Raw genomic sequence first — 72,089 nt, 5'->3', positions numbered from 1 at the left:
CTTCGATGTACCTGTGTTATTTTTGAATAATAATAATAAAAAAGATTTGAAAAGAAAAGTAAATTACAGGCAATAATTGAATTTAAAAGCATACCTTTGCAAGATGGTGACCGTGATATACTTGCATATTCATCAGTCAAACACTAAGACAATGGGGTTGTGTAAATTGGCCTGCATAAATCAAGGATTGGAATAATGGGTTTAAGTAATTTACACAATTGGGGTGGCAAGGTGGAGATAGGTCTCTACCAAAGGAGGTGTAAGGCACTCCATTCCTTCTCTAGCCTACAGGCCACCATTGGGTAAGGTATAGCTCTTGCTTTGCACTCCCCCCCACCGACCAGGGTCACATGAAGCCATGGGAGCAGGTGGTGGATGGTCATATGAGCAGCTGGCGCACATCACAACTCCTGGTTATGCAACCATTGACACCAGGCAGACAATCTCTGAAGAGTATTGATAATGGATGGGGTCACCCATCTTGTAAAGACACCACCCAGAAGAAGGCAATGTCAAACCAATTCGATAGAAAAATTTGCCAATATCCATCATGGTCATGGAAAGGCCATGCTTGCCCATGTCAAATGACGTGGTGTATAATGAATGAATTGACACCATTGTGACTTGAGTTAAAGAAACCTTGCAGATCACACTGATATTATCATGAGAATTTAGTTTGCCCAAAGGTATTTGAACATTCAGAGCTGTCTCTTACTGTAGATATGCAATTCAAATAAAATATTGTCAAAGCATTGATTTAAATGATGTCATTGTAACTATTGAAAATGTATTGAATCATCAATTGATCTTAAGGATTTAGAAATATAATGTACTTGTAGGTCATGAAACTACCTCAAGTGTCTCCACAAGAATACTGCTTATTGTGATGAATAAAGACTTTCATATCACATGCATCAGTGTCTCTCCAGTTACTTCAATCACAGTCACAACATTTGGGGGCTCATGCAGGATATCTGCATGACCTACTGTCTGGTCAATGACCTAAGCAATCTAGGGGGTGACTATTTTTAAGAGTATCACTCACACTTAGATCTGTTCAGGTCAATGACCATGGGTTTACAAAGTATCAAAGAACATGGTGGAGAGCTGATCTGGTGGATAAAGAAGTGTTGTGCGTGCATGTGCATCAGTATTTGTGCAAGGGACCAGACATTTGTCTGTAGTTTGGTGAGACATGGCCCTCCATTGCAAAAGGTGGTTACTGACTGTTAGGGGTGCCAGAGAGGTGCATATAAACTCATTAGGGGGAATTGTATAGTAGTATATTTGTTTGTCAATGTGTGTGTTTTTTAAGAATAAGTGAGAAGTTTTTGGGGGAACAAATTTGGAAAGGAATAGAACATAGAATATAGAACATAGAATTTTACAGAAGATTACAGGCCCTTTGGCCCACAATGTTCTCCCAACCACATAACCTTCTCTAGAAACTGCCTAGAATTTCCCTAGCACATAGCCTTCTATTTTACTAAGCTCCATGTACCTATCATGAGGATCTTAAAAGACACCTGTTGTATCCGCTTCCACCACCACCACCGGCAGTGCATTCCACACACCCACCACTCTCTGTGTGAAAAGCTTGCCCCTGACATCCCCTCAGTACCTACAAAGTATTTTCAAACACCTTAAAACTATGCCCCCTCGTGTTAGCCATTTCAGCCCTGGGAAAAAGCCTCTGGATATCTACATGATCAATGCCCCTCATCATTTGATACACCTCTATCAGATCAGCTCTCATCCTCTGTGGCTCCAAAGACAAAAGGCCAAGTATGCTCAACCTATTCTCATAAGGTACAACCTCCAATCCAGGCAACGTTCTTGTAAATCTCCTCTGCACTCTCTCTATAGTTTCCACATCCTTCCTGTAGTGAGGTGACCAGAACTGAACACAGTACTCCAAGGTCTTATGTAGCTGTAACATTACCTCATGGCTCTTGAACTCATTCCACAGTTGACGAATGCCAACACATCATACACCTTCTTAACAACACTGTCAACCTACGCAACAGCTTTGAGTGTCTTATAAACACGGACCCCAAGATCTTTCAGATCCTCCACACTGCCAAAAGTCTTACCATTTATATTATATTCTGTCTTCAAATTGGACCTACCAAAATGAACCATTTCACACTTATCTGGGGTGAACTCCATCTGCCACTTCTGAACCCAGTTCTGCATCCTATTGATGTCCCGCTGTAATGTCCAACAATGTTCCAGTCTATCAACAACACCCCCAACCTTTGTGTCATCAGCAAACTTACTAACCCATCCTTCCTCTTCTTCATCCAGGTCATTTATAAAAATCACAAAGAGGAGGGGTCCCAGAACAGATCCCTGCAGAACACCACCAGTCACTGTACTCCATGCAGAATATGAACCATCTACAGCTACCCTTTGCCTACTGTTGGCAAACCAATTCTGGATCCACCAAGAAAGATCTCCTTGGATCCCATGCCTCCTTACTTTCTGAAGGAGCCTTCCATGGGAAACATTATCAAATGCCTTACTGAAATCCATATACACTACATCCACTGCTCCACCTTCATCAATGTGTTTTGTTATATCCTCAAAAAATTCAATCAGGCTCATAAGGCCCAATCTGACCTTGACAAAGCCATGCTGACTATCCCTAATCAGATTAAGTCTCTCCAAATGCTCATAAGTCCTGCCTCGCAGGATCTTCTCCAGCAACTTGCCCACCACTGAAGTCAGACTCACAGGTCTATAATTTCCTGGGTAATCACTAATCCTTTTCTTGAACAAGGGAACAATATTTGCAAACTTCCAATCCTCCACTACTTCTCCTGTCCCTATTGATGATGCAAAGATCATTGCAAGAGGCTCAGCAATCTCTTTCTTCACTTCCCATAGTAGCCTGGGTATATCTCATCTGGTCCCAGTGACTTATCTAACTTAATGCTTTTCAAAAGTTCCAGCACATCCTCTTTCTTAATGTCTATGTGCTCAAGTGTTTCAGTCCACTGTAAGTCATGCCCAGAATTGCCAAAGTCTTTTTCTGAATACTGAAGTAAAGTATTCATTAAGTACCTCCATTACCTCCTCTGATTCCATGCACACGTTTCCACTATCGCACTTGATTAGACCTATTCTCACACAGCTAATCCACTTGCTGTTCACATACTTGTAGAATGCCTTGGGGTTTTCCTTAATCCTGTTCATCAAGGCCTTCTCATGGCCCCGTCTGGCTCCTCTAATTCCAATCTTAAGCTCCTTCCTAGCAACCTTGCAACTTTCTAGAGCTCTAACAGTACCTAGTTTCTTGAACCTTTCGTAAACTTTTCTTCTTAACTAGATTTTCTACATCCTTTGTACGCCATGGTTCTTTTACCCTACCATCCTTTCCCTGCCTCAATGGAACAAACCTATGCAGAACATCATGCACATGTTCCCTGAACATTTGCCACATTTCTGCTGTGCATTTCCCTGACAACATCTGCTCCCAATTTATGCTCCTAAGTTCTTGCCTAATAACATCATATTTCCCCCACGCCAATTAAATGTTTTCCCGAATTGTCTGCTCCTATCCCTCTCCAGCGTTATGGTGAAGGATTTAAAGTTGTGATCATTATCTCCAAAATGATCTCCCACCAAAAAGATCTGACACCTGACCAGGTTCATTTCCCAATACCAGATCAAATACAGACTCTCTTCTAGTTGGCTTATCTACATTTTGCGTCAGGAAACTTTCCTGAACACACCTAACAAACTCCACCCCATCTAAACCCCTTGCACCAAGGAGGTGCAAATCATTATTAGGAAAGTTAAAATCTCTCATCACAACAACCCTATTATTATTGCACTATTCCAGAATCTGCCTCCCTGGCTGCTCCTCAATATCCCTGTTACTATTGGAGGGTCTATAAAGAACACCCAGTAGGGTTATTGCCCCTTCCTGTTTCTGACTTCCACCCACCCTGACTCAGTGGACCATCCCGCCATGACTTCCTCCTTTTCTGCAGCCGTGACACTATCCCTAATTAGCAATGCCAGGCCCCACCCCTTTTGCCTCCCTCTCTGTTCTTTTTGAAACATCTAAAGCCTGTCACATTGAGCAGCCATTCTTGCTCCTGAGACATCCAAGTCTCTAAGATGACCACAATGACACAGTTCCACATAGTGATCCATGCTCTAAGTTCATCCACCTTGCTTATGATACTCTTTGCATTAAAATTGACTCATCCCAAACCATTTGGCTGAGTGCATCTTTGCTTTAATATCTGCCCATCATACCTCACAAACTCCATACAAGCTGTCTCTACTTGTTCTCCAACCTCCCCATCCTCTGCCTCTTCACTTTGGTTTCCAACCTCCTACAAATCTAGTTGAAACCTTCCCCAATAAACTTAGCAAACCTCCCCACCAGAATATTGGTCCCCCTCGGATTCAAGTGCAACCCGTCCTTTTTGTACAGGTCACACCTGCCCCAAAAGAGGTCCCAATGATCCAAAAATATGAATCCCTGCCCACTCCTCCTATCCTTCAGCCACGCATTTATCCTTCACTTCATTCTATTCCTTTACTCACTGTCACGTGGCACAGGCAGCAATTCCGAGATTACTACCTTTGAGGTCCTGCTTCTCAGCTTCCTTCCTAACTCCTGTATTCTGCTTTCAGGACCTCCACCCTTTTTCTACCTAGGTTGTTGGAACCAATTTGTACCACGACTTCTGGCTGCTCACCCTTCCATTTCAGGATATTATGGATGTGCTCAATAATATCACGAACCGAGGCACTTGGGAGGCAAACTACCATCCGCGTTTCTTTTTCGTATCAGCAGAATTGCCTATCTGCCCCCTAACTACAGAGTCTCCTATTACCGCTGCCTTCCTCTTCCGTTCCCTATCCTTCTGAGCCACAGGGCCAGACTCTGTGTCAGAGGTAGGTCGCCCACTCCCCCCCAACAGCACTCAAAATGGAGTACTCGTTGTTGAGGGGGACAGCCACAGGAGGAGTGCTCTCCACTACCTGACGCCCTCCTTTCCCTCTCTTGACAGTCACCCATTTATCTGTCTCCTATGGCCCCAGGGCGACTACCTGCCTGTAGCTCCTGTGTATCACCTCCTGAAGGTCATCGAGCTGCAGTTCCAGTTCTCCAACCTGGTCCCTAAGAAGCTGCAGCTCCTTGCACCTGGCACAGATGTGGCCGTCAGAGAGGCTGGAAGAGTCCCAGACATCCCGCATCTGACACCCAAAACAGCACCACAGAAGTGGACAATTTCACTGTTCACACTCAGTGGTTTTAAGTATGTACTTTTTAATTTTTATCCTTCCCTTATATTTTTATTAGTATTGGAATTAGTATGGAAAAATTTGAGGGAGACGTAATACCCAGGTATATCTGTGGGGATGTCACCTTTTGAGGTCAGACAACAGGAGGTTGAAAATCCCAATGAACCCTGCCAGCTCTTGGCACTCATTACCACCATCCATAAGCTGTTCACTCCCCACCCCACGGAGAAGCAGAGGATTTTGTCTGAGCTGCCCTTTGTGAAAGACGCTTGTGGGAGTTCAGAATTCTGGACCAAGCTCAGAGAAATGATTGAAATTCATCAGGTGTACTGAAAGGATAAATAGGTGTTGGTAGTAGCAAAAAGCCCAAAGAATACTGTATGTGGGACAGTATGTCCCAGGGACTGCGGGATGGTGCATGGGCAACTAGCGGGAATGACAGTGACGAGGAAAGATATCGCTTCCTTAAGCGGGAAGTGAGGCAGAGACTGGGGCGAGGTGGTGTAACTGGGAAATGATAATGTCAGTGGTTCAGAGAACTGATGAGTCAGCCATGGATTACGCAAAGTGTAAATATCAAGCATATGAGGAATTCTCAGGGTTGGACAATCCAGGGAGGGATGATCCCATCTTCCCAAAATTGCTGAAGGAAAACCTGAGCTCAGTCCACCAGCAAGTTATAGATTTGTGGATAGCAGAGGGATCAATTTATCCCTCGATGGTATCATTGGCCAGGGAGATAGACCAGAGGAGGGGGAAGTGAAGTTGCAAAGTGACTGTAGTGGATGTAGCTGCTGTGAAGACACAGAGGACTTGCTTTGAGTGGCAGTAACGAGGGCACCTAGCAAGGGGGTACCAGAATGGACAAAGAAAGGTAAAGGCCATATCGGGACATAGTTGCAGGCAGTGTCCTAAGGAGAGTGGATTGATGTAGGGTTCACCCACCAAAACAGACAGAAACCACAGATACACCCCCTCTGCCCTCTTGACTGCTGAACAGATCACAGAGCTGGTGAAAACAGCATCCAGGTCAGACAAACTGACGGCAGCAGCTCATGCTGCCAGAAGTACTGAAGCGTGGTAGCGTAGTGGTTGGCACGACGCTTTGCAGAACAGACAACCCGGGTTCAATTTCTGCCACTGCCTGTAAGAAGTTTGTACATTCTCCCTGTGACCATGTGGGTTTCCTCTGGGTGCTCCAGTTTCTGCCCACAATCCAAAGATGTACCAATTAGTAGGTTAATTGGTGATTGAAATTGCCCTGTGATGAGGCTGGGATTAAATTGGGCGATTCCGGGACGGCATGGTTCAAAGCCCCAGAAGGGCCTAATCTGCGTTGTAGCTCAATAAGTAAATAAATAAAAGTGGTCACCCATGGATGCCTGCAAGACATTTGTTAGGGGACCAGAAATGTGAAATGTTATTGAGCACAGAGTCATCAGTGTCGATAATTGGTCTACCCTTGCCCACAACTGCACAGGTAATTCACCTTCCCAGTACATGGGGTGAAACAATGAGGATAAAGAGAAGCGTGCCTCGGGTACTTGACATCGAGGGAGTGCAGCTTTGTGTAGATTTCTGGGTGTACCCACACAACAAGGGTACTGTACTGGGGATAAACACACTGAGTAAGGTGGGTGCAAGCATAGATTCAAGAAAGGGAGAAATAACATAGACAAGGCAGGGGTGTAGACAATGTGGCCCCAAGAAGGCACAGGAGATGGGCTGAGAAAGACTGGCCCCAAGAAGGCACAGGAGATGGGCCGATATTCATGAATCATATCAGGAAGTTCCAAGGGTAGGAGCCAAACACAAACAAAATGTAGGGCAGCAGTTAACATCAGAAAGGAGAGAGTAAGGAGGAGAAAAGAAAGGAGTGGGCAGATCACGGGCCAAAGGGGACAATAGAATATGAGATGACTGAAACTGCAAGAAGAAATACTAAAACGAAATTAGTAAGATTATAAGGAGATGTGAAGGATCATTGTAGTTATCTCTGTGTCAGAGGCCAACGTCAGGCTGTCTTTCAAAAGGGTAAACCCTTGCAAGGCGACAGGACCTGATGGAGCACCTGGGAGTGCTCTGAAAACCTGTGCCAACCAGTTAGCAGGGGTGTTCAAAGACATTCTCAATATACATTTGGAAGCTCCCACCTTCTTCAAAAGGGTAACATCTATACCAGTACCCAAGAAAAGCAGGGTGAGCTGCCTTAATGACTATCGTCCAGTTGTATTTACATCTACGGTGATGAAGTACTTTCAGAGGTTGGTTATGGCTAGAATTAACTCCTGTCTCAGCAAGGACTTGGACCCACTGCAATTTGCCTATCGCTTCATTGGGGAAATCAAACTATTTCCAAATGGTGTGCTTTACCTGCTAAGGTAGTTTGTTTTAATGTAAGACAAAAAGATTTGCTTGAGCTGTACATTCAAGTATGTCTAATGTCCTTAGTCTGACCTTCTATTCCACTGCAAGACTCATTACTGAGTCCGGGGGGTGACTCTGGATCGTCTTGAGCTAAGAGGACCTCAGACTTACACTCTGCATGGCTGACACACAAGCCATAAGACCATAAAACCATAACACATTGGAGCAAAATTAGGCCACTTGGCCCATCAAGCTTGTTCCACCAAACCATTGTGACTGATTCTCAACCCCAATCTCCTGCCTTCTCCCTGTAACTTTAAACACCCTGACTAACCAAGAATAAAGCAACTTCTGCTTCAAATACACTCAAAGTCTTGGCCTGCACAACCATCCATGGCAATAAATTCCACAGATTCACCAGCCTCTGGCTAAATAAATTCCTTCTTATCTTTATTCTAAATGGACACCCTCTGTTCTGAGGTTGTGCCCTCTGGTCCTAGACTCAGCCAGTATAGGAGACATCCTCTCCACTTTCACACACACACACACACACACACACACACACACACACACACACACACACACACACACACACACACACACACACACACACACACACACACACACACACACACACACACACACACACACACACACATTCTTCAAAACTCCCGTGAGTACAGGCTCAGTCTTTAATCACTGTTCATTGCCAGAATCATTCTCATGAGCCTCTTCTAAAACCTCTGCAACATCAGCACATCCTTTCTTAGACTGCTCACAGTTTAAGAAAGGATTTTTTCCATGTTTAAAATATTGTTTATGCTTTTATTCCTTCTACCAAAGTCTATGCCCATACACTTAACAACTCTGTATTCAATCTGTCACACCTTTGTCCAAGTCATTGGCATACAACAAACCCCTGTGGAACACAACTAGTCACCAGCAGCCAATAAGAAAAAGGCTCTCATTATTCCCATCCTTTGCCTCTTGCCATTCAGCAAGTACTCCATCTAGTATCTTTTCTGGAATACCATGGGATTTAATCTTGTTAAGCAACGTCATGCGTGGCACTTTGTCAAAAGCCTTCTGAAAGTCCAAGTAAACAACATCCACTGACTCTCCTTCGTCTGTCTTTCCTGTTACTTCCTCAATAAATTCCAACAGATTTGTCAGTCTAGATTTCTCCTTAAGGAAACAATGATGACTTTGGCCATCTGTATCATGTGCCTCTAAATACCGCAAAACTTCATCCTTAATAATGTTCTCCAACATCTTCCAAACAACTAAAGTCTTGCTAAAAGGCCCATAATTTCCTTTCCTCTGCCTCCCTCTCTTCTTAAAGAGTGGACTGACATAGGCAATTTTCCATTCCTCTAGAACCATTCCGGCATTTAGCAATTCTTGAAAGATCATCACTATTGCCTTCACAATCTTTATAGCTGCCTCTTACAGAACCCTGGGGTGTAGCCTGTCAAGCCCAGGTGACTTATCTATCTTCAGACCTTTCTGTTTCCTAAGCACCTTCTGCTTAGTAATAGCAACTACATTCACTTCTGCCCCCTGACACTCTCAAATTCCTAGTGTCTTCCACAGTGAAGACTGATGCAAAATACTTATTAAATTCCTCCAAAATTTCTTTATTTCCTATTACTACTTCTCCAGCTTCGTTTTCCAGCAGTCTGAACTCCACACTTGCCTCTCTTTTACTCTTTATATATCTGAAAAAAACTTCCAGTATCATCTTTTATATTATCTTCATATTTAATCTTTTCTCTCCTTATGTTTTTTTTTAGTTTATTTTTGCTGGTTTTTAAAAGCTTTCCAATCCTCTGACTTGCCACTAACGTTTGCTATGTTGTATGCCCTTTCTTTTCCCTTTATGCTCCCATTGAGTTCCTTTGTCAGCCACGTTTGCCTCTTCCTTCCTTTGAATATTTCTTCATCTGTGGAATATATCTATCCTACGCCTTCTGAACTATAAGACCATGAGATCATAAGATATAGGTGCAGAAGTGGGCCCATCAAGTCCACTCCGCCATTCAATCATGGGCTAATCCAATTCTTCCGCTCATCCCCACTCCCCTGCCTTCTCCCCATACCCTTTGATGCCCTGGCTAATCAAGAACCTATCTATCTCTGCCTTAAATGCACCCAATGACTTGGCCCCCACAGCTGCTCATGGCAACAAATTCCACAGATTTACCACCCTCTGACTAAAGTAATTTCTCCGCATCTCCACAACTGCTCTCAGAAACTCCAGCCACTGCTGTTCTGCCACCATCCCTGCTAGTGGCCAGCTCCCCTCTCAGGCCTTGGTAATATTGATATGAAACACCCTGGTTTCCTTGTCTGCGTAAATCTAGGGAAGCCATTCTCAAGTCCTTCCATACTCATGAGATTGAAAGGGCTCATCCCACCCCAAACCCCAGTTTGTGTGGATGCTGTGTAATTTGCAACCTTGTTACAAGTTAGTGCCACAAAATAACAGACAGTTCACTGCATACAATTAAAGGGATTATATTTATGAATCTTAACTAAAGGGTTAGTAAAGAATTAGAAAAAGAAAAGGGCCCATTCTAATGAAACAGTCAAATGTGCACAAGTTGGAGCTCATCTTGAACTTCTCTGTCACTCACACACTGGGCACACACCACCATCCGGATGTCGCTTGCAATCCATCTCAAACAAATGGGTCTCCCACTAGGTTGTATGCTACAACCAGTTCTGCCTAGCATCTTCTCTCTCCATCTCGCACCAAACACAAGCCCAAGACCAACCTTATTGTCCCTCACAAGAAAACCTCCCGCTAATTCGATGGCACACACTCCACATCATCATTTATCTGCAACAATAACCCAAACAGGCTAAAAGCAGAACAAACTACTCTTATAGATCTGCTAAATGAAATAAGTACAGCATTACAGTAAAGATGTGAACCAGGGCATTACAGATATATATCACTTTCAAACAGCAGGGTAAAATCTATCACTGCCTCCTAAGGGTTCCTTTCACATAAGCTCCCTCATCAAATCTGGTTCAGTACACAACACCCAATCCGGAATTGCCTTTCCCTGTCAAGGTGTGCACTGACAGATGACTGAACCCAGGCATGGAAGAATGAGACTCCCACGTAGAGAGAAAAATAAAAGTTTACACGTAGTAATTCCAACAGAATATCAGTGACTCGACCAAGCGACATTGTGAGATGAATCATTCTCAAAACACGAGGATCCTGCGATATGCACTAATCGGAAGTCTTCTTCAAATAATCGCAGCAAAATAAACTTGACAAGATTAAATAGGAAGCACAAGGCCTTAATGACTCTAGATAATTAACAAATACAGGTGCACAGGCCCGCAGGGCTCATGACATTTCCCCTAGTGGGCTCAAGCACAAGTTGTTCTAAAAGCTATCTCATAGGCATTCTAAAAATTTCCTCCCTTGGGACTCAGCACCAAGGTGATTTTCCCAATCTACCTGCATATTGAATTCCCCCATCACTATTGTAGCATAGCCCTTATTACATGCTTTTTCTATCTCCCATTGTAACTTATATCACACATTCTGGCTAATTTTCAGATGCCTTTATGTAGCTCCCATCAGGGTCTTTTTTTCCCTTGCAATTTCTAAACTCCACCCATAAGGATTCTACATCTTCTGATCCTATGTGACCTCTTTCTAAGGAATGAATTGCATTTTTTTATCAGCAGAGCCGGTGTATCCTTGGATGATAAGTTCCCAACTATGATCTTCTTTCAGCAGTAACTCAGTGATGCCCACAACATCATATCTACCAATCTCTATCTGTGCTACAAGATCATCTAAGTTATTCTGTATACTGTGTACATTCAAATTTAACATCTCCAGTCCTGTATTCATCAACTTTTCTGATCTTGCCCCCATGTAACACTTAAACTCATCCCACTGACTGCAACTTTGCCCGATCATCTGCCTCTCTTTCCTTACAGTCTCACTGTATTCACTCGTATACCAACCACCCCCATCCTTAGCCCTATCACTCTGATTCCCTTCCAAATTAGTTTAAACCTTCCAAACAACTCTAGCAAGGATATTAGACCCCCTCAGGTTCAGGTGTAACTTGTTCTTTTTTTACAGATCTTATCTTCCCCAGAAGAGATCCCAATGATCCATAATTGAAAGGATTGAAGGGCGCCCATTCAGAACAGAGATGCGAAGAATTTTTTTCAGCCAGAGGGTGGTGAATCTGTGGAATTTGTTGCCATGGGTGGCAGTGGAAGCCAAGTCATTGGGTGTATTTAAGGCAGAGATTGATAGGTATCTGAGTAGCCAGGGCATCAAAGGTTATGGTGAGAAGGCGGGGTGTGGGACTGTTACGAAGGTGGAACAACTCTGAGGGGCCGAAGGGTACAAAGTCGCCCCCTCCTTTTTGAGAATCGCAAGATCGCTATTATTTCGGGTCTGGGACCCAGGAAATGAGAGAGAGACACCCAGAATACACAAGATTTGGAATGTGTCCTGACATCAGCGGAACGGAACCACTGATAACGGCCATTGTCTCTTGGAGACGGAATTGTGTATTGAGTACTGTACTATTCATTGAAACCCCTCAGGGGACAACCAGAGTGGTCTGGTTGAGGGATTGCATCATCCCAACCTGATTGACATCTGTGACCCCGTGAGTAAGGATAAAAGAGGGGTCTGGGGAACAACCCCTTTAGACGCACCAGGAGAAACGCTAGAAATCCTGTGACAGCATTTTATAGCGAACGCCGGTGAGAGCTTGTGTGTGTCCTCCCTTGCCGGGGTGGCGGGCTCATCACGGAAGAATGGTTTAGCTAAAGGAGAGGTCACATTTGAACGGCCACGGCAATGAGACACCTGACGGATCGAAATCATAAAGGAAAGCCTGCAAGTTTTGTCTCTCTCTCTCTCTCCAACAAAGTGCAACACAGCGACAACCAAACGACGGCAGCTTGTGGACCCGCAGTGAACTTTATATTTCCATCGGACAATACATTATCCCCCAGACAACGATAGAGCTATTTCTTATTGATTATTATTATACCCGCACTTTTAGATTTAGTATTGACGACATATATTATCTGTATATTTGCATTGATATTATTTTTGTGTATTTTTACTAATAAATACTGTTAAAAATCAGACTTCAATGGACGTCTCTATCTTTGCTGGTAAGTGACCCAGTTACGAGGTTTGTAACAACGTGGGGCCTCGTCTCGAGATTTGATACCAAATTGGAGGGCCAGTGAATCGGGCTTTTAAGTCCAAACTTGGATCTGGTTGCGTGGGTAACCAGACGGGAAACCAGCAAAGATGGACGTAGACAAATTCATAGAAAACCCGACTCTGGAGGCGTTAGAGGCTGCCACAAAGTCAGACGATAAATATTGTGAAATATCAATACTGCGATATTGATAAATCTCGCAGAGGTGAGGTTGTCAATGAAAAAGCGGGAGGTGCAGAGGGCCATAACTCAGTATTATATTGTGAAGAATGTGTTTTCGGCTGAGGTATTGGAAAATATCCCTGACAAGGTACCAGCTAGAGGGATGGCTCAGTTAGAGTTGGAGTAATTGAGGATGGACGCGGAACAGAGGAAAAGGGAGTATGAGCTCCAGCTAAAGGAGTTAGAGGTGAAAAGGGAGAAGCTGAAAAGGAGCAGGAAAGAGCTGAAAAGCAGAGGGAGCATGAAATTAAGTTAAAATAGCTGGAAGCAGCTGAAAAGGAGAGGGAAAGAGCTGAGAACCAAAGGGAGAAGGAGAAACAGAGGCAACATGAGATGGACATGGAGAAGTTAAGGCAAGAGCAAAGAGCTTAAGGACCAGACCGAGAGGAGAGATTTAATGTTAGTAGGGAGTTTAGGTTAGTACCTCCGTTCGAGGAGACGGATGTTGATAGTTATTTCTTGCATTTTGAAAAGGTGGCAGTGAGTCAGAAGTGGCCCAGAGATCAGTGGGTGGCGTTGTTACAAAGTGTGTTAAAAGGGAAGGCACAACGGGCATATGTGGCGTTGTCCATGGAGGAGGAGGAGTCTGAGAATTATGAGGGAGTAAAAGAGGCCATTCTTTGGGCCTATGAATGGGTACCTGAGGCCTGTAGACAAAAGTTCAGAAATTTAAAGAAAGGGTGGAATCAGACGTATGCAGAGTTTGCTTATGAGAAGGGTGTGCTCTTGGATCACTGGTGTGCAGCAGAAATGGTGGAAGAGAATTTTCGGCGTCTCAGGGAGTTAATTCTCACTGAGGAATTTAAAGGTTGTGTTTCGGATGATATCCGGATGTATTTGAACGAGAAGCCGAATAAGTCCATATCCAAATTTGCTAGGTTCGCAGATGAATATGCCACAAGACAAAGTTTTCCTCGAATAAGAGTTACCAGAAAGACCGTGGGAACAGTAGAGAATATGCCACAAGAATATGCCACAAGACAAAGTTTTCCTCGAATAAGAGTTACCAGAAAGACCGTGGGAACAGTAGAGAAAGCCCGCCGGCTGAGGCAGAGATTCAGCCAGGAGCGGGTGGTAAAAATAAGGAGGAGGAAAGGCAAGACGGCAGGAGGGGTCCTGGCTTGACCTGTTTTAATTGTGGAAAGGTGGTCATATTGCATCTAAGTGCCTTGCTTCGAGGAAGGAGACAGGAAAAGGGAAAGCAGCAGTCCCTACAGGATGTATTGTGGTGATCAGTAAATCGATGAGAAAGCCCCAGGTAGACAGAATACGAGAGGGGCCTGAGAAATTTATTTCAGAAGGAACTGTGTCTGTGAAAGAGGGAGACACACCAGTTCCAGTGCGGATCTGGAGAGACACGGGAGCTGAACTGTCACTGATTCGCAGTACGGTACTAGATTTTGGTCCCGAGACTGGAGAGGTAGCTTTGAGAGGCATAGGAAAAGGGACAGAAGCTGTGCCTTTGCATAGGATCATTATAAATTGTGAGCTGGTATCTGGACCAGTTGAATTAGGGGTGCGATCAGAATTTCCGAGAACTGACGTAGACATCCTTCTGGGTAACGATTTAGCTGGTGGTGACGTTTGGTCGGCCATGGAGCTGACGAGCCAGCCTGTAAGTGTTGAGGACCCGCCCCTAGATTCCAAAATCTGTCCTGCATGCGCAACCACTCGCAGCATGTTGGGAAAGGCAGCTGAGAAAGAGGCCAGTATCGATTTGGCTGAGACTTTTTTACCGACCCTGTACCAAGAGGGGTTAGAGGGTTGTAAAACGGAGAATAGGGAGGTGAAAGAGAGTAAGGGAGAGGAGGTAGACCTACCCTTAGCCAGGAGGAAATTTATAGAGGCATGGAGTAAAAATGAGAAACAGATAAGGCTGTTAGAAGGTCCAGGGTTGGACATGGATGATCTGTCTGGCTTGACAGAACTGTTTGAAGAAGTTGAAAATTCTAAAGGTGTTCCCGATAATGAAATGAGGGCAGTCCTAGATGAAAAGGATGCCATTACCTTGAAGAAGTCTGCTGGGTTGGCAGATGAGGTTGTTTCAGCCCGCAGGGTTGAGTTTACTCTGGAAGGGAGTTGCCCAGAGAGTAACTGGGAGGATCAGGGGAACTTAGAATTTGAAAAGGGGATGGGTATTGAAAGCCTGGAAGAGGCAGATGTCCCGTTTGAGTGTGTTCAAGATGTGGATGCACGTGGTACTGAACCTAGTAATGGAACTCAGGAAAAGTCTGAGGTATTTGATTCAGTTGAAAAGGAATGCAGTCCTTGTGGGTCAGATGGACTTGGTTCAGTGAAGAAAGGGTTGACCATGGTACAAGTGGGAAGTGAGAATTCCCGGTTGTTTGTGTTCGAAAGTGTGTTAAAAGTTAGTGAGGAGATAAAAGGTGGTGAGGTGAATATTATTATTGAAGGGAAAAGGAAAAGTGTAGTTCCTAAATTGAATGAAGAAAATTTAAAGTCTGGATTGGTGTCAGAAGCAGTAACCAGGCTGAAGGGACAATGGCTTGTTAACAAGGTGCCTGTGAATCAATTACAGGTTGATTTGGAATGTAAAGGTGCCCCACATGCTATTGTTATTCAAGAGTGTGCTGTGAAGAAACAGAATTTGAAATGCTGTTTGGACAAAGAGGGGTCGCTTGCAGATATTAAACTGACAACTAATAGAATGAAGGGTCCTGAAGATAAAACTAACGACTTGCTTAAAAATAAAGAATTGTGTGGAAATTCAGCAAATGGGCTAAGTTTGGAAAACATTGTTGATAAAATAACTTCTACGAAAGGAGCATGCAAAAGCCTATTCCACACTGGTATACAAGCTAACCACGTGGGAGTTAACTGGAAAAGGGGCGAGGGTTGACGGGACACCACTTTAAATAACAGGATCTGGTTTTAAGGGATTTTGACAAAGCACATAACTAATAAAGACAACCCCATGGAAGATTGACTGTTAAGTTTGAAAGTAAAATAAAGATTAGTATTTGCATGAACTTTTGTAATATACACGTAAGCTAAGATCATGACTCTTTAGTTTTGTTTGCTGAAAAAATGGAATAAAAATAAGTGGTTATTAAATTGGAGTCTGATGCTACACAAATATTAAGGTACAAGATATTAAGATATTAAAGGAAGACAATGTAATCGCTAACTGTTAGATGCTGAATTGAATGTATAACTGTATTACTCTGTAGTGAAAAAAAGACTCTTTTGTATTGTGTTAGATTCTGAAATCCTGTTGGACTCTGCATTAATTAATTTTTACCTGTGGCAAAAATTCTAGAAGGAAGGGGGTGTTACGAAGGTGGAGCAACTCTGAGGGGCCAAAGGGTACAAAGTCGCCCCCTCCTTTTTGAGAATCGCAAGATCGTTATTATTTCGGGTCTGGGACCCAGGAAATGAGAGAGATACACATCATGAGGAAGAGAGAGACAGAATACACAAGGTTTGGAAAGTGTCCTGACATCAGCGGAACGGAACCACTGACTACTGCCATTGTCTCGTGGAGAAGGAATTGTGTATTGAGTACTGTACTATTCATTGAAACCCCTCAGGGGACAACCAGAGTGGTCTGGTTGAGGGATTGCATCATCCCAACCTGATTGACATCTGAGACCCCGTGAGTAAGGATAAAAGAGGGGTCTGGGGAACAACCCCTTTAGATGCACCAGGAGAAATGCTAGAAATCCCGTGACAGCGTTTGATAGCGAAAGCCGGTGAGAGCTCGTGTGCGTCCTCCCTTGCCGGGGTGGCGGGCTCATCACGGAAGAACGGTTTAGCTAAAGGAGAGGTCACACTTGAACGGCCACGGCAATGAGACACCTGACGGATCGAAATCATAAAGGAAAGCCAGCAAGTTTTCTCTCGTTTTCTCTCTCTCTCTCTCTCTCTCTCTCTCTCTCTCTCTCTCTCTCTCTCTCTCTCTCTCTCTCTCTCTCTCTCTCTCTTTCTCTCCAACAAAGTGCAACACAGCGACAACCAAAAGACGGCAGCTTGTGGACCCGCAGTGAACTTTATATTTCCATCGGACAATACATTATCCCCTAGACAACGATAGAGCTTATTTCTTATTGATTATTATTATACCCGCACTTTTAGATTTAGTATTGACGACGTATATTATCTGTATATTTGCATTGATATTATTTTTGTGTATTTTTATGAATAAATACTGCTAAAAATCAGACTTCAACGGACGTCTCTATCTTTGCTGGTAAGTGACCCAGTTATGGGGTTCGTAACAGGGACTAAATGGGAGAAAGGATCAGCTCATGATAAAATGGCAGAGCAGACAAGATGGGCTGAATGGCTGACTTCTGCTCCTTTGTCTTATGGTCTTATGGTCTAAATCTGAAACCCTGTCCCCTGCAACAGTTCCTCAGCCACACATTCATCTGTACTATCATCCTCTTCCTGCCCTGACTGACCCGTGACACTGGGAGTAATCCACAGATTGCTACCTTGGAGGTTCTGCCCTTCAGGTTCTTCCACAACTCCCTATCCTCACTGCCCAGGACCTCTTCCCCCTTTCTACCAATGTCATCGGTGCCAATGTGCACCACGACCTCTGGCTACTCACCCTCCTCCTTGAGATCCTTCTGCAGCTGCTCTGAGACATCCTGGAACCTATCATCTGGAAAACACCACACCATCCTGGCTTCTCCTTTCCGGCCACAGAATCCGCTGTCCGTCTCCTTTACTATCGAGTCTCCTATCACTATCGCTCGATCTAAATTGACCCTTCCCTGCTGATCCTCCGAGCCGTCCACAGTGCCACTGGCCTGGCCACTGATAGGTTATTCCCCCCCCCCCCACCACCATCAGTATCCAAAGGGGTATACTTGTTGCTGAGGGGTATGGCCACAGGGAAACCACAACCCACCCACCTTATATGAAAGGGTTTCTGCAGTTTTGATTATTTTCCTTTATTCCACCAAAAACTTAGACTTTAAGTTAATTTAAAGCAGTTTCATAATTACATTTTCTTTGTTCTTTATTGATTTTTTAATCCATTTAATAAACATTGATGATAGATTTAGCAGAAGCAAGCTGTCAAGGATCATCAGGATGATGACTGGGGTGAGGCCTCATATTCTGCTGAATCACCAATCGTGGTCATTCTGTCTCACAAGGACTCCAGTACCATGAATCCTGCAGATACTGTGACAGGAAATTGTAAAGGGGCTGGATAGGGACTGTGGTTTCAATCCACTACAATCCAGCCCAAAAATATAATTAAATGGACTGCCTCTTTGTACCCCTTTGAATGGTTAATAGACTGAGATCTCTGTCATGCAAATATGTAGGTGTGAATAATGGGAGTGGCAATTGTCACATGATGTTTTCACAGAAGTGAATTGACAATCATCTTGCATCGATATGGTTGGATCTGGTAGGAGGCTGTACAGCTAACACCCGATTCAGGAACCCAACCTACCAGGAGACATAATATTCACTTAAGTAGCTTAATGATATTCTTACCTGACTTTAACTATGGTCAATATGGTTCCCTTGTCCAGGTACTTCAGCCGCTGATAGGAGATGAAGAGGACAGGATCCAGGAAATGATGGCATTTGGAGGACTGCTGAGGGCTAGGTGTAGGAGTTCAGAGATTTGTGCTGGCATTTAATTTCCACATTAGCCTCCTTCTATCCATCTTTACCCAACTATCTTAATAGACCCTTCTATTTCTCTCTCCCTCATTTATTATCTTGACAGCCTTTAATTCTCATTCGTTAATTTCTTCAACAGTTAAATTCAATGGCTTCCTTTAAGTGCTTACATTGAATTGTGCTGATATGACTTTGGCTCAATGACTATCGTCCAGTAGCACTTACATCCACTGTGATGAAGTGCTTTGAGAAGTTGGTGATGAAGCATATCAACTCCTGCCTGAGAAGCCACTTGGATATGCTCCAATTTGCCTACTATCACAACGAGTCAACATCAGATGCCATTTTGTTGGCGCTTCACTCAAAGCTGGAACGTCAGGACAGTGAAGGTGTATAGAAACATAGAAAACCTACAGCACAATACAGGCCCTTCGGCCCGCAAAGCTGTGCCAAACATGTCCCTACCTTAGAACTACCTAGGCTTTACCGTCACCTTTTAAATAACCGTCGCCTTTTAAACTCTGCTCGCTTTTAAACTCTTCGCGCTGTTCTCACCAGCTGACCTCCACGCGCTTGCGCAGTCGTGCCCCGTTCAAACCGCTGTATAAATCAGGATGCTCTTCATTGACTAGAGCTCTGCATTCAACACTGATGTCCACTCAGAACTTATCAATAAGCTCCAAGACCTAGTCCATAATACCTCCTTGTGCAACTAGATTCTCGATTTCCTCACTTGCAGACCCTAGTCAGTTCAGGTAGGGAACAACATCCCCCACACAATCACCTTCAGCATAAGTGTGCCACAAGGCTGTGTGCTTAACCCCCTGCTCTAATCACTTCATACTTATGACCGAGAGGCTAAGTACATCTCCAATGCTATATTTGAGTTTGCTGGCAACACCACTATTGTGGGACGGATCAAAGGTGATGACCAATCAGCATACAGGAGGGAGACAGCAACAACCTCTCACTCAGCATCAGCAAAATCAAGGTGTTGATTACTGGAGGGGGAAACTGGAGGTCCATAAGCCAGTCCTCATCAGGGAATCAGAGGTGGAGAGAGCTAGCAACAGTAAATTCCTTGGCATAATCACTTGAGGGGATCTGTCCTAGGCCCAGCACGTAAGTGCTAATAGAAAGATTGCGCAGCAGCACCTCTACTTCCTTAGAAGCTTGAGCAGATTCAGCAGGTGATCTAAAACTTTGACAAACTTCTATAGATGCATGTTGAAGAGTATACTGACTAGCTGCATCACCACTTGGTATGAAACACCAATGCACTTGAGCGGAAAAATGTACAGACAGTAGTGGATACAGTCTAGTCCATCACAGGTAAAGCCCTCCCCACCATTGAGCACATTTACAAGGAACGCTGTCATAAGGAAGCAGCATCTATCATCAAAGAACCCGCCACCCCGGCACCGCCAACCAGCCTTGCTTTCTTTTCACAGCTGCCATCAGTGGCAGGTACAGGAGCCTCAAGTCCCACGTCACCAGGTTCAGGAATATTTATTACCCCTCAACCATCAGGTTCTTGAGCCAGAGGGGATAACTTCACTCAGCCTAATACTGACAAGTATCCACAACCTATGGATTCACTTCTGAGGACTCTGTTATGGACTCAGAAACCCATGTTTTTGCTATTTATTACTATTATTATGATTATTATTATTATTATTTTGTATTTACATAGTCTGTTGTCTTTTGCACATTGGTTGTTTGTCAGTCTCAATCATATGTGATTTTTCACTGATTGTATTGCTTCTCTTTGTATTTGCTGTGAATGCCCACAAGACCGTGAATCTCATGGTAGTATTGGGTGAGATATATGTATTTTCATAATAAATTTACTTTCAGCATTGAATTTTCAAGATTATACAAAGTTCAGGTTATTGAGTTAGGTTGTTTATTAAGGACAGTTCACCACTGAAAGTTTTACATCTGAATGTTAAAAGCTGACCTCTTCAATTATTAAGTTCATTTGGAATATCACAACTGCATATTCTCCTCCAAGTCAACACCAAAAATATGTTAACATCCCTTCCTCATTTTGGGGTCCAAATCTTGGAATTCCTTTCCCAGCTGCGGAAGACACTAGCAAGTGTGCCAGATGTTGAAGGGTACGAGGGAAGAGAAGTGGGTGAAGTTACTATTACAAGGAAGAAGGTGCTCAAAAAGCTAAAAGGCCTAAAGGGACATAAGTCATCCGAACCAGATGAACTGCACCCCAGGGTTCTGAAAGAGGTAGTGGTAGAGATAGTGGAGGCATTAGTAGTGATCTTTCAAAAATAATTGGACTCTGGCATGGCGCCAGAGGACTTGAAAATTGCAAATGTCACTCCACTCTTTTAGAAAGGAGGGAGGCAGCAGAAAAGAAATTATAGACCAGTTAGCCTGACCTCAGTGGTTGGGAAGATGTTGGAGTCAGTTGTTAAGGGTGAGGTTATGCAGTAATTTGTGACACAGGACAAGACAGAATAAAGTCAGTCTGTTTTCATTAAGGGAAAATCTTGCCCGATGAACCTGTTGGGATTCTTTGAGGAGATCACAAGTAGGATAGATAAAGAGGATTCAGTGGATGTTGTATATTTGGATTTTCAGAAGGCCTTTGACAAGGTGCCACAGAAAAGACTGCTTATCAGGTTAAGATTCCATGGTATTACAGTAAAGTTACTGGTATGGTTAGAGCATTGGCTATTGGTGGGAGGCAGTGAGTGAGAATAAAAGGATCCTTTTCTGGTTGGCTGCCAGTGAGTAGTGGAGTTCTGCAGGGGTCGATGTTGGGGCTGCTTCTTTTTATGCTATATATCAATGATTTAGATGATGAAATAGGTAGCTTTGTCACCAAGTTTGCAGATGATACGAAGGTTGGTGTAGGGGCAGGTTATGTTGAGGAAGCAGGTAGGCTACAGAAGGACGTGAACAGATTAGAAGAAAAGGCAAGAGAGTGGCAAATGAAATACACTGTTGGAAAATGCATGGTCATGCACTTTGGTAGTCAAAGTAAATGAATAGACTATTTTCTAAATGGGGAGAAAATCCAAAAATCTGAGATGCAAAGGGACTTGGGAATCCTTGAGCAGGACTCCATAAAGGTTAACTTGCAGATAGAGTCAGAGTTGAGGAAGGAAAATGCATTGTTAGCATTCATTTTAAGAGAACTAGAATACAAGAGCAGGGATATGATGCTGAAGCTTTATAAGGCATCGATCAAAATCTACGAAAAGGTATGCTGGCATTGGAGAGGAATCAGAGGAGGTTCACAAGGATGATTCTGAGAATGGAAGTGTCACCATATGAGGAATGTTTGATGGTTCTGGGTCCGTACCTGCTGGAACTTAGGATGAGGGAGGGATCTCTTTGCAACTTTTTGAATGTTGAAGGGCTTAAACGAAATGAATGTGGAGAGGATGTTTCCCATGGTAGGGGAGTCTAGGACAAGAGGACATTGCCTCAGGATGGAGGGGTGTCCATTTATGCAGAAAAATTTCTTTAGACAGAAGGTGGTGTACTTGTGCAATTTATTACCACAGGTAGCTGTTGAGGCCAGGTCATTGGGTGTATTTAAGGCAGAACTTGATAGGTTCTTGATTGGACACGGCATCAAAGGTTATGGGGAGAAGGCTGGGAGTGGGGCTGAGGACGGGATAAATGTATCAGCCGTGATTGAATGGTGGAACAGACTCGATGGGCCAAATGGCCTAATTCTGCTTCTATGCCTTTGCCTTATGATCTTATGGTCTTATAAATATTGAAGGAATGTTCATTATGCTGTCTATGCTCTCTTCTCAGTACAGCCATCGGGCAGTAGGTTCAAGAGCCTTAGGTCCCACGCCATCAGGTTCAGGAACAATTATTACTCGACAACCATTAGGTTCCTGAACCAGTGTGGATAGCTTCACTCGCCTCAATTCTGAACTGATTCCACAACCTACAGATTCACTTTCAAGGGCGCTACAACCATGTTCCCAGTATTTTTTTTGTTGATTTTATTAGTGCAGTTTGTCATCTTCTGCACATTGGTTGTTTGTTAGTCTTTGTTCTATATACAGTTTTCATAAATTCTATTGTACAGTCGATTCTAGTTAATTAGAATTAGCACATTTTGACCCAAGTAAGTGGCTGCCCCAATCAGCCAAATTTTCACGGAAATAGTAAAAAAAGCATATAAAAAAAAGACAAACTACCATTTAAATGAGTAACAAATTTATGTATTTAATTGTGTTACAGAAAAAAATCAGAACATTACCAATACCTCTACATTACTAAAAACACTGTGTATTAGTCCCTAACAGTTATCAGTGGAAGGATTCATCCACTGAACCTGTACACTTAAGTGTTGTTTTGATTGAACATGAACAAGGTCAGCACAGACACAGTGCAGATAATGGACTGCCACCATACAATGCTTTCCATGATGGCATCCTCCAAATCTTCGTTTTCATTGTAAAATTCAAGATGATTATCAATGCCTCCAAATTCTTCATAATTCCTAACATGTTGAAATAGTGAAATCATTTAATTTTCACTCCCAGCCCTTTCTGGCATCTCCAAGCCTGAATGCTTGAAACTGCAGCGAGCAGAACAGATCTGAATTTACTGTTTATTCCTTGCCTACTATCAGTCACAATAATCACAGCTTTTTGAACACAAGCACATGTGGTATTTAAAAACTATTCACTCTAAACATGGTGTACATAACAGCCACATAAGTGCATGTGTCTGATGCTAGTTAGAAACTTTTCAGCAAGAGTCTCCCATCCTTGTTAAGCAGCCTAGGGTCCCAAATAAATGAAGGGAATCACAGCTATTTTCTTGATTAATTTTTGTTGTTGAAGAGTTATCCCAAATAAATAGCTGCCCAATTAACTAGAATACTCTATATCTTCATTTTCCTATAAATGCCTGCAAGAAAATGAAACTTAAAATAGTATATGTTGACTTACGATATACATTCTTTGATATGTACTTTGATAATAAATTTGCTTTGACTTGGTCTCTTCATTGATTCTGTCTCACGAGTAAAAGAGATTTTATAATGGTGTCGCAAACACGAGGAAATCTGCAGATGCTGGAAATTCAAGCAACGCACACAAACTGCTGGTGGAACGTAGCAGGCCAGGCAGCATCTATAGGAAGAAGTACAGTCGACATTTGCCTGCCTTTTTGTTGGCTTTGTGGAACAGTCGATGTTCCAAGCCTATACGGATATCTGTCCCCCACATTTCCTTCACTACATTGATGACTGCATTGGGGCTGCCTCCTGCACGCATGCTGAGCTCGTTGACTTTATTTACTTTGCCTCCAACTTTCACCCTGCCTTCAAATTTACTTGGTCCATTCCCGACACGACCCCCCCACTTTCTTGATCTTTCTGTCTCCATCTCTGGAGATGGCTTATCTACTATAAGTCTACGGACTCTCACAGCTATCTGGACGATTTCTCTTCCCACCCTGTCTCTTGCAAAAATGCCACCCCTTCTCGCAATACCTCCATCTCTGCCACATCTGCTCTCAGGATGAGGCTTTTCAGTCCAGAACGAAGGAGATGTCTTCCTTTTTTAAACAAAGGGGCTTCCCTTCCTCCACCATCAACTCTGCTCTCAAATGCATCTCTCCCATTTCACGCATATCTGCTCTCACCCCATCCTTCCGCCACCCCACTCGGGATAGGGTTCCCCATGTCCCCACCACCCCACCAGCCTCCGGGTCCAACATATAATTCTCCGTAACTTCTGTCACCTGCAACAGGATCCCACTACCAAGCACATCTTTCCCTCCCCCCTCTGCTTCCCGCTGGGATCACTCCCTACACGACTCCCTTGTCCACTCGTCCCCCCCATCCCTTCCCACCGATCTCCCTCCTGGCACTTATCCTTGTAAGCGGAACAAGTGTTACACCTGCCCTTACACTTCCTCCGTCACCACCATTCAGGGCCCCAGACAGTCCTTCCAGGTGAGGCGACACTTCACCTGTGAGTGGGCTGGTGTGGTATACTGCGCCCGGTGCTCCCGGTGCGGCCTTCTATATATTGGTGAGACTCACTGCAGACTGGGATACCGTTTCACTGAACACCTGTCCACCAGAGAAAGTAGGACTTCCCGATGGCCGCACATTTTAATTCCATGTCGCGTTCCCATTCTGATATGTCTATCCATGGCCTCCTCGGCCTCCTCTACTGTCAAGATGAAGCCACACTCAGGTTGGAGGAACAACATCTGATATTCTGTCTGGGTAGCCTCCAACCTGATGGCATGAACATTGATTTCTCTAACTTCCATTAATGCCCCTCCTCCCCTTCTTACCCCATCCCTTATTTATTTATTTATTATTCCCCCCCCTTTTTTCCTCTCTCCTTTTTTCTCTCTCTGCCCCTCTCTCTACTCCTTGCCTGTTCTCCATCTCCCTCTGGTGCTCCCCTCCCCCTTTCTTTCTCCCTAGGCCTCCCGTCCCATGATCCTTTCCCTTCTCCAGCTGTGTATCCCTTTTGCCAATCACCTTTCCAGCTCTTAGCTTCACCCCTCCCCCTCCTGTCTTCTCCTATCATTTCAGATCTCCCCCTCCCCCTCCCACTTTCAAATCTCTTACTATCTTTTCTTTCAGTTAGTCCTGATGAAGGGTCTCAGCCTGAAACGTCGACCGTGCTTCTTCCTATAGATGCTGCCTGGCCTGCTGCGTTCCACCAGCATTTTGTGTGTGTTGCTTTTATAATGGTGTGATTCTCTGTATTGTAGGAGAATCTGCCAACCTGATGAAGCCAACAACTCCTCTGTGGTATGTCACCTCTGTAACCTTCTGTTCACTTTGCAGAGTTAACGAAAGGTTGAGCAACGCCTTGGGAGCAGTAACCTGTTGTTGTCCAAACAGTAATAGTTAAGAGTACAAAAGCTTCATCTTAATGACAAGCTTATAAAAATAATACAAAATGGAATTAGTTTATTTTGATTAGTCTTAGATTTTGATGAATGTAAGACTTTTCTCTTTCCAAATGATTATTTCCAGCATTTCTCCAATGTATTGAGTTTACAGCATTTACAGCTGTTTTAATTTTTTTCTAATGATAATTGTTCTGTTGTTGATGGAGCTGTGAGAAGAATGTGTTACATTGAAAGATGCTCACTTAACAGGTATGATAAACTCATAACAGTATATCCGTACAAAATTTCACAGCAGAAAATACAGAATTAGAAAATCAGAACAAGTATACAGTGCAGGGGAATGTTCAGACTCTCACGTCCAATTTGACTTTCTACCAAACGTTAGACCTTATGACCATAAGGCATGGGAGCAGAATTGAGCCATTTGGCCCATCGAGTTTGTCATGGCTGATTTATTATCCCTCTCAGTCCCATTCTCCTGCCTTGTCCCCATCACCTTTGATGCTCTTACTAATCAAGAACCTATCAACCTCCGCGTTAAATATACCAAATAACTTGGCTTCCACAGCGTCTGTGGCAACAAATTCCACTGATTCACCACCCTCTGGTTAAAGACATTTCTCCTTATCTCTGTTCTAAAGGGACATCCTTCTATTCTGAGGTTGTTCCTTCTGGTCCACATCCAGTCTATCTAGGCCTTCCACTATTTGAGATGTTTCAGTTAGATCCCCCTTATTATTATAAACTCCATGGAGTATGGGCTCAGACCCATCAAGTTGGCAGAGCAAACTCAATGGGCCAAATGTTTCAATTCTGCTCATATGCCTTCTAGTCTCAAAGTCTAACATTTGATAGAAAGTCAAAATGTACGTGAAAGTCTGAACATTCCACTGCACTGTCATCTTTCTCTGATTCTGTAATTCTGTATTCACAGCCTGCTGTGAGATTTTGCTCTACATACATTAGCCCTTTTATTCCCAGGATCATTCTCAAGAACCTTCTCTGGACCCCCTCCAATGCCAGCACATCTTTTCTTAGACAAGGGGCCCAAAAGTACATTCACTGCCTTAATGAATCTATTGACGTATGCTCCAAATACCTTAATGTCTCCAAATAAGAGATTCATGCTCATACTACACAGAAAGAGACCCAAAGATCCACATTGTCCATGCCAACCATCATCAAGTAGTTATCAAGACAAAGTTCATTTACCAGCACTTTATCCATAGCTTTCTCTACTTGGAGATACAAGTGTTCATTTAGATACTTCTTACATGTGAGAGTAACTATATCCACCAGCACGACTCGCTATTAGAAACATAGAAATCCTACAACATAATATAGGCCCTTCAGCCCAGAATGTTGTGCCAAACATGTACTTACTTTAGAAATTGCCTAGAGTCTTACCATTAATACTCTATTTTGCCATCATATTTGACCTACCAAAATGAACCACCTCACACTTATCTGGGTTAAACTCCATCTGCCATTTCTCAGCCCAGTTTTGCATCCTATTGATGTCCTGCTGTAACCTCTGTCAGCCTTCCACACTATCCACAACACCTCCAACTTTTCTGTCAGCAAATTTACTAACCCATCCCTCTACTTCCTCATCCAGGTCATTTATAAAAATCATGAAGAGAAGGGGTCCCAGAACAGATCCCTGAGGCACATCACTGGTCACCGACCTCCATGCAGAATATGACCCATCTGCAACCACTCTTTGCCTTCTGTCAGCAAACCAATTCTGGATACACAAAGCTAGGTCCTCTTGGATCCCATGCTTCCTTACTTTCTCAATAACTCTTGCATAGGTTATCTTATCAAATGCCTTGCTGAAATCCATATACTGTACATCTACTGCTCTACCTTCATCAACGTGTTTAGTCACATCCTCAAAAAATTCAATCAGGTCTGTAAGGCATGACCTGCCTATGACAAAGCCATGCTGTCTCTTCCTAATCACATTATGCCTCTCCAAATGTTCATAAATCCTGCCTCTCAGGATCTTCTCCATCAACTTACAAACCACTGAAGTAAGACTCACTGGTCTATAATTTCCTGGGCTATCTCTACCCCCTTATTTGTATAAGGGAACAACATCTGCAACCCTCCAATCCTCCGGAACCTCTCCTATCCCCATTGATGATGCAAGGATCATTGCCAGAGGCTCAGCAATCTCCTCCTTCACCTCCCACTGTAGACTGGGGTTCATCTCCTCCGGTCCCCGTGACTAATCCAACTTGATGCTTTCCAAAGCTCCAGCACATCCTTTGTCTTAATGTCTATATGATCAAGCTTTTCAATCCACTGTAATTCATCCCTATGATCACCAAGATCCGTTTCCATAGTGAATACTGAAGCAAAGTATTCATTAAGTACCTCTGCTTTCTCCTGTGGTTCCATTCACACTTCTCCACTGTCACACTTGATTGGTCCTACTCTCTCACATCTTATCCTCTTGCTCTTCACATACTTGTAAAATGCCTCGGGGTTTTCTTTAATCCTGCTCAGCAAGACCTTCTCATGGCCCCTTCTGGCTCTCCTAATTTCATTCCTAAACTCCTTCCTGCTAGCCTTATAGTCTTCTAGATTTATTACCTAGTTTTTTGAATCTTTTGTAAGCTTTTCTTTACTTCTTGACTATATTTTCCTCCTGATAGCTTCATATTTCCCCTTACTCCAATTAAACACTTTCTTAACTTGGCTGTTCCTATCCTTCTCCAATGTTATGGTAAAGGAGATAGAATTGTGATCACTTTCTCCAAAATTCTCTCCCACTGAGAGATCTGACACCTGACCAGGTTCATTTCCCAATACCAGATCAAGTACAACTTCTCCTCTGGTAGGCTTATCTGCATACTGTGTCAGGGAGCCTTCTTGAACACACCTAACAAACTGTACCCCATCTAAACCCCTTGCTCTAGGGACATGTCAATCAATATTTGGGAAATTAAAATCTCCTACTGCAACAACCCTCTTATTATTATACCTTTCCATAATCCATCTCCCTATCTGCTCCTCGATGTCCCTGTTACTATTGGGTGGTCTTAAAAAACACCCAGTAGAGTTATTGACCCTTTCTGTTTCTAACTTCCACTCACAGACAACCTCTCCATGACTTCCTCCTTTTCTGCAGCCGTGACACTATCTCTGATCAACAGTGCCACGTCACCATCTCTTTTGCCTCCCTCCCTGCCCTTTCTGAAACATCTAAAGCCTGGCACTCTAAGTGTTCATTCCTGCCCCTGAGCCATCCAAGTCTCTGTATTGGCCACAAATCATATCTCCAAGTACTGATCCATGCTCTAAGCTCATCCGTTTTGTTCATGATGCTTCATGCATTAAAATAGACACATCTCAAATATTCTGCTCCCTTGTACCATTGCCCTTTCAAATTCCTTCCTTCTCATTTCTCTCAATTCAATTTTCTTTGCCATTTTTCCATTCAAACCATCTGTAATTTCTTTCCGTCTAAAGCATTCCTCTCCCTGTCAAAGTCATAGTTAATTTTTGTAAATTCTGAAATCCAGACCCATCACAAAGCCATCACATACATCTCTTACTCAATCATCCTTCAATCATCTCTTATTCAGACACTTTCCTTAAGTCTCCTGAAAACCCATTTATACTTCACTCGCTTTGTTATCTTTGCCCACTCTTCTACTGCTTCAAGCAATTCAATAAATGTAACCTTTGTTTTCGAAATCCCTGCTGAAAAATACTATGCTTTCTGTCCTCATATGTGCTATTTCATCCTTTTTGCAAAATGTCGTGTTCTTCTTCTGAAACACTGATGGTCTGTATTTTGTTTCAATAGCCTGATGCCCCTTTCAACAATTAGAATCACATACCAACTCAAGTTCTGGGCTTTTTTCCCTGTTGAATTCTCCAGTCTGGTTTAGGTAGGTTGCAAGATCATGACTGAGTTAGCCAAAGCATATAAAGGGGAACTGTCCCCATTAGCAAAAGATTCAAGCCCTGAAAGACACAGGTTTAAACATTTGGACAAAGGATATCAGGGGAAGTAGGGAAAAGCTTCAGAGTGAAGCTGACTTGGAAATCACTGCTTGGTGGTTGGGTTGGATGGAAAGATAATTGGATTGACACTTGAGAGAAAGAAATTAGCAAGGCAGTGGGGAAAGAACAGTAAATAGTCCTGATGGGATTCAATTTTGTCATAGGCATACATGCACAGGGCATAAATAGCATGAAAATTAGTTGTTTTCAACAGCAGCACAGTACATTGCAAGACAAAGACAAACATAAGTTAACATAAACTTATTTACTACACAGTGAATTATGTATAAGTTATATGTCTGTAAAATAAACATTACAATACTAGTGCAAGATTGTGATAGCAAAACAGAAGTCTAATGCAAGGCAATGGTCAGATTTTTCAGGGTGGTTCAAGAACATGAACTGTGAACTGGGAAGAAACTGTGGCTGAACCTTGAACACAAGAGATTCTGCAAATGTCGGAAATTCAGAGTAACACACCGAAAATGGTGGAGGAACTCAGCAGGTCAGGCAGCATCTATGGAGAGGAATAAAGAGTCAACATTTTAAGCCAAGACTCTTTAATAAACTGGAATAGAAGGGACAAGAAGCTGATGATGACTTCTTCCAACCTTCCATTCCAGACCTTTTGAAGCCCAAAATATCAACTGTTTATTCCTCTCCATGATGTTCTCCCCCCTTCTTTTCCAGTCTTGATGAAGAATCTCGGCCTGAAATGTCAGCTCTTTATTCCTCTCCATTGATGCTGCTTGACCTGCTGGAATCTTCCAATGTTTTGTGGTTGAACCTTGAGGCATAAGTCTTCAATATCCTGGACTCCTGACTTGTTGGCGACATTGAGAAAAGGGGATGGCCCACATGATGGAGCTCCTTGATAATGGATGCCATCTTCCTGAGACTCTTACGCTGGTAGAGAGAGATGTACCCATGATGGAAAATCCTGAGCATACTACTCTCTGTAGCCTCTTGCATCCCTGTGCATTGGAGTTTCCACGCAAGGCTATGAAGGTTTGAACCACTGGGAGCTGAATAGACCTGAAGGTAAAGATGAACCAGTATAGCTCTACAGCTCTGTTTGATATTTCTGTCTATACTACTTCCTTGCCTGCTTTCTATCTAGTCCGTGCACCTTGCCAATTCAGACAAGTAGATCTGGTACCATGTATCTATTTTATGCATTTGTAAATAATTCTTTTGACTTCGATGTTATCATTTCCTCTTTCCCTCCCTCTTCATTGATGTCTTTTTCACCATCATCTTCTGTGAATTAATTTTACATCACTTAATGGTCTTTCCTTATCTAATTCTTCACAGTGATTCCATTGTTACCACAATTAGACATGGGCACGGTTAGTGGTAAAAACATTTATGGAAGAATTTCCATAAGTGAAAATAATTTATTTTTCTGTGCGTGAAACATGAAAGAAGGATTTTAAATTTGACATGACACTTTCAATGTACTTAATAATGGAAGCAGGAAAGATGAACTCTCAGAATAAATTGAAACAGGCAGCCCACAAAATCTCTTTTTTGGCAGAATCTTAGAATGGTATAATTATTTTTGCAGTTGGATTTTCCATTCCAAATGACAAAATATTCATAAAGCCAGATGGTTTTAATTATTTCAACCTTTCAATGAAATTAAAGAGCTAATTAATATTTTACAGAATGTATATTATATCAGCTTAATTCCATTTCAATACATTTATTTTAATTCCGCTTTAATCGAAGTGATATAAGTAACCTTCGGACATCAGTAGACAATATTCATTTTACAAAGCAAAATACTGCAGATGCTAGTAATGTCAAAGAGACATAGAAAATTCTGGAAACAGGTAGGAGGTGGACAGTATTGTGAAGCAAGAAAGATCTGGTTCAGATCCATGATGCTCTGTCAGAATCACAGTTTTATTGAAAGGATATTATCCCTCCGCAGATGCTGTCTGATCTGCTGAGTAGTCCCAGCATGTTAAGCTTAGCAATTAAAATAACCAGTGGTTGGTATTTGTACAGATGGACTCATCCCACACATAACAGTGCACATCAAGGCTCTGTAATTTTAGAATTTCACCTATGCTTTTGAATCCTCCTCCTCCTCGCATTGAGATTAAAAAACATATGGAATGGACAAGCAGAGAAAAACATCAATAATCCATGAAAAAGGAGGAAGAGCAGGATACAAAAAAGAGAAATTTGCAATATAATAGAATAAGAGACACTCATATGATTGCAGGAAAATTAGCTTCAGAGGGTTAAATTGATTAATGTACTCTCAGAATCAGGCTGAATATGACCAAGGTCTTCCTTGAAATGGGGACAATAATTTTCATAAATTAATGTTTATTTTTAGCATGAGTACTCAGATGGTCTCTTTGATAAGTGATTCTTCTTGCAGTGTAGATGAATGGAGATAAAGGTCTCTTATTTCCTGCACCCTGACAATGGTAAGTGAGTTTCCAGCTACCAAGCACTGCTAAAATTTCTCCAATGTTTTCCTCTAATAAGATGGTTCTTAGACAAAACCTTTTTTAATATTTTCCAGGAAGGTGAGGTTAAGATATGTCCTTAAATTTCACTTATGATTTTTCACAACATCAAATATACCAGGGGTGATTGATATGTTTGTGGCCTAAGGTAGAAGGAGTCAATTTTAAAAAACCAGGCACATTTATTTTTCAGCATAGTCCCCTCCTACATTTACACACTTAGTCCAGCGGTCGTGGAGCATACGGATCTTGGACCTCCAGAAAGTGTCAATAGCAGGGGTGATGGATAAGTTCGTGACCTAAGGTAGAAGAAGATGAGTTATACAGCTCTCGTTACATGCACATGCAGTTCAACTCTTTGAGTGATTATGCAGAAAGTTTGAAGTTAATAACTCATCAGGGGTGATTAATAAGTTTGTGGCCTAAGGTAGAAGGAGATGAGTTATTAACTTCAAACTTTCTGCATAATCACTCAAAACCTTCCTCACTGTCCACTACACCTCCAGTCCTTGTATCATCAGCAAATTTGCTGATCCAATTTACCACATTATCATCCAGATCATTGATTTAGATGACAAATGACAATGGACCCACCACTAGTCACAGGCCTCCACTCAGAGAAGCAATCCTCCACTACCACTCTCTGACTTCTCCCATTGTGCCAATGTCTAATCCAATTTACTACCTCTCCATGTATACCTAGTGACTGAATCTTCCCAACTAACCTTGTCAAAGGCCTTTCTGAAGTCCATGTAGACAACATCTACTGCCTTCCCTTCAGCCACTTTCCTGGTAACCTCCTCGAAAAACTCTAATAGATTTGTTAATCATGACCTACCACGCACAAAGCCATGTTGACTCTCCCTAATAAGTCCCTTGCTGTCCAAATACTTGAAGATCCTATCTCTTAGTACTTCTTCCAATAATTTACTTACTACCAACATCAAACTTACCGGCCTATAATTTCCCGGATTACTTTTAGAGCCTTTTTTAAACAACGGTACAACATGAGCTGTCCTCCAGTCCTCCGGCACCTCACTGACATTTTAAATATATCTGCCAGGGCCCCTGCAATTTCAACACTAGTCTACTTCAAGGTCCAAGGGAATACCCTGTCAGGTCCTGGGGATTTATCTACTCTGATTTGCCTCAAGATAGCAAGCAGCTCCTCCTCTTTGATCTGTATAGGTTCCATGACCTCACTACTTGTTTGCCTCATTTCCATTGACTCCATGCCAGTTTCCTTAGTAAATACAGATGCAAAAAAACCATTTAAGATCTCCCCCATTTCTTTTGGTTCCATACACAGCCGACCACTCTGATCTTCAAGAGGACCAATTTTATCCCTTACTATCCCATTGCTCTTAATATACCTGTAGAATCTCTTTGGATTATCTTTCACCTTGACTGCCAAAGCAACCTCATGTCTTCTTTTAGCCCTCCTGATTTCTTTCTTAAGTATTTTTTTGCACTTTTTATACTCCTCAAGCACCTTATTTGCTCCGTGTTTCCTATACATGTCATACATCTGTCTCTTCTTCTTCATCAGAGTTCCATTATCCCTCGAGAACCAAGGTTACTTATTCTTATTCACTTTGCCTTTAATCCTGACAGGAACATACAAACTCTGCATTCTCAAAATTTCTCCTTTGAAGGTCTCCCACTTACCAATCACATCCTTGCCAGAGAACAACCTGTCCCATTCACGCTTTTTAGATCCTTTCTCATATCTTCAAATTTGGCCTTTCTCCAGTTTAGAACCTCAACCCGAGGACCAGATCTATCTTTATCCGTGATCAAGTTGAAACTAATGGTGTTGTGATCACTGGAACCAAAGTGTTCCCCTACACACACTTCTGTCACCTGTCCTAACTCGTTTCCTAATAGGAGAACTAATATTGCATCCTCTCTAGTCGGAACCTCTATATATTGATTTAGAAAACTTTCCTGAACACATTTTGCAAACTCTAGCCCATCTAGACCTTTAACAGTATGGGAGTCCCAAACAATACCTGGAAAATTAAAATCCCCTACTATCACAACTTCATGTTTCCTGCAGTTGTCTGTTATCTCTCTGCAGATTTGCTCCTCCAATTCTCGCTGACTATTGGGTGGTCTATAATACAACCCCATTGGGTGGTCTATAATACAACCCCTGTTTCTAAGCTCCACCCATATGGCCTCGGTAGACAAGCTCTCTAATCTGTCCTGTCTGAGAACTGCTGTAATATTTTCCCTGACTAGCAATGCCACCTCCCCACCCTTCATCCCTCTGCCTCTATCACGTCTGAAACATCGGAACCCTGGAACATTAAGCTGCCAGTCCTGCCCCTCCTGTAGCCAAGTTTCACTAATAGCTATATTGTCGCAATTTCATGTGTCAATCCATGCCCTCAGCTCATCGGCCTTCCCCACAACAGACACACCTCAGAAGATTATTATCACCACACACAACCCTTCTATTTGTGATTTTGCATGAACTTTTAACATAATTTATTTTCACCCCCACTCCACTATCTGCTCTGGCACTCTGGTTCCCATCCCCCTGCAAATCTAGTTTAACCCCTCCCCAACAGCACTAACAAACCCAACAGCCCACTGTTCTACTCTCTATATACACATGACTGTGTGGCTAGGCATAGTTCAAGTACCATCTATAAATTTGCTGACAATACAACCATTGTTGGTAGAATCTCAGGTGGCTTACAGGAGTGAGATATGCCAACTAATGGAGTGGTGTCACAGCAACAACCTGGCATTCAACATCAGTAAGACAGAAGAGCTGATTGTGGACTTCAGGAAGGGTAAAATGAAAGAACACAAACCAATCCTCATAGAGGGATCAGAAGTGGAGAGAGTGAACCACTTCAAGTTCCAGGGTGTCAAGATCTCTGAGGATCTAGCCTGGTCCCAACATATTGATGTAGTTGTAAAGAAGGCAAGACAGCAGCTACATTTTATTAAGAGTTTGAAAAGATTTGGCACGTCAACAAATACACTCAAAAAATTCTATAGTTGTACCAGAGAAAGCATTCTGACAGGCTGCATCACTGTCTGGTATGGAGGGGCTACTGCACAGGACCGAAAGAAGCTGCAGAAGGTTGTAAATCTAGTCAGCTCCATCTTGGGTACTAGCCTACAAAGTACCCAGGACATATTCAGGGAGCGGTGTCTCAGAAAGGCAGTGTCCATTATTAAGGACCTCCAGCACCCAGGGCATGCCCTTTTCTCACTGTTACCATCAGGAAGGAGGTACAGAAGCCTGAAGGCACACACTCAGTGTTTCAGGAACAGCTTCTTCCCCTCTGCCATCCAATTCCTAAATGGACATTGAAGCTTTGGACACTACCTCACTTTTTTTTAATACACAGTATTTCTGTTTTTGCACTTTTTAAAAATCTATTCAATATACGTATACCGTAATTGATTTACTTACTTATTATTATTTTTAAAATTTATTTATTTATTTATTTATTTATTTATTTCTCTTCTAGATTATGTATTGCATTGAACTGCTGCTGCTAAGTTAACAAATTTCACATCACATGCCGGTGATAATAAACCTGATTCTGATTCTGAGCTCAATGACCTTCGACTCATACGGGAGAATGAGGACAGGAGCTACAGGGAGGTGGTCACCCATAGATTGCAGGATGCAGGTAACTGGGTGGATCTCAGGAGAAGGAGGGGTATTGTACACACAAAGTACATTGCAGATGCTGTGGTCAAATCAAGATGTACAAACAAGCTGGATGAACTCAGCAGGCTGGGCAGCGTCCGTTGAAAGGAGCAGTCAACATTTCTGGTCGAGACCCTTCGTCAGGACTGAGTCCGTTGACTGCTCCTTTCAATGGATGCTGCCCATCCTGCTGAGTTCATCCAGCTTGTTTGTACGTCAGGGTATTGTACAGCCAGTTCCCCTCAATAATAAGTATTAGGTACTGTTGAGGGGGATGACCTCAGGCGTGAGCCATAGTGACTGGGTCACTGGCACTAAATCTGGTGTGTGGCTCAGAAAAGAAGAGAGGCAAAGAGGAGATTCCATAGTCTGAGGAACTGAGACGAGGTTCTGTGGGCATGATAGAGCCACCCAGATGGTATGTTGCCTCACAGGTGCCAGGGTCAAGGAAGTCTCAAATCCGGTCCATGACATTCTAAAGAGCGAGGGTGAGCAGCCAGAAGTCTTGCTACATATAGCACAAGGTGAGGAGACCCTAAGGAGAGATTTTAGGGAGCTAGGTAGAAAACCGAGAAAAGCACCTCCATGGTAGTAATCTCCGGATTACTGCCTGTGCCACGTACTGGTGAGGGTAAGAATGAGATGACTTGGCAGGCGAATGTGTGGTTGACAAACTGGTGCAGGGGCCAGGGTTTCAGATTTATGGATCATTGGGATCTCTTCTGGGGAAGGTATGACCTGTACAAAAGGGACGGGTTATACATGAACCAGAGGTGATCTGATATCCTTGTGGGCAGGATGGCTGAAGTTGTTTGGGAGGGTTTGAACTAATTTGGCATGGGAAAGGGAACCAGAGGGATTGCGTTAAAGATTAGGTAGCTACTTTACAAATAGAGGTAATGTGCAGTGAGAAGCTATTGATAGGGCAAAATTGCTGTCAACAGGATGACTTGAAAAGTAAAAGGCGGACAAATTCAAAAGGGTGAATACAGGACTGAAGGTGTTATACTTGAGTGTGCGCAGTATACGGAGTAAGGTAGATAAACTTGTAACACATTTACAAAGTGGCATGTATGATGTTGTAGGCATCACTGAGTTACGGCTGAAAGAAGACTATAGCTGGCAACTTAATGTCCAAGGATACACATTATATCAAAAGGACAGGCTGGAAGACAGAGGGGCCACCGTTGCTCTGTTGGTAAAAAATGAAATGAAATCATTAGAAAGAGGTGACATAGGGTCAGAAGGTGTTGAATCATTGTGAATAGAGCTAAGGAACTGAAAGGATTAAAAGACCCTAATGGGAATTGTATACAGAACCCGAACAGTAGTAGGGATGTGACTTACAAATTATAACTGGAGATAGAAAATGCATGCCAAACGGGCAATGTTACAATAGTCGTGGGGGACTTCAATATGCAGGTAGATTGGGAAAATCATGTTGGTACTGGATTCCAAGAGGAGGAATTTCTAGAGTGCCTACAAGATGGCTTTTCAGAGCAGCTCAAGGTTGAGACCACTAGGGGATCAGCTATTCTGGTTTGGGTGTTGTGCAATGAATTGGAATTGATTAGTGAGCTTAAGGTAAAAGAACCTTTGAGGGAAAGTAATCATTATATGATTGAATTCACCCTGAAATTTGAGAAGGAGAAGCTAAAGTCAGATGTATCAGTATTACAGTGGAGTAAAGGGAATTACAGATGCATGATAGAATTGGTTGGAAAAGAACACTGGCAGGGATGATGGCAATGGCCAGAATTTCTGAAAGCAATTCAGAAGGCACAGGATATATATATATATATATCCCAAAGAGGAAGAAGTATTTAAAGGCAAAATGCCTAGCAAGAGAAGTCAAAGCCAACATAAAAGCTAAAAAGAGGGCATAAAGCAAAAACTTGTGGGAAGTTCAAATGGGAAGTTTTTAAAAACTACAAAAGGCAACTAAAAAGTCATTTAAAAGGTAAAGATGGAACATAAGTGTAAGTTAGCCAATAATATTAAAGAAGATGCCAAAAGTTTCTTCAGATACATAAAGTGCAAAAGAAAGGTGAGAGTGGATTTGGGAACTATTGGAAGACAATGCTGGAGAGGTAGTAATGGGGAACAAGGAAATGTCAGACAAACTGAATAAGTATGTAACACTTACCCGACAGGCTGGTATATGTCTAGGGGAAAAGGAGATCCAGCCACACACCAACCCCCACCTCCTGTACACGCAGGTGCTGTGAGAATCAAGTTTATGCCTCGCGCCCGCCCACAGTATCAAACCCACAACAAATACCATTATGAAATACACTTTAAAGAGTATTAAAAGAGTATTAGGCAATACAATATATATGAAAGGAAAAAAAACAAAAGGTGCCAACTTATCAAAGTTCAGTCAGTTTAGTGCACATCGTTGGAGCTCAACCATCGAACCATCCGACCCCTCGTCGCTTGCCTCCGACCTCCACGTCTTCGCACCTAGGACCCCCCGGTGGTCTTCCGAGCAGTGCAGCGCACGTCCACCTTTCTCGGTGTCTTCCTCCCGACTCCCCACCAAAAGCCCGCGAAAACCCCTTCCCCACGTGCCCAGCCTCACAAGACAAAATAACATTCCCCATTGGTTAACAAATGAATACAATTACCATATCAGCAAGTATAAAGCAAAACAACTGCGAGAGAAACACTTATCAGACAAAGAAGCATTCCTACTCTTAACAAACCAAAAAACCCATTTTGAGTAACATACACAGGACATTGTACATTCTCTCCCCACCAGCAAATGTCATGCCCTCATGACATTACCAGAGTTCCCCAAGGCTTCTTGCAACACACAAAACCCAACCCAGGTGCAGAAAACAGTGACATAACTACCCAGAGCAGTAGAAATCACACTCGGTTCTCCTGGTACCACATATGTCAACCGCTCCGGGGGGCGCCTAATTCTCTGAGATCTCCATACCCCTTCTGCCCCACTGGGCTCCCTCTTCACCTGCGAACCCACTGTCTCGGACACCCCAGGTCTACCTGACAGACCCTCACCCCCTTCCTCACGGGGGTCCTCCTTCACCTGAGATCTCTCCGGCTCACACTCGGGTTCCACCCTCTCTCCCCCCAATGTTGGCTGCCTCTCCATCTGACCCTCAAGACCTTCCCTCCTCTCACCCAACTCAGTATGGGAAGGGCCAGGAGCCTCCTCTTCTGGTACTGGAGTGCCAGCGAATGGGAACAGGGGCCACTCATCTGAGTTGTCCTCTTCCGAATCGGTAGCCATTCCCGGGTGAGGGACCCGTCCCCGCTCTTCAGCAGCGGGCTCTTCCCTTTCTCCGCGCCCTTGCAGAGTCCTTGTACTAGGCGCAACCTCCCACTCGGGCTCCTTATCCAGCTGCACCGCTTGACCCAGGGGCAGCAGGTGATTCCGATGGAGTACCTTGATAGGCCCTTTCCCATCCTCAGGTTTCACCCGGTAAACTGGCAGGTTCGGCATCTGGCTCTCTATTACATAGGGGCTGGCCGCCCATCGATCTGCCAACTTGTGCTTACCAGGGAGTCCCAAATTCCGTAAAAGGACCCGGTCGCCCGGCAATAATTGGACAAACTTCACCTTTCGATCATACCGCATCTTATTCCTCTGATTTTGTTTGGTAGCCGCCGCCTCGGCCAACTCGTACACCCGCTGTAACTCCCTCTTCATGTCGGACACATACTTTAGATAGGACTTCGCGGGTAATTCACCCACTTCACCCCCAAAACACAAGTCAATTGGCAACCTCACTTCCCGCCCGAACATCAGATAATAGGGCGAATATCCTGTAGCATCATTGCGAGTACGATTGTAACAGTGAACCAATTGTCCAATATGACGACTCCACCTGCTTTTCTGCCCAATCTCCAGCGTCCCGAGCATATCCAAAAGGGTCCTGTTTAACCTCTCTGGCTGAGGATCTCCCTGTGGGTGATAAGGAGTAGTCCTGGATTTCTCAACCCCAAGCATAGTCAGTAATTCATGGATAAGGCGGCTCTCAAAGTCCCGCCCCTGATCGCTATGGATTCGCCTGGGAAGGCCGTAATGAACAAAATACTTCTCCCATAACACCTTCGCCACTGTCGTCGCCTTCTGATCCTTAGTGGGAAATGCCTGAGCATAGCGAGTATAATGATCGGTGATGACTAAGACATTCGCGGTGTTGCCGGTGTCAGGCTCACTCGACAGGAAATCCATACATACGAGGTCCAGAGGTCCCGCACTCTGCAAGTGCGACAGTGGAGCCGCCAACGCGGGCAGGGTCTTCCTCCGGATGCAAAGACTGCAGCCCCTACAGTATTCTTCGACTTCCCCCCTCATCCGGGGCCAGTAGAACCGGTCTTTGAGTAATCCATAGGTCTTTTCCACCCCCAAGTGTCCAGAACCATCATGTAGGGCCTGGAGTACAGCCTGTCGATACTCCTCCGGCAGGACCAGTTGCCAACAGTGGGATTGGTCCGGAGGCGCCGTTACCCGGTACAAGATTTGGTTCTTTAACTTTAACCGGGACCACTCCTTCAATAACAGAGGCACGAATGGGTACTTCGCATTCTCAGCCAACGCCACATCCCCCTTCTCAACCGCTCTCCACACTGTGCCAATGCCCAGGTCATTTTGCTGAGCAGCTGCCACTTCCCCCGGACTCAGTTCCGGCAACTGTTTAGTCCACAGTAAGCCAGGGGTATGGCGTCGTCAAAAACCCCCAAATGGTCCACAGCTCGTTCCATCCTCCCTCTTCCCTCGGCCTTCACGGTGATAGCAAACTGACACATCACCTTCACTCCAGGGGCAGAGACACTCTCCCACTCCTCGTCCTTCTCCTGTCCCCCCGGCTCCCGACGTGACAAAGCATCCGCATCAACATTCTTGCTTCCGGGGCGGTACCTCAGGCTGAAATCATATACCGACAAGGCCGCCAGCCACCGATGTCCTGTGGCATCCAGCTTCGCCGAAGTCAAAATATAAGTGAGAGGATTGTTATCCATTCTCACCTCAAACTTGGCTCCGTACAGGTAATCGCCCAGCTTGTCCACCACCGCCCACTTCAGCGCCAGGAACTCCAACTTGTGAGTGGGATAGTTTCTCTCCGATGGCGACAAGCTTTGGCTGACAAAGGCTACCGGCCTCAATGCTTTGCCATGCTCCTGGTACAGAACAGCCCCGAGACCCTCTCGACTGGCATCCGTGTGCAGCACATATGGCTTCTGGGGATCGGCAAAAACCTGGGTCAGTGCCCCTTTCAAAGATCGGAATGCCTCTTCACATTAATCATCCCATCTCGAGCCAAAAGGTTCCGCCGGGTTCCAGTATCCTCCAGTATCCTGCCTCTGGTCCCCCTTCCTTTTCTTTCCCACCGGGGGATAGCCACACAACAGCTGAGTCAACGGATGACACACTTTGGCGTATCCTTTCACAAATCGGCGGTAATACCCACAGAACCCCAAAAATGAGCGCAGAGCGCCCACTTTCTGGGGTCTCGGCCATGCGGTCACGGGCTCTATCTTGGTTGGATCAGTAGCCACTCCCTCTTGGGAAATGATATGGCCAACGTAGCTAACCGATGACTTGCAGAACTGGCATTTATCCAGGGAAAGCTTCAACCCTTCTTCATTAAGCCGGCCCAACACCTTCAACAGCCTCTCCTCATGTTCCTCCAAAGTCGATCCAAACACTATCAAATCGTCCAGATACACCAGCACCTCTAACAGATTCATATCCCCATGAGTTCTCTCCATGAGCCTCTGGAAGGTGGCTGGGGCTCCCGATATGCCTTGGGGCATTCGTTCGAACTGAAAGAACCCCAGCGGGCAGATAAAAGCGGTCTTCTCTTTATCGCCCGCACTCATCGGGATCTGGTAATACCCACTTCTTAAGTCCAGCACACTGAACCACTTCGCACCGCTCAGGCAGGCCAACGAATCCTCGACTATTGGGACAGTATATTGATCAGGGACAGTTCGCCGATTCAAAGTCCTGTAGTCAACACACATGCGCACTCTCCCATTCTTCTTCCGTGCCACCACTATTGGGGACGCATAAGGACTTTGAGACTCAGCTATGATTCCGGCCTCCTTCAACTTGCACAAGTGCTGCCGCACGTCCTCAACATCTGCTGGAGCCAGCCACTGGGATCTCTCTCAGAACGGGGTGTCCTCCGTCACCCGGATGGTGTGGCGAGTGCTTTTGGAGCAGCCAACATCAAACTCGCCCCGAGAAAAAACAGCTTCCATCTTCAGCATCTTCTCCACTAGCCTGCGTTTCCACTCCGGCGACACTCCGGGGACTCCACTCCCCGAAGTTAAAGGCTTCAGCGGTCAGCTCCCTTCGATGCTCCGCTCCCTCCCCGTTAGGGGTCCTCACTGGTGCGCTAGACATTACCGTCACCGGGAACAGATGTGCCAGCGGCATTCCCCTCTTAAAGGTGATTTCTCTTGCCGTGGTGTTCCTGACACTTATAGCTATACGCCTCGCATGTACCAACCCTGGTCTCTGCACTTCGGGCCTCACCAGCGCCCCCGCCGGAAATCGTGTCTCCCCTTCAAGATCGTCCAGGGCGTCTACTAACAGGGCTTCGCCCATCGGCACTCCTGGGAATCTGGGGGTCCCCATCACTAGTGCTACCTCCCCTGGTCAGATCACCTTGGGCCTCGCCTGCGTACACCACACCGTCCCTCGTTTACACTCCGGGTCCAGCCCTTGGGAGGCAACCCCTTCTTCGAACACCACTCGAAACACAGGATGCACCGAGAGGGTCTCCAGAAAGTCTTCCCCCCCTTTCTCCTTACAAGCTCCCAGAAGCCGTCGCACCACAGGGGAGTTAGTCCCCACCAGGAAGGCAGCACCACCGGTTTCCACCAGGTCAGGACACACCAACACCAACGTCTCAATAGGTTCAGACACTCCCACATCGCCCTCCGAGAACTCCAATCTCACCGACAGGTACCCATCGTACAGGTAGTCACCCTCGCTCACACCCCAAATCTGCAGTGCGTCAAATGGGGTTACAGGCAAATGCTTTAGATATTGATTGTAGAAAGACCGGTACAATAAGGTCACCTGCGATCCCGTATCAAGAACGGCTTTTGTGTAAACTCCCTCTATCCGTAGACCCACACTGGCACGGGGTCCTACCAGCCCATCCGGAATAGAGGCGTGGGCACCTGGGGGTCTTCCGGCTGATCTCTGGGAATGTGTTCCACCAGAGGCTCCAGTCCGTTCCCTCACTGAGCCTCTCCTAAGTTTCCCGACACCTCTCCCTTCTTAGTCACAGGGGGCTTGTCCTCCGCGGGACTCCTTGTCTCTCACAATCCCGCCTAAAGTGTCCCTCCTCTCCACAGCTATAGCACACCCTCGGCCACCCACAGTCCCACCTGAAATGCCCCTCTTTCCCACAGTTAAAGCACATGCTGCCTGCCGCCCCTCCTCTCCCAGGACGGCTCCCGCTCCCAACCCACTGCACTGGTCGCCCCCGGGAGTGGGTACCTCCCCTGTCCCTCCCCTCCAGAGGGGGTTCCCTACTCCCCGGGGGGTTGTCAGTCCTCCACCCAGCCACCCTGTATCGCTGAGGATCGCTCCCGTAGGCCTGTGCCCCTTTTCCACTCCAACGCTCTCTCTTCCTCCCGCACCTCTCTAATTAGTTGCCCGAAAGATGGAGGGGAGCCTTTCCTATAAGCCTGCCGGATAGTCCACGCCACCTTGTCCTCCTCCAAAGAGCCACTGAATATCTGACTCATCCTCACGCTAGCCACGTCAGGCGCCTTCACTACCCCCTGGCGCCGCAACCCCGTAAGCATCCCCTCCATCCTAAATATGTACTCAGAGAGCTTTTCCCCTCTCCGTTGCTCCAGGCATTGGAACTCTGCTAAAAGCAGCCAGGGTTCCCCTGACAACCCAAACGCTCCCTCCAAAACTTCTATGCATTCCTCCACTGAGGCCCCAGGCTTCTCAGCTTTCAACTCCCAGACTGTTTTGGCTGCTAAACCCCTCAAACTTCCCACCAATCACTGCCTCTTTTCCTCCTCCGAGCCTGGCCACTCCTCTAACATCAAAGACGTATGCTCGATCCAGGTCTCATAGTCCACCTCCCCGTCCGGAGTAGGCTTGGCTCTGGAGAACACCCCCAGCTTCAGCCGTGGCCTCTTGGCCACTCCCACCAGGGAGTTAAGTGCGGCTGCCAGCTCCGAGGCTTCCCCCCTACCTGGGGGGCGGGGCCTAGTCACGACTCCCTCCTCCCACCTCCCTTTACTAGTGCCGGGCACCTCTCTGGGGTCCACCTCTAGCTCTAGCTCCTCAGCCTCATTCTCGGAGAGGGTGTGGAGCCCCCACGGCCCCGCCTCCCCCGGAACACTGACCGTCGCCAGCAGTTCCAACGTCCTGACGTTAGCACTTGTACGAACCAACACCCAGCTAGACTCCACCTCTTTACCACACTGTCTAGCTACCAATTCTACCTGCCCAATACCTTTTACCAAACTTAAGCCCCGCACTAACGCGTCTCCCAAAACTCGAAAATCCACTCCGCTCACTGCACAGGCATACTGCACCGATACATCTTCCAACTCGCACCAGCTAACAATCTTATCTCTGTCCATCTCGACTTTGCTGCCTGCGCGATTCCACAGCCCCTGACAATCCAATCCCGGACAAGCCCCCACAAATGTAACACTTACCCAACAGGCTGGTATATGTCTAGGGGAAAAGGAGATCCAGCCACACACCAACCCCCACCTCTCGTACACGCAGGTGCTGTGAGAATCAAGTTTATGCCTCGCGCCCGCCCACAGTATCAAACCCACAATAAATACCGTTATGAAATACACTTTAAAGAGTTTACTAAAATTAAAAGAGTATTAGGCAATACAATATATATGCAAGGAAAAAAAACAAAAGGCACCAACTTATCAAAGTTCAGTCAGTTTAGTGCACATCGTTGGAGCTCAACCATCGAACCATCCGACCCCTCGTCGCTTGCCTCCGATCTCCACGTCTTCGCACCTAGGACCCCCCAGTGGTCTTCCAAGCAGTGCAGCGCACGTCCACCTTCCTCGGCGTCTTCCTCCCGACTCCTCACCAAAAGCCCGCGAAAACCCCTTCCCCACGTGCCCAGCCTCACAAGACAAAATAACATTCCCCATTGGTTAACAAATGAATACAATTACCATATCAGCAAGTATAAAGCAAAACAACTGCGAGAGAAACACTTATCAGACAAAGAAGCATTCCTACTCTTAACAAACCAAAAAACCCATTTTGAGTAACATACACAGGACATTGTACAAGTATTTTGCATTAGTCTTCACTGTGAAAGACACAAGCAGTTTGGTGGAAGTTCCAGGTGATGAGAATGCCCCCATTCCAGGGGGCATGAGATGTGTGAAGTTACCATAGCTAGAGAGAACGTTCTTGGGAAATTGAAAGGTTTGAAAGTAGATGAGTCACCTGGACCAGATGGTGTGCACCCTAATGTTCTGAATAGGCAGCTGAAGAGATTGTGGAGGCATTAGTAATGATCTTTCAAGAATCACCAGATTCTGGAATAGTTCTGGAAAATCGCAAATGTCACTCTGCTCTTCAAGAAAGGAGAGAGGCAGAGGAAAGGAAACTATAGGCTAGTTAGTCTGACCTCAGTGGCTGAGAAGATGTTAGAGTTGAATATTAAGGATGAACTCTCAGGGTACTTGGAGGTACATGATAAAATAGGCCATAGTCAGCATAGTTTCCTCAAGGGAAAATCTTGCGGGACAAATCTGTTGGAATTCTTTGAAGAAGTATTGTAACAAGCAGGATGGGCAAAGGAAAATCGGTTGATGTTGTGTACTTGGATTTTCAGAAGGCCTTTGACAAGGTGCCACACATGAGTCTGCTTCACAACTATGAGCCCATGGGATTACATGAAAGATCCTAGCATGGAAAAAACAGTGGCTGATTGGCAAGAGGCAAAGTGTGGGAATAAAGGGAGCCTTTTGTGGTTGGCTGCCAGTGACTAGTGGTGTTTCACAGGGGTTTGTGTTGGAACCAATTCTTTTTACATTATATGTCAATGATTTGAATGGAATTGATGGCCTTGTTGCAAAGTTTTCAGGTGATAAGAATGTAACACTTACCCAACAGGCTGGTATATGTCCAGGGGAAAAGGAGATCCAGCCACTCACCAACCCACCTCCCGTACGCGCAGGTGCTGTGAGAATCAAGTTTATGCCGCGCGCACACACACCATATCAAACTCACACCAGACACCGTTATGGAATACACTTTAAAGATTTTACCAAAACTAAAAAGAGTACTATGCAATACAATATATATGAAGGAAAAGAAAATAAAGTAAAAGGTGCCAACTTATCAAAGTTCAGTCAGTTTAGTGCACATCGTTGGAGCTCAACCATCGAACCATGCGACCCCTCATCACTTTCCTCCGACCTCCACGTCCTTGCACCTGGGACCACCCGGGTGGTCGACCGAGCAGTGCCGCACATGTCCACCTTCCTCAGCGTCTTCTTCCCGACTCCCCTGAAAAGACCGCGAAAACCCCTAAGCTCCCAGCCTCATAAGACAAAATAATATTCCCCATTGGTCAACAAATGAATACAATCCCGATATCAGCAAGTCCAAAGCTAAACAACCGCGAGAGAAAGCACTTATCATACAAAGAAGCATTCCTACTCTAAACAGAACAAAGAAGCCATTTTGATTAACATACACAGTACATTGTACATTCTGTCCCCACCAGCAAATGTCATGCCCTCATGACATTACCAGAGTTCCCCAAGGCTTCTTGCAACAACCCAGGTGCAGAAAGCAGCGACAGAACTACCCAGAGCAGTAGAAACCACACTCGGTTCCCCTGGCACCACGTATGTCAACCACTCCGGGGGCCGCCTACTTCTCTGAGATCTCCGTACCCCTTCTGCCGACTCTTCCGCATCAGACCCCGTGGGGGACATTCCTGTCGGACCCTCATCCTCCCCCTCACTGGGCTCCCTCTTCACCTGCGAACCCTCTGCCATGGACACTCCAGGTCTACCTGTCAGACCCTCACCCCCTCCCTCACGGGGTTCCCCCTTCACCTGAGAACTCTCTGGCTCATGTTCGGGTTCCACCCTCTCTCCCCCCAACGCTGGCTGCCTCTCCATCTGACCATCAACACCTTCCCTCCTCTCACCCAACTCAGTAGGGGAAGGGCCAGGAGCCTCCTCTTCTGGTACTGGAGCACCAGTGAATGGGAACAGTGGCCACTCATCTGAGTCGTCATCTTCCAAATCGGTATCCGTTCCCAAGTTAAGGACCCATCCCGGCTCTTCAGCAGCGGCCTCTTCCCTCGCTCTGCGCCCTCGCAGAGTCCTGGTACTAGGCACAACCTCCCACTCAGGCTCCTTATCCACCCGCACCGCTTGACCCAGGGGCAGCAGGTGATTCCGATGGAGTACCTTGACAGGCCCATTCCCATCCGCAGGTTTCACCCGGTAAACCGGTGGATTTGGCATCTGGCTCTCTATTACATAGGGGCTGGCCGCCCATCGGTCTGCCAACTTGTGCTTACCAGGGAGTCCCAAATTCCGTAAAAGGACCCGGTCGCCCGGCAATAATTGAACAAACTTCACCTTTTGATCATACCGCATCTTATTCCTCTGATTTTGTTTGGTAGCTGCCGCCTCGGCCAACTCGTATGCCCTCTGCAACTCCCTCCTCATATCGGACACATACTTTAGAGTTTTAAGGAAGTAGAGAGGGTACAGAAGGACTTAGACAGTGTCAGGAAGTGTATGGTCATGCACTTTGGTAGAAGAAATAAAAGTGTGGACTATTTTCTAAATAGAGAGAAAATACAAAAAAAAACAGAGGCACAAAGGGACTTGGGAGTCCTCGTGCAGGATTCCCTAAGGTTAATTTGCAGGCTGAGTCTGTGGAGAGGAAGACAAGTGCACTATTAGCATTCATTTCAGGAGGATTAGAATATAAAAGCAAGGATGTAATGTTGAGACTTTATAAAGCACAGATGAGGTCTCACTTGGAGTACTGTGAGCAGTTTTGGGCCCCTTATCTTTGAAAGAATGTTCTGAATCTGAAATGGGTTCAAGGGAGTTTCACAAAAATGATTCCAGGATTAAATGGCTTGTCACGAAAAGGATGTTTGATGGCTCTGGGCCTGTATGCACTAGAATTCAGAAGAATGCAAGTGACTTCATTGAAACCTATGGAATGGTGAAAGGCCTCGATAGAGTGCATGTGCAGAGAATGTTTCTTATGGCAGAAGAATCTAAGACCATAGAACACCGCCTCAGAATATAGGGGTGTCCTTTTAGAACAGAAATGAGGAGGAATTTCTTTAGCCAGAGCATGGTGAATCTGTGGAAGTCTTTGCCACAGGTAGCTGTGGAGACCAAGTCTTTATGTATTTTTAAGGCAGAGGTTGATAGATTCTTGATTGGTTAGTGCATATAAATGGGGAGAAGGCAGGATATTGGGGCTGAGAAGGAAATCGGATCAGCCATGATGAAATGGCAGAACAGACTCAATGGGCCAAATGGCCGAATTCTGCTCCTATATCTTATAGTCTGATGGTCTTATGGTTATTATCTATCAGAACATATTGTGGTTATTAAGGGAAAGAAATAGTGAGCAGAATTGCTAATCCCGACTGTCAGACAGTAATCCCATCATAAGCGGATTGACCAGGATTTGGAGTAGTGGAGAAAACTGGAGACTAGAAGTTCTCTGCAAATTCCAGCAGGATGCAGCAAAACAGAGTAAGGTCCTGAGGTAAAACCAAGCAGGTTTGGAAAGAAAAGAAAAATGCGAGATAGAGGATCGACGGAGAAGACAAAAATTATAACAAACCAGAAATCAATAGTCAGAAAGAAGTGGCAGATGAGCAGGTTGAGGGGGTAGGTGGCAGCTCAGAACAAAATAGGACAATGCAGGAGGTCATACAAAGTCCCAAGCAATAAGCAACAAATAAGGATCTGGTGGAACTCAGGGGCCAGGCAACATCTGTGGAGTGAAATTGTCCAGCCCAAAATGTCGACTGTCCATTCCCTTCCACAGATGTTGCCCAACCCGTTAAGTTCCTCCATCTTCTTTTTTATTGCTCCAGATTTCAGCATCATCAATCTCTCATGTCTCTAAAGCAAATGAGAACTGAAAAGTGAGAAAAAAATTAAAATTTAAGCAGCCTCAGGTTATTTTTATTTATTAGCTACAGCTAGTTATTATTCCCTTACGCTCTGAAAAGTACTTGGGATAAAGCAGCTGAACTATTGACATTTTATTTTTAGCTCAGTATTTCTTGTAGGGGAACAGGGTGTATATTTGAAGAATATGGTGATTTTTTACCACCTGTGCCCTTGATGAATTATAGCTGAAATCTTTTTTGAGGCTAGTTGTGGAGAAGAAACAAAGAAAATTCAGTTAGGCTGTGAGATTACATTCCTTCGAATACTCTTCCAGGTGTGAACTCCAGGGATGAATACTGAAATCATTCTCGCAAAAAAAATTCTCACAGTAACCCATTCAATACTTCTCTGAGATACCATCACAACTTCACCTCACGTTTGTTCCATGCAGATCCCATTTATATCATCAGTATAGGGGGCATAGATATGCTTTTCAATGTAGAGGTTTTATTTAGTCAGCAGTGTTAGTCACAGTTATGGTTTCTGGTAACTGAGTCCATTTGATCTTTAGAGTGGAACAACATTGCACATGAAAGAAGGCATTGAAATGGGGAACTGTTGGCAAGTTCCAATCCACACTTATTTATTTATCATGTGTACATCAAAACCTACAGTGAAGTGTGTTGTTAGCATTAACAGCCAATGCAAGTGATGGATGTGCTGGGGGCAGCCCACAAGTGATGTCACACATTCTGGTGCCTGCAATGTTCAGCAGAAAAACACAAGCAACAACAACAACAATGAATCAGCAACAGCAAAACACACACACACACACACACACACACACACACACACACACACACACACACACACACACACACACACACACACACACACACACACACACACACACACACACACACACACACACACACACACACACACACACACACACACCCCCCAATGGCATGACAGGCTGCCTCCAGGCCTCTGACCTTCAATCCTTGCCCAGGACTCTTAGACTTAATATACATCAGGCCTGGATCTTTCAGTCCCTAGCCCAGTTTCCTGGACTCACAGAGATCAGGCTTCAAGCCTCCAGACAAGCTGACCCATGGCCTTAGACCCTCAGAACTTGACCTCCAAATTCACTAGCCTCGGTCTTTGACATTTAGGCTCTGATCTCTGGACTGAGCGGTTAGTGCAATAATTCACAAAGGCAGGTAATAAAAACATAAAATGCTGAAAGAACTCTGAAAGTCAGCCAGTATCTGTGGGGAAAAAATGCCAAACTTGCTGAGAATTTCCAGCATTCCTGTCTTTCTTTCTGATCTGCCGCATCTACAGTTCACATCGATTTGTAACAACTATTTTGGGGCATCAGTATGATAGTAGATTCCAAGATTCCACCATTAAAAAGAAATTGACTCTTTGTTGTCATTTTCCAATATTTGCCTTAAGCTCATGTTTAATAGGTTGCAAAAATGGCATTCCTATTTTTGTTTGAGCCACGCTGGCTCGATTGTCTGTTGGTGCTGTAATAAAGGTAGTTTATGATGTGGACATATGCCCATTAAGCACTGATTTGAAGCTGACTCAGCTCCTCGTAAAAAGTGACCTTACTTTGGCAGAGAGACACTTCCCTCTTATAAATTAGGATTCAATATAAAGCCAACTCTCCAGAGAGTCATCTCTGTTACAAGATTTTGTGAGGAAGTGCATCCTTTAATTAACTGTCTATTTGCTCAGCATAGTGAACTCATCAATGCCAGCCATATGTGCCAAGGAGATACAATTTATCCGGAGAAATTGGAAAATCCAGTTCAGTTAAGCTTCTAGTGGGGCTAAACTTGCTTCAAGTCCAACAAGGGCACAGAGTGTAGCTTGAACTACAAGGCTATTCATGTGTCACTGAATCTACAGTAGATTGGCTAGAAATTTTAACTTTGGTCAGTGGCACTGAATTCACTACATTGTAACAACTGTGCCTTCTCCTCCAACTCAAAAATTTGAGTACATTGAAATGGACAAAATCAAAGATTGGAAGTAGAATGAAATACACAACCACCAGCATCTGGCTGATTTCCGGCTCTTACCTAGTGCAAAATCTTTATCCACTTATGTAGCAATATTCGGCACAAGAAGTGGTAATTGAGTACTTACTTTGGAAGGAATCATCTTATTGGTAAAGTTTGACCCTATATAAGCTGGATCAAGTACATGGCACGTGGTGATTGAATCGTGTTTTTTGCCAGGTATCAACTCTCTTCAAGCATAGACATGATTTAACTAGTTAAACAGAAATCTGATCACTGCTCCTTCCAGACACCCTTAACAGGAAACACTGGACCATCACTATGTGCAAGAACTTCCCAAGAAACCAGATGGTACAAGAAGCAGATGAGCTTTTGATGCAGAGTCTCAACCCAAAATGTTGACCATCTCTTTGCCTCTGCAGATGCTGCCTGACCTGTTGAGACCTCCAGCTGTTTTTTTTTTTGCTTCACATTACAAAATCTGCTGTCTGTTATGTCACACTTATGTCACTAACGTAGACAGGAGCAACAAAGTAATGCCTCAAACTGAAGATCCTTCTAATTTTCTTCAAGTTGTCTCAACCTAGTCCTTCCCCATTAAAGTTGACCTGTTGCCACAATGATGGATAGATGTACTTCCTGCCTGTTATATTGCACCATGGTCTGGTTTGCCTCCACTCTCTGTCTATGGACTATAGCTATTATACTAGTCACTTGAGACAGACAGAAGTCTCAGGCTTTCCTGAGTATGATTTTCATTAACATAGCAACTTCACATTACAATATCAAATCCTGTGCACTCATCAGCTATGAATTCACTCATATGTCACTGTACACAATTCTCACATCAGGCACAATGTAAAACAGGCACAAAGACTGCATTACATGCATAAGATCTCTAATGAAACAAAGTGCTCGCTAATTTTCTCATGTTGCTTCTGGCACCTTGTCCCAAACGTCTGGCTTTCAGTAATTTCTAATGATGTTGGATTAAAGTAATCTTCCAGCTCCAGCAAAACATCCTTAAACAAGACATCTTTCATGAGATTTGTCAGCATGCCATATGCTTCTGGCCTAGTCTCCTTCAGGATTTTCACATCACATTTTTTAGGCTCTCAGGGGATAGCACTCTATTTCAATTTTCAAAATGTTGTGTTCTTTAAAGAATATGCACAATTATTTGATATATGATTTGAATGTTTCTTAAGAACAATCTTATATTCCAAGGCCCCTGTTATAGCTAGTCAGGGTAACCATGTTATCCCACTGCTATTCAACAGTGATGTAAACCCATGAACATAACCTCACTATTTTGCTCTCTTTTTCATTATATATATATAATTTTATCTTATTGTAACTTATTTTCCAGAATCAGGTAAAATCTACAGCTCAAGAAGATCTAATTCAATTCAGGCAAACTATAAAAGTCTTCTTCCAATTCTCCCTTCACACTTTTCCCTCTCTTTTGCTAACTGAACTTTCAAATAAGTGCATCCAACATTCTCACCAATCTTTTGTTAGATAAGATCCTCTTGAATTCCTATTAGTTTTTTTGGAAACTCTAGCCTGAGTCTTCCCCACCAAACAGACACTTTCTACTTTGTTCAATTTCTGGAGAAGGAAAACTCTGATCTCAGGCCTTCGCTGCTGTGGGGCTATACCCACTCATAGAAAAGGCTTTGGGAGTAAACCCCGAGGGAAGTCCCTAAGGCAGTCCGATGTTGAGTTCAATGTTTACTGGCAACCCCTGCGATGCTGCTGGTCCCAAACTGTATCAGTCTCTGCCGTTCCTTTGGGTTCATCAACTGCGTGGAGAGGGGGAGCTTGCTCTCCGTATTGTACTGCCCTGGCTTGCAGATCTAGACAGCTAGGATGCCGCATCCATGATCAACCCTGACCTATGGTGGCTTCAAAAAATGTTCAATCTCTTCTTAATTTAAAAACCTGTCAGAGGTCACTGATGGGTTTTCTCTTTGCTGGAGCAAACAGTTTGCAATTATTATTGGGTTCCTGGATCAGAGAGCAAGGACTGTCCTGTTTCTCTGCCTACTTTTCAAGCCATTGGAAATCAGTCAATTATCGGTGAAATTAGCAGTTTGCACTGCAACCCATTAGAAAGCTGGATTTCATGTCACGAGAACCTTGAAGTATTGGGGATCATAGAAGCATAATAATCCTGCAACTTTTCAGTTTTATTTTCTGTTTCCCTGAGTTCCTACTACAAGTAAGAGCTAGCATGCATTTAAGATAGGGCTTTGTTCCACTTCAACAGATCCCAAAGGAAATTATCAAGGGATATTTTGAAGACAACTAGAGCCAGGATGTAATTTGGAAGACGTACTGGCCATTTTCGCATGGAAAGATTTGAGAAACAATAAATGGATAGTATCAGTTGCAAAAGCAGCTTAACTATTTGTAGCAACATTTATAACCAGTTGTTCAACCTAAATGCAGCTCTTCTGACAGGTAGCACTCTCTCGGTGGAATACCAGCCTGTGTGTTGCAATCAGATCTCTGGAGTGGGAAATGAATCTCCAGATCCTAAGGAGGCATGATAGGATGGAAAGCGAGATGTTCCCACTAATGGGAGAACTACCAATGAGGAGATATTGCTATGTGCTAAAGGAGCTTTTGTGTAAAAGTGAAATGTGTAGGAATATCTTCTTGTAAATGGTGGGGAATATCTATAATTCTCAGGCTAGAGGGATCTGGAGACTCAAATACTGGGGGCATTTGAAGAAAAAGTAACAAAACTTCCAAAGAGCAGGAAATTGGGGGCAAGGTAGAACTGACACAGCAGAGGTGTTGGTACCCAGATCAGATCGGCCATGGTCCTATTGAATAGTAGAACAACCTGACCATTCCTTCAAACACAAAATGCTGGAGAAGCTCAGCATGCCAGGCAGCATCTATGGGAAAAAAGTACAGTCGATGGGATCACTGGGGACCCGAGTCACCCCGACCACAAGCTGTTCCAGCTGCTACCATCCAGAAACAGTACCACAGCATAAAAGCCAGAACCAACAGGCTCCGGGACAGCTTCTTCCACCAGGCCATTAGACTGCTTAAATCATGCTGACACAAATGTATTTCTATGTTATATTGACTGTCCTGTTGTACATAATATTTATAAATTGTACATTGCACATTTAGACGGAAAGGTAACATAAAGATTTTTACTCCTCATATATAGGAAGGATGTAAGTAATAAAGTCAATTCAATTCTATGCTATTCCATAGATGCTGCCTGGCCTGCTGAGTTCCTCCAGCATTTTGTGTGTGTTGCTCAGACTTCCAGCATCTGCTTGTTTGTGACTATTCCTTCTCCCGCTTTGATATGACTCAGAGGTGAGAGATCTACGTCTCATGCCAAGCTGACGTTGTGGCCAGCAGACCTGGACAGCTGAAAGTGTTCCAGCCAGATAACCTGAAACAAATTTGCTCAGTCACCACTTGAAACAAAACGAATTCCGCATGAACAGTACAAACAGAAGGCATTGATATGGGTTATGTACCTTGTAACAAATTAATTTAGCCATGCTCGTTTCACACTTCATTACCAGTTTTTCTCTGCACATCCCCATGATTTTTAAAAGATAATTACAACATTTTACATTGCAGATGCCAGTACTAAAGATAATCTGAATTGATATTTGGGATTACAAAGAATAGACACAGTGACTGCTTGATTTAATTCCAGGAGAGAGGCAGGATGTAGACTGCCATACATAAAGCTGCATTGCACCAAAATATCAAAACCAAATACAAATCTGCTTAAAGAATGCAGTTATTAACAATTGAACTTCAGGCTGTCCTTTATCTGTCTCCCTCGAGCTTCCTGTCTTTCATGGTTACATTTTCAAATTAAATTAAAATTAACACTGATATGGGTTCTCGTCAGGTCATGAATGCCTGACTTGCAGACACACTGTACAAGTAAATGAGTGCTTGGACAACCAGCCGGATAGATTTGCCAGCTGCTGCAAGCATGCATGGGACATTTCCACATGCCTCCTCCCCCCCACCCCTTCCACCAAGCCACGACAATCAGGGTTGGGTCGAGCCAATAAGAACTTGGGAGCATGGAGCATACTCACTAGTTCATACACTGAATCAATGGGGTCTGCTGAGGGCTGCCCCTCACCTGTTTGCTCTTCATTCTCCGCTGATTCTGGGATCCACACTGTTCTTGTTCTTTCCCAACTTACAAACAAAGTTCAAAATCCAAAGTGAATTTATTACCAAAGTGCATACATGTCACCATATACTACCATGAGATCCATTTTCTTGCAGGCATTCAAAGAAGTACAATAGAATCAATGAAAAACTACACACAACAAAAACTGACAGACAACAAATGTGCAAAAGAAGACGACTGCAAGTATAAGTAAATAAATCAATAAATATGTAACTAAGTAATACTGTGAACATGAGTTGTAGAGCCCTTGAAAGTGAGTCCAGAAGGATTTCAGCCCGAAACATCAACTGTACTCTTTTCCATAGATGCTGCCTGGCTTGATGAGTTCCCCCAGCATTTTGTGTGTGTTGCTGTCCATAAGTTGTGGAACCAGTTCAGTATTGAGGTGAGTGAAAGTTATCCACGCTGGTAATATTTGAAGGGTGATAATTTTTCAGTTCAGATTACAAGCAGTCCTCAGAAGCAGAACCTGTCATATCCTGGGAATTGACTCCCTATACCAAATCCTCCTGAGCTGGTCAATATTTTCCTTCCATTTCTTCCAAATTATATTTTAATATTTGCTCATCCAAACTGTTCCAGATGACAGTTATATTTAAAAAGAAAGAGATAATCTCACCCCAGCTGAGCTAGATGTACAGTGTCAGGAATGTTAAATGAATAACATTCTTCAGGCATCTGGATGGTAGACTACAAGACTATCTTGAAACTCTTTATCAAATTACAATGCAATGAGCTGAACAGGTCAAAGAATCAATTTCCATCTCAGGAGAACCCATTAAGCTCTTTGAGAACCTTCATGCATTTGGTCTAATCCATATTATTGCTTTTTTGTGCATTATTTTATAAATTAGCGCATTAATTTGCTCTTGCATCCTTTCATGCAGTGTTCACCAGTGTCCAACACTGTCTATAGCTTGGCCAGAATTTTTAAAATCTTATGAGTAACTCATCCAAAATTGGTCTTGTCTCTTTCAACGGAGTAACTTGTCCTTCAGAAAATGCATAAGTTGAGTAGCAGTCAGGTTCTGAATTTCACCCAGTATACTGAAGACAGATTTCAGAAATGTCAGATGATTGATGTCACTTTCATCAACTTCCAGGCAGTCACCACACTGTCAGTCTTTAGCTGATGCTCTGGATGATTTGGTACACCAGGGGGTAAGAAAGATCTAACCTCTAATTGGAAACCACCATTCTGACATCAAATTTCACCTAGGGTAAACTGGCTTACCACTAGGAAGTGTATTGGCACTGGGATATCTTGTTGTTCCAAAAGATCGATTTCTGAATAACACTCTGAGACTCAAATTGATGGTTTACGTTGTATTTATTTTCAGACGACAGGCATTGATCTACTGAAGAATATAATATTTTTGTTTTTACAGAGAACCAAGTGCATTAGTAGGTTATATGGTAAAGAAAAAGTGAACTGGTAGTGATGTTGGTATCTATCTTATTTATTTTAAATTGTATAATATGTCTCTTCCTTCAAAAGTAATGTTTTCTGCCCTTTCTTAAATCTTCTAACATGGATTGCTTACGTATATAAAACTTCAGTGAATTATTAATGAAGCATAATAACCGGCACACCAATTGTGAGTTGGAGAGCTACAAGAGAGCAGGCGACACATACGTCTGGGAGCAAAATTTGAAAGGGGAAAGCTTCGTGGGAACCCAGCTATGACTGGAGCACCAGTTGTGTGTTGGAGAGCAAGGAAGGGTCAGACATAAAAGTGAGGTGCTGCCTAGTGGTACAGTCATCAAAGGAATGGTCATCGACGGAGTGGTCTGGGTCTGAGTCAGAGTGGTAGGGTTTTAGCTCATTTGGGCTTCGTCGAGGTAAGTGGGTAAGTGGACTTCGTTTTTTTTTCCTTGCATTTTTTGAGGAATGGACAGCATGTCTGTAGGGTTAGTACTTTGCTCTGGGTGACAGATGTGGGAATCCTGGGAATCTTCCAGTCTCCCAGACGGCCACATCTGCGCCAGGTGCACCGAGTGGCAGCTTCTGAGAGACCGTGTTAGGGATCTGGAGCTGCTGCTTGATGACCTACAGCTTATTAGGGAAAGTGAGCAGGAGAAGGAGAGGAGCTCCAGGGAGTTAGTCACCCTGAGGCTGCAGGAGTTAGACAAGTGGGTGACTGTCAGGGAAGGGAAGGGGAAAGTTCAGACAGTAGAGTGCACCCCTGTGGCCATCCCCCTGAGTAATCTTTATCTCATTCTGGATGCTTTTGAGGGGGGGGGGGTGATCTGACAGAGGATGACCATGCAATCGGGTCTCTGGCACTGAGCCTGGTTCCATGGTGCAGGAGAGAGAGTAGAAGATGAGGAATGCGGTAGTCATAGGGGATTCCATAGTAAGTGTGATGAAGTTTCTGAGGATATTCGGGATGCAGGGGTTAATGACCTTCAAGGACTTTGTACTCTGTCAGCATAAGTTGCATCCTTTGGTTTTGCTTCGCGTGATTAATTGTACTTCTGCAGCTGTGAGGTTGTGAAATCGCTAAACTACTTCTCTATTTTAATCAAGGTCAGAACTGTCTGATTCTGTAAAGTAAAAAATGTGTGTGTCCGATAAAAACTCCAAGGCCTTCTGACCCTCTGTACCTTGTAGTTCCACAAGCTTTGTACTAAGAACCAGAAAACGACACCATACATGGATAATGATGGTCTTTTTGAACTCTCTAAATGTTGCTGTATGTAACCTGTTGATAGAGGTCCAATACGAGCTCCCAGGGGGAGAGGAATTCTGTCCCTCTGGTCTTTGGCTCTGCGCCTCTCGCCGGCTGAGTTTGAACAAATAAACTGGTGAAAAGGATAAAGTATCGACTTTGTGGTGTGGTTATTGGTCCGGCGAATTTAAATTTACAAGGGGAACAGATAGGAGATTCTGTCAGCCTGCTAGAGATACCCGCAGAAATAAATCAAAGATAGCATGCAACAGACATGATAGAAAGAACCGGCAAGAGCTGAGGCATAATCACAGTAAGTGGAATGATTTACAGGACAATAGAGGCATGGTGCAGTTAAAACAGAAAGCAACAAATAGTGGACTGCAAGTGTTATATTTGAATGCACGGAGCATAAGAAATAAAATGGACGATCGTGAAATTCAGCTACAGATTGGCAAATATGACATTGTGGTCATCTCTGAAACTTGGCTAAAGGGTGGCTGCCATTGAGAGCTGAATGTTCAAGGATATATGGTGTATCAGAAAGATGGGTTAGTAGGCAGAGAGCGTGATGTGGCCCTGTGAATGAGAAAAAATATTAAATCATTAGAAAGGGATGACATAGGTGTAGAGTCTCTATAGGTTGAGTTAAGAAATGGAAAGAGTGAAAGGACCCTAATGGCAGTTGTATACAGGCCTCCAAACAGCAGCCAGGATGTGGATTACAAATTACAGCAGGAGATAGAAAAGGCATGTCAGAAAGACAGAGTCATGATAATCATTGGGGATTTTAACATGAAAGTGGATTGGGAAAACCAGGTCAGTACTGAACCTCAAGAGAAAGAATTTGTAGAATGTCCAAGGGATGGCTTTTTAGAACAGTTTGTTGTTGAGCCTACTAGGGGATCTGCTGTGCTGGATTGGGTGTTGTGCAATGATCCAGAGGTGATCAGAGAGCTTAAGGTTAAGGAGCCCATAGGGAACAATGATCACAATATGACTGAGTTCACTTTGAAATTTGAGAAGGAGAAACTAAATTCCAATGCGTCAGTACTTCAGTGGAATAAAGGAAACTACAATGGCATGAGAGGGGAACGGGCCAAAGTGACTGGAAAGGGACACTAGCAGGAAGGACAGCAGAGCAGCAATGGTTGGAGTTTCTGCAAAAAATGAGGGAAGTGCAAGACAGATATATTCCAAATAAGAAGACATTTTCGAATGGAAGAAGGACACAACTGTGGCTGACAAGTGAAGTCAGAGCGAAAGTAAAAGCAAAAGAGAGGGCATCCAAGAAAACCAAAGCTAGAGGGAAGATAGAAGATTGGGGAGATTTTGAAAACTTGCAGAAAGAAACTAAGAAGGTCATTAGGAAGGAAAAGAATTATGAAAGGAAGCTGGCGACTAATTTCAAAGAAGATACTAAAGGCTTTTTTAAGTACATAAAGGGTAAAAGAGAGTTGAGGTTAGATATAGGACTAATAGAAAATGATGCTGGAGATAGTGTAATGAGAGACACAGAGCTGGTAGTGGAACTGAATGCTTATTTTGCATCTGACTTCACAGTGGAAGACATCCGTAGTATACCAGACATTCAAGAGTGTCAGGAAAGTGAAGTTTGTAAAGTGAAAATTACGACTGAGTAGGTGCTCTTGAAGCTTAATGGTCTGAGGGTGGATAAATCTCCTGGACCTAATGCAGTGCACCCTTGGATTCTGAAGGAAGTAGCTGGAGAGATTGTGGAGGTATTAATGATGATCTTTCAAGAATCGATAGATTCTAGTATTGTACCGGATGACTGGAAAATTGCAAATGTTATTCCTCTATTTAAGAAGGCTGGGAGGCAGCAGAAAGGAAACTATAGACCAGTTAGCCTGACAGTGGTTGGGAAGTTGTTGGAATCAATTATTAAGGATGAGATTACAGAATACCTGGAGGAACATGACAAGATAGGCCAAAGCCAGCATGGTTTCCTGAAAGGAAAATCCTGACTGACTGCCCTACTGCAATTTTTTGAGGAAATTACAATCAGGGTAGACAAAGGAAATGCAGTAGATGTGGTGCACTTGGATTTTCAGAAGGCCTTTGACAAGGTGCCGCACATAAGGCTGTTTAGCAAGATAAGAGTCCATGGAATTACAGGGAAGTTACTAGCATGGATGGAGCATTGGCTGATCTGCAGAAAACAGAAAGTGGGAATACAGGGATCCTATTCTGGCTGGCTGCCGGTTAAAGTGGAGTTCCACAGGGGTCAGTGTTGGGACCACTGCTTTTTACGATGTATATCAATGATTTGGATTATGGGATTAATGGATCTGTGATTAAATTTGCTGATGGTACAATGATAGGTGGAGGAGCGGGTAGTGTTGCGGAAACAGAGAGCCTGCAGAGAGACTTAGATAGTTTAGGGGAATGGGCAAAGAAGTGGCAAATGAAATATGCCATATATATCTTATGGTCTAACTCACCTTTAGTCATTTGACCAAATATTTCAAATTTATTCTCCCTTTATATTGATGTTAGTACTGGAAGAATTAGCTCTCCTGTTTCCACTCTGGATCCCTTATATTTTTATTAGAGCATACATGTGCATATGCATATGCATACATACATACATAGCATACATAGCACATAGAACATTACAGCACAATATCGGCCCTGCAGTCCATGATGTTGTGCCGACCTTTTACTTCAGCTCATGACAGAAATATCCTGTTCACCTTTTAAACAATTTCTATTCAATGATCTTCTCTCCAAGGTCGAAGGCTGAACCAATGAACACTACCTCAGTTTTTGCACTACACGTTTTATATATTTCTTATTGGAACTTAAGGTAATTTTCATGTTTTGCACTGCACTGCTGCCAGAAAACAACACACTCCATGATAGGCAATGAACCTGATTCTGATTTCGATTCTAATGGTCCATCTGGTACCGTACAATCTCAGCATTTGAACTTTTATCTTGCAACCCCAAGTACATGCATTTCTCCAGATTCATGTTCGTTTTCTACCACCCTTCTTACATGACAATTATATTGATAAATTACCGCTGTCCACAACTTTCCTCTTATGATCACAGAGACATTTTTCTATCAACTCACAAGTATACTCTGCATATTTAAATGTATATACCTAAATATCAGAGCGTACTTTTATGTACTGTATATAATGAACCCAGTACAGATTTTTGCAAAATCTGCTTTCCATTCTAAATCCACCAGTGTGCAATTGCACTTTGCTTTCTGCTAGTGAGGTAACTTTAGAATCAGAATCAAATTAATTATCACTGGCAAATATCATGAAATTTGTTGTTTTGCTAGTGATGTTAAACTTGATTGTGATTCTAAAGTTACCTCAATAGCAGGAAGCAAAGTAGAATTGCTTTCCCCATTAAATTCCCAATTAGATTTCTTTTCCCATTAGTCCAGGTGCTATAGGGGCTTTAGCTTTACTGATCTGTTTGCAATATCAAATCATCTAAAAATCTGCTGAAGATGTTGCCGAGACATGACAGTATATGTAAAGATTTCACAGGCGGAAAGAAAGGCGATGAGCCAGAGCAAACCATCTGAACTCATTACTGCCTGAGGATATCTAAAGCCCCATATGTTCAATTAATTCAATTACACAATTGGTGCTAATTTTCTATCACTTTATGCTTACTTTTGTGATTTTTGAATGTTTTTTTCATGCTGTTGACTGTTAAGTGTGTAGTGTGACAGTCATGTGATGGGTAAAGTATCCAAGCCAACAATATTGCTCTCGTCCTTGGGGCTCACGTATCACATTTGCTCACTTTATACGCTCTCTGACAGGGTCACAACCTCACCCATTGTACTGACCAGCTTCCTCTGTTCTCTGAAAACGGACTTCACATGCCACCCTGCCTCAGCTTCAGTTCTGAATGTTGTCAAGTATCTCCCTTTCCACTAGTCTTCTGCATAAGAATTAGCTTTCTTTCATTCTGATGTTTCACATGTAAGTTAATATAAGTTAATTCACTGAAGATTTATTTTGGCATTTGAATTGCATTATTCAGTAAGGAGATCTTGAGATCTGTCCAGTATTGATATTCAATAGTTTTACAGCTAGTGTTAACCTGTTGCTCAGAGGTAAGTTAAAATGGAGATATTAATGTTTGAAATCAGATAAAATGCCCCACTTTATCATGAACAGAAGATTTTATAATAAGCTCAACTGGAACATGAACTTAATAATATATTGTAATAACAGAATTGGAAAGACATACAATAAAAATTAGGGTACTTCAGTGAGAGTAGGATCATTCAAGGATAAAGGGGAAAATATGTGCCTAGAGGTGGAGGAAGTAGGGGAGGTCCTTAATGAATACTTTGCTTCTGTGTTCACCAAGGAGAGGAACTTTGATGAATATGAGATCAAAGCATATCGATGCAATTATAAAAAAGGCAAGACAGTGACTATACTTCATTAGGAGTTTGAAGAGATTTGGTATGTCAACAAATATACTCAAATATATCTATAGTTGTACCGTGGAGAGCATTCTGACAGGCTGCATTACTGTCTGGTATGGGGGTGGGGGGGGGGGGGGGGGGCGGCTACTGCACAGGACTGAAAGAAGATGCGGGGGATTGTAAATTTAGTCGGCTCCATCTTCAATACTAGCCTGCAAAGTACCCAGGACATCTTCAAGGAGTGGTGTCTCAGAAAGGCAGCATCCATTATTAAGGACCTCCAGCACCCAGAGCATGCCCTTTTCTCACTGTTACCATAAGGTAGGAGGTACAGAAGCAGGAAGGCACACACTCAGTGATTCAGGAACAGCCTCTTCCCCTCCGCCATTTGATTCCTAAACAGACATTGAATCCGTGAACACTACCTCACTGTTTAAATATATATTATTTCTGCTTTTTGCACAATTGTAATCTATTCAATATACGTATACTGTAATTGATTTACTTATTTATTTATTAGGTTTTTTTCTTCTTCTTCTTCTAGATTATGTATTGCAATGAGCTGCTGCTGCTAAGTTAACAAATTTCATGACACATGCTGGTGATAATAAACCTGATTCTAAGGTAGAACAGATTAATGTGCTGGAGCATACTGAGATTAAGAAATAGATTGTGTTAGAGTTTATGAGAAAAACCATTAGAATAGAATAGTCCATGAGGCCAGATTTGATAAATGCCAGGTTATTATGGGACGTGAGGAAAGAGACTGCTGCAGCTTTTATGATCTTTGCATTGTCTCTGTCCACAAGAGTAGTATCAGAAGAATGGAGGATGAGAAACATTTTTCCATTGTTCAAGAAAGGTAAGAGGGATAATCCTAGGAATTATTGGCCAGTGAGTCATCAGTGATAGGCAAATAATTGGAGAGGATTCCAAGGGAGAAGATTTTATGAGAATTTGGAGAATCATCGTTTTATTAGAGATTATCAGCAAGGTTTGAGGGAACAGGTCATGTCTTACAAATTGATGAAAGGGGAGCAGCACAGATCTGGAAGTTGTATTTGGGTTAATTTTTTTGGTAGAGCTAGCTACTTGTTTTGGTAGCTGTCTAGTTTTGGGTTGTGTGGGTGGGGTGGATTTTCCAGTTCCAACATCACTCACTGTATTTATTGTTTTTCTTTATTGTTCAGGACATGTATATGTTTCGATTTTACGAATCTATGTTTACATCTCTGCTCCCAGACTGCTATTGTACTGCTCGACCTCTTATATGCCTGCTGCCTGGTATGCATTAGTAATTGATAATGGCTAGTGCACTTAAATTCGTGAGCTGGAATGTAACGGGATTGAATCACCCTGTTAAAAGGAGGAAGGTATTCTCACATATCAAACAACTCAAAGCTGACATTGCTTTCCTTCAAGAAACTCATATTCGTTGTTTTGATAACTCCCGGCTTCTGTCAAAGTGGGCGGGTCAGCATTTTCATTCATCCTTTGCCGATGAAAGGGGAGCAGAGGATGTGGTGTATATGGTCTTCAGTAAGGTGTTTGAGAAGAAGGCACAGAGTGGGAGTAGATGGAGAGTTTTCTGCTCAGAGGTTAGTGAATAGTGGTGTTCCACAAGAATCTGTTCTGGGACTCCTGCACTTTGTGATTTTTTTAAAAATAATTTGGACGATGAAGTAGGGAGGTGGGTTAGTATGTTTGCAGATGGCACAAAGGTTGGAGGTATTGTGGATAGTGTAAAAGATTATTGTAGATTACAACTGAATATAGACGGGAAAGTTGTTGAAGGTAACAATGGAAAATTGTTAGCATGGAGAGCTGGACTGGGAACAAGCAAACAGAGTTCAATCTGGAGAAGTGTGAAGTGATTCACTTTGGAAAACAGTACACGATTAATTGCAGGTTTGTTAGCAGTGTGGAGTAACACAGGGATCTAGAGGTGCACGTGCATAGATCCTTCAAAGTTACCACGTAAGTTGATAGGATGGTTAAGAAGGCATATGTTGGTTGGAGAACTGCATGCATACAAAATGAATGTTATCTCCCATGAGTAATTTTCAAAGACAGGTCAGGTGGCACCTGTGGAGAAAGTAACAGATGATCATTCACTAGCATGGATAATATATGTGTAACAATCACTCAGTATTTAGAAGAGGCAACTGAAGCAAGTGAAGCTTTGGCAGTGACTTGGCATTGTGGCATATCAGCTCAATGCAGGAGGATTGTGTTGAATTGACTCCCTGAACATTCCGAGCAACATGCTGATTCACAGCCCCAAGTCAACTGCTTTCTCCTTTCATGTTTAATTCCCTGCTTCTCCAGTCTTGGAGGTGGGAAATCAAGGGAATACACCACAGATTTAAAAACAAGCTAAAAAAAAATCTGCTAAGAAGTCCTTTCTCATGCACCTTGATTACAAAAGACAGTCATTGTGTGAAAGATGTGTACATTGTGGCAATTGTCAGTCTGAAATGCAATCTGAACTCAGCTTAAGCATTCATGGGATCTAGACATTTTGCAGCATCAGAAGCATACTCAAGATTATTATTTTCCTTTCAAAAGTAAGCTTTGTTCATTATATATATATACACACACACAAAGAAAATCAATGCAAAGTTTCTCACATATTCATTGTCACTTGGTCAATACATTGAGTAGTGTACAGCTTCTTTAAACTGCAGTGCAATTTGTCGCGCATTTGGCTCTCTGGGGTGATGCACCCTTTCATTGCTTGACAGATGTCCACACTCATCTCAGCTGTTTTCTGTCGGGTACTGGAAGGAGCCTTGACTGTGGCTGCACCAAGCTTCAGTGCACCTCCTCACCCCCAGTGTATACTCCTGCAGTCTGGACTGTGGCATTCAGCAGCATTCCCTTACAGACATATTGCTGTGTCGGAAGATTCAAAGTACATTTATGATCAAAGTATGTATGCAGTGTACAACCCTGAGATTCTTTTTCTCTGGACATACCTAGCCAATCTATAGAAAAGTAATTGTAAACAGGACCAATGGATAACAAACTGCAAATGCAGATATAAATAAATAGCAATAAATAATGAGCATGAAATAACAAGAGTACTTAAATGAGTGTAGCTATTCCCTTTTGTTCAAGAGCCTGATGGTTGAGGGATAGTAACTGTTCCTGATCCTGGTGGTGCAAGTCCTGAGGCTCCTGTACCTTCTACCTGACGGCAGCAGCGAGAAAAGAGAATGGCCTGGGTGGTGAGGATCCTTGATGCTGGATGCTACTTTTCTAAGGCAACGCTTCATGTAGATGTGCTCAATGGTTGGATTGGTTTTACCTGTGATGTACCGGGTCAAATACACTACTTTTTACAATTTTCTACTCAAAGGCATTGGTGCTCCCATACCAGGCCGTAATGTAGCCAGTCAGCACGCTTTCCTCCACACATCTATAGAAGTTTGCCAAGATATTTGATGACATGCCGAATCTCTGCAGACTCCTGAGAAAGTCGAGGCACTGCTATGCTTTCTTAGCAATTATATTTATATAATAGGTCTAGGACAGGCCCTCTGAGATGGTGATACCCAAGAATTTAAAGTTTAACCCTTTCCGCGTCTAATCCTCTGATGATTACTGGCCCATGAACCTCTGGTTTCTCTCTCCTGAAGTCTATAATCAATGCCTTGGTCTTATTGACATTGAGTGGGAGGTTGTTGTTTACACCACTCAGACAAATTTTCAACCTCCTTCCTGTATGCTGATTCATCACCACCCGCAACAATGATGTCATCAGAATACTTGCATACGGTGTTAAAGCTGTACTTAGCTACACAGTCATAGGTGTAAAGTGAATAGAGCAGGGGGCTAATTACATATCCCTGCGGTGCTCCTGAACTGTTGGAGATTGTGCAGGAGATGTTTTTGCCATTCCAAACTGGCTGGGGTATACAAGTGAGGAAATCCAGGATCCAATTGTACAAGGAGGTACTGAGGCCCAGATCTTGGAGTTTGCTGATTAGTTTTGAGAGGATGATCATGTTAAATGCTGAGCTGTAATCAATAAAGAACATCCTAATATATGCATCTTTGCCCACCTGCCTGCTGAGTTTCAGGAAGACCAAAACATATCTTTCACTGAGTTGGTGATCTTCCAACATCAGTCTCTGCGTGTTCCCTTGGGAACAGCCCGTAGTTCAGAGTCTTTTGTAACGCAGCTAGTAGGGGTGAACTGAGATGAAGACTTGACTGGGAGGGCCTCTCTCTCTGCCAGCCAGATGAAGTCTTGGTGATTGTTGGTGAATTATGGCAATTAGGCATTTGGACAGTTTGCTCTGGGTACTACCCCACAATATCCTTACAGACCATGTCCCATAGTATCTGGTGGGATCTGGACTGTCTCCAACACAATCTAGGTTCTTGTCCATTATACTTAAATATCATTCAACCTTTTTTGCCTACCTACCTACCGACCCACCCACTCACCTGTGACTTATATTGTAATGAAGAAGATAGTCTCTTTTTAGCTCACAGTTTCTGTGTGTGCTGACTATATAATTCACCTAGCATCTACCCACAATTTAGCTATTTGAGAAAAATTTAATTTCTCCAGTTTACTTCCAATTACCGTAGATTCCGGACTACAGAGCGCACCTGATTAAAAGCCGCTGGCTCTAATTTTAGAAAGAAAATCAATTTTTTACTTGTACAGGCCGCACCGGATTTTAGGCCGCACCGGATTTTCGGCCGCAGGTGTCCCACGTTGTAATATGAGATATTTACACAGAAAGATATTACACGTGAGGATTTTTTAACTTTTAATTAAATCCATATGGTAACATAAACAAATACATATTGCTAATGCTTTTTTTCGAACCGTGCCTGTAACGCGGCTACTTTTAAATATACGTTGCGTATACTTTTTTACTGAACAACATTCCAATATCTCCTAACGACTGGTAAAAAATATATATACTGCAGCCTACCAGGAAAAGTTATTGATTGCCTTTAACTTAAAAGCAGCGTTCGCTCAGATCCAATGCCGCTCGCGTAATGCCGCTCGCCCCCCTCCTTCCCATTTATCGCAAACTGGCATTTTTCCCACAAGACGCGGCAAAACCGGGTGTGACATCATAGCATCCCGCGATGTAGTACAGAAAACAAATATAGTTAAAACACTTCTAACTTTAACTAGAAAATGAATTACTAAGCGAAAATATTATAAACTAAATAACTGCCATAAAGGCAGCACAATGCTTTTCTTCGAGTGTTTTCCATGTTGATGAGGGTGAGTACAAATGACTGATTTACAATAATTTAATTGTGAAAGTGCGCTTGATTTATCGTACAATTTCATTGGACCTCTGTGAACTACTCATCAATTTTATTGGTCTACTGTTACGAGGCAAAATGTTTTTGGCGGCATGAAAAAAATCATGCATTAGCCGCACCGTATTAAAGGCCGCAGAGTTCAAAGCTGTTCAAAATGTGGGAAAAAAGTAGCGGCTTATAATCCGACATCTACTGTATTTCATCTGAAGAGCTTCAATGGTCCCGCTCATGTCACTGAATGAATACGTCAGTGATACTTAACTTGCCTTTGACTTCCCAGACGTGCAGCCATACGGGTCAATTCACAAATGGGTTCTCCAAATATCCAATCATATGATTCGATTAGCAAAGCCCTCATCTCTCAAAGTTCTTGTGCTCAGAAAAATAAGATACTAAATGAAATCCTTCAAACAGAAGCCATGTTTAATTTTTCTTTTCTTTGCAAGTCTCCTTTCCATTTACTAAAGAGAGTATACTTTGAAACAATTCGGGTGCATCTCCCAGCTGCACACAAGTTAGTAAGAATTTGATATACATGTGTATGGGCTACTGGCTAGAAAACACACTCATTGGCCACTTTATTAGGTACACCTGTTCATCAATGCAAGTATCTGATCTGCCAATCATGTGGCAGCAACTCAATGGATTAAAAAAAGCAAACATGGTCGAGAGTTTCAGTTGTTGTTCAAACCAAATATCAGACTGGGGAAGAAATGTGATCTAAGTGACTTTGACCGTGGGATGATTCTTGGTGCCAGGTGCTGTGATTTGAATCTCTCAGAAACTGCTGATATCCTGGGATTTTCACACGCAGCAGTCTTTAGAGTTTACAAAGAATGGAGTGAAAAACAAAAAGAAAATCCCATGAGAGGCAGTTCTGTGGGTGAAACCCCCTTGTTGATGAGAGAGGTCTGAGGAGAATGGCCAGACTGGTTCAAGCTGACAGGAAGGCAACAGTAACTCACGGAACCACATATGACAACAGTGGAGTGCAGAAGAGCATGTCTGAGCACAAAACACATCGAAACGTGCAGTGGATGGGCTACAGCAGCAGAAGACCACAAACATACAGAAATACATTGAGTGTATACATCTTTTAATCTAGAGTGATTTTAATTCACAAAATTGGAACTTTATAAAAGTTGGTTCTTTACAATAATGGCAGTTGAACAAAGCTGAATAATGTTCAGCTGAGTTCTTTTTCACTGTAGCAGCAGACAGTTTTGATCCATTTATTATTTTGTACAACTATTGCAGTAGTAATCTTAAGTGATATTTGTCCAGCATTAGGATCCCACAGCCAACAAAGGCTCTCACATATTATAGTTAATAATGCCCATTGTTCACTCACTCACCAACTCCTCCCTCAGAACCACCACCTCCTCCACATTTCTATTTAAGATGCTGGAAGATTACATGGTCTTTTAATAAAATATTTCTCCTCTGATCTGCTGTACTATGACATAAATACACAAATCAGTTAATAAAGCTTTGAGAACATTTTCCATCATAGTGCAGTCAGAAGCCTCATGAGTCCAGACTGTTTAAGCAGACAGTGCCACCATCCATTTTTATTAAAGTGTCTGGTAAATGCAGCCAAGGTCCTTCTTCACTGCAAGAAAATTGCTGGAAACATTTCCAGTTGTGCTCCACTGGTCTCCAACTATCTCATTTGTCTTCTGTGACTGGATTACGTGTCTTCACTGGCAATGGCCCTGTTTGGGTTTCATTTGAAGTGATGTAGTTGCTCCAGTCCAGTCATTGATGAAACATTGAAACACAAAGCAGAGCCAGCAGAGCCCCCAGCAACTGCAATCGTTGGAATATCAGGGTCTCACTAGTGTGTTGCAAGATGAATGATGCAAAGACCTGCTCCGCTTCTGAGCTGATTTACGTTCTGCTCAGAGAGCTGGAAAACATTCATTTGGTACAAAACCGGTGAGCGTTAATTTAATCGAATATATCTTGTAAAGCATGAGATTTTAAATTAAATCAAATTATTTTCAAAATGTATTTGCTAACATTCTGTTTCTGGATTCGATGCTGTTAATCCAACCAGCTTCTGAGTCAGAGAGCAAATAACTATGGAAGTAGCACTTAGTCAGCTTCAAGCTTAGGACATGATAGCAATAATCAGTCCATTTTCCATGTCCAAACTGGTAAATCCAATACATGAGATCTTGCTAGAATTAATTGGGAGAGCTGCCAGCTGCTGTCAAGGATAACGTTTGAACAAGTTAATTTTAAGCTACTTACCTTTTTGACAGTAGCCCTAGAGGAAGACCTAGTGATATCCAATTAATATCAGCTTGACATCCCATTTGAAGACATCTCAGATCCTGCCCTATGTCATGAAGTATTCTTCATCTGGCCTTAAGCTGACATGAGGTCCCTTATCTCTATTTTCAAGCTTCCAAGAATTTTTTTTAAAAAACTTATCCAGCCCAATATTATGTTAGACATCTTTTATTTTGTCCTTTTGGTTTTATATCATCATCTGAAGGGACATGTGGCACATATGCATGACTGGAAGATTTAAGCAGTCAGAATGTTACTGTAAATGAAAACTAATTAAAACAGCTACAGATACCGGAAACCTAAAATAAACTGGCTCTTGCCGTACTATCTAATGTTTTTAAAGCAGGTGGAGGCATGATGGGCTGATTGGCCCACCTTACTATTAAAGTACAGTCTCCAATCAGCCCGCCCAGCTTGCCTACATACATGACAGCAGCTGACTAATCCATTGCCTCAGCCTCAAATTGTAAAGTAACATATTATTTCAAAAGCTTTTTAACTTCGAGGTTGTAAGTGACAGAATCACATCACCAGCAAATCTATCACAAGCAATGCTGGAATAACATGCTCTTTTGGTAATGGATGAGAGGGTAATGACAAATACTCTTGCAGGAACATTGTCAAAGGGAAATACATATTGCTTCCTTTGTGCTGTGGAACTGGAGTTCAGCACTTTCACCACACCAGAGCAGACTGCAGAACTGGTGGGGTGCCTTTTGAAACCTTTCTCTTTGTTCTCCCTGTCGTTCAAGATGGATGTCTGCTCCTTCAAGGAAATTCTATCAAGACTACAACAGATATGCAAGATGACTTGACAAGATAATAAAATGCTTGAAAGAATGCAGAGAAAATTTGATGGGACTTGAGTACCCGAGTTACAGGGATAAGTTGAAAAAGTTAAGACTTTATTCCCTGGAGTACAGGAGAAAGAGGGAGAGATTCTATAAAGATAGACTAAATTATGAGTGTTATATATAAGGTGAATGCATGCAGGTTTTTACTCAGCAGGTTAGGTGAGAGTAGGTTTAGGTGAAAAATTTAAGGAGAATCTAAGGGGAAGCTACTTCACTCAGAAGGTGATGTGAGTGTGGGGCAGACTTCCAGGTCTATCTGCTGCAATGCAGTTTTAAACTCTGGAAACATGAATCTTTCTGCGATCTTTACAGTTGGAGGAGTTTTACATCCAACAATGTGAAAAGTCTTGGGAGATTTGTTCTCTTTTTGTAGTTGCTGTAGTCTTCTTCATTCTGCTAGCAATCCAGGAGCCCATTTTTCTTCTTTATGTAATTTACTTCTAAAAGCTAGTGATAACAACAAATAAGATGAGATAGTTTTATCTGGAGGGTATGGGGTTATTGATTGCAGAGTATTGTTTGTTGGAACTGTATTAAGACGCAAGCTCCATACTCCATTCTCCAGCATTATCGCTTCAAAATTAATCATATTTAAAAACAATTTAGTTCATGCAGATTCAAATATGTATCAAGCCTAAATTCTAGAGATTGTTCCAGAGAATTATCATGTTTGCCTAAAAACAGGCAACCAGAATTTATGATGCCAATAGAGCAATCTGTCACTATGGATAGTGGTATTGTGTATCACTTTCTTATCGGCAGCTATTTGCATAGAAGTACTGCAGAAAAAGGCCATTTACCCAATTAGTCCATGGTAGTGTTTATACTGCAAGCAATCCTTTTCCTTCCTCATGTCATCTAGGCACAACAGCACATCCTTTCGTTTTTTCTTATCCTTATTTTCTTAATTGACTTCTTTAATGCATCATGGTCGTTTGCCCCCAACTCCAGGTAGCAGCAAATTCCACATTTGATAAAAAAGTTCCTCCTGAATTTCTTAATGAATTTATTTGTGGTTATTTCATGTTATAAGTTCCTACCTCTTGATCACTGATAGCTGGATGTATCCACATTACCGAATCCGCTTCACATTTTAAAATAATCTTGACCAATCCCTGCAGAGAGAGTAGCTAATTATATCTATATTAATGGCTATAGCTGAGATCAAAGGGATATGGCAGGTTGGCTTTACCCTAAGTAAGTGACCTCTCCCTCCAAGAGGACCACAACCTTGTCATAGGGTTTGGAGGCTTGCATGCCTCAATGACCTGGAGAGCTATGTTGGTTGGAGTCAGGGCCTTGTGCTTTGACTGCTGGTAGGGTCACCCATGCCAAACAGGTCAAGGGTTAGAGGTCAGACTAAGAATAATCCACTGGTCCGCCAGGTTTCGGGGTTCAGGTCACGATTAACAAACCTGGCCGG

The sequence above is a fragment of the Hemitrygon akajei genome, chromosome 3, assembly GCF_048418815.1.
Source record: "Hemitrygon akajei chromosome 3, sHemAka1.3, whole genome shotgun sequence".
Lineage (NCBI taxonomy): Eukaryota > Metazoa > Chordata > Chondrichthyes > Myliobatiformes > Dasyatidae > Hemitrygon > Hemitrygon akajei.
Note: the sequence above shows the minus strand (reverse complement) of the source record.